General features: G+C 38.4%; 1 protein-coding gene across 1 annotated transcript; it reads left to right on the top strand.

Annotated features, from left to right (window-relative positions):
• Positions 1–56,202: 56,202 nt before the first annotated feature.
• LOC139134448 (neuropeptide CCHamide-2 receptor-like) lies at positions 56,203–57,499 on the top strand. The gene is made up of 2 exons (XM_070701309.1): positions 56,203–57,072; positions 57,452–57,499. The coding sequence occupies exons 1-2, from the start codon at positions 56,203–56,205 to the stop codon at positions 57,497–57,499; spliced, it is 918 nt and encodes a 305-aa protein (XP_070557410.1).
• The last annotated feature ends 14,590 nt before the right edge of the window (positions 57,500–72,089 follow it).

The following is a 72,089-nucleotide window of genomic DNA, read 5'->3' as shown; positions in this document are numbered from 1 at the left end:
TCTCGTCGATACACGTTCCTTTTCATACCATCGAATACACCAAAGAAAAACATCTTACCACAGTGGCACTAAGTAATGAAATTTATTAACTTATATCAATAGGGTGTATATATTTTATCCAAAGGTGAACAATGCATGTCAAAGCTGGAAAAAAAATACTGTACAACTGAACTGAATAGGCGATAGCAGTTTTAATTGCTTGCACTATGTTCAAAACTGCAGATGAAAGAATCGGGCCATATCCCTCACGACTGCTGTCCTTCTGATGTCACTGCAGTATCTTCCTAACGGCTTTAACTATAGGCGTTCATAGTGTCACCTCCATCAATGACGGGACATAGTCACATCCCGACAGCACTGACAAAAACTATTGTCATACTCTGACAAGCTCTGCGAAAATTCGACCTTCACATGTATCTGTTGTCCTTAAAAATGATCGATACTGCCTTGGCAAAACACATTTCTGTCATCTTCTCTGCCAGGTTTTATTCTAGTCGCCAAGCTCTCTCAGGAAATTGTATCGACCAAAGCAAGTTGACTCGTAGAGCGAAGCAGCTAAAGTCTGCTGCAACAAACCACGAGAGATCTCTCTCCTTCTCTCCTTCCCCGTCCTCTCAAACAGATCAAGCGACGTCATGCATTCAAACTGAAGTTGAAATAACATCTATTCGGCCAAAGTAACAAATAAAAAACTTCCATCTATTCGGCTTTTGTATTAGCTACTGTTCCTCTCAAGGTCTCCGAGTCTTTTGACTCAGTTTTCGCAATATTTGTCAGTTTCTGTAAGTTTACAACAGCGAACGTTTTCATTCATTCTTTCATTCATTCATTTAGTTCTAATCCAAGGCTATGTATATTTGTACATGTATATTTGCTTCAGGACCTTTGCGATCCTCACCATTGTTGTTATTAAATTGACCAGTCTAGTTCTTTGAAATTCATATCATTTATCGATACTAGTAAACAGTGATACAAACATGACATCAAACCGATCGCCGCTCTCCTTCTGTATTACATAGAACTAGACTTAACATAGTTGGACATATTTTGTTGTTTGCTGTTCCCACAAATGCAGCAATATCACTTCCTCCGGATTTTTTTCGGTACTGTGACGATTTCCATGTTTTCAGAGTGATATCTGCCAAATTGTAAACAAATTGAACTCCGATCACTGTGAGCGCCAAAGCTCGTTTTTTGTAAGCTATGCGCCGATAGAATTATTCATAAGCCAGTTCTTATCAGCAATGAACGTTTCCGAGATTTTCCAGGCGAAATAAATTTGGTGAATGGTATTTAAGAATTACTAAGCTTACCTCATTTCTTTCATGGTTTGTGATCATGATGGAAAGACTTTGTCCGAGGATAAAATGCGCAGAACCACAACTTTATTTATGCAAATTAAGAGTCCACTTTGCACGGTATAACGAGATGAAATTGTAAACTGAGATAGTAATTAGCCTGACGGTAGAGTTCATACACGTACTTTAGAGTCTCCAAACATTCAAGTGCAACAAGCAGCCTTCCCCCCGCAGACTGTTCCCATTAAACACGTATTAATGACCGGGGAAGTCAATTGTACCCTAGCGTCATTTATTTCCTATTTACGGAAAATCCTGAGTCATTCGCACAGTAGCCTGCTATACATTTCAATAGGTGTTTTTCAGGCTCTTCGACGTCGGGGTAGAGTTGGGGGGGGGGGGAGCTATTCATCCATACCTCAGTTCATAATGTCTATCAGGGTCGACAACTGCAATCGGTGAGCTTTGACAAATAACCTGGATGTTTTTCATCTCGATATCGGCTCCAGTGACGCACTGAATGTTTATCGGAGTTGAAATAAGTGACTGCGTCGGCTAATTGAAAAGATATGCGGCCGATAGCGTCATCATTAAAATTCGGTGCCGCATAAATCACCATTTTATCGCCCCTATTTGGTCATGTTAGCTAGAAGTGTCTTTACCCGGGTGTCGTTTCAGAGATGACACGATAAAACCGATGAAATATCACTCGAGCGTAACCTTTGGAAATATAATACTACCTGAGTTATCTTGCCCCTTCGTTTGGGTAAAGATAGACTTACTTATACAGGGATATCAAAATGGCCTATGATTTCGATTTTTGTTTTTATTATTTTTAAATCGCAGAAGCACACCATGGCGGCACAAAACTCGTCTTACTCAAATTTGTGAGCACAATGGTAGCTAGAAAAGACACTACGCTCCGCCACCCCACGACGCTGCCTTCAAGGCGATATTTATATTAGACTGACATCAAAGCATTACTTTAAATTTTGAAAATATTGCTGCCGATTCCCGCGGGTCCTGGTCACCCACGTTATTTTTTGCATCACGGCAATTACAATAATTACGCTGCGTCGATTCGCAAGAGAAAACTATACACGGAAACCCAAACCGCTATAAGTACCATCCATTAAGCGGATAGATTGTGGGAGTCTAAACCGGTTTGTTTTTAATCATTCCGCAACAACTACACACCTTTGATTGGCCACATTGAAATAATAAAGAACGATAGTGCGTGAGCGCCCGCAAAATTTTGCACTGTACATATTGAGCTGTATGCACCCGCTCGGGTCATCGACGAATTTCACTCGAGCAGATTGGTGACATTGCATATAATAGATGAAAGCTGCAATAGGCAGTTTGGAACGTGTCTAGAAGAATTAGCACCTTCTACAACAATTCTCTAGACTCTTGTAGACATGCATACATTTCGTCAAATACCAAGACGCAAAGGCCACTACACGGGTTTTGTCAATGTCGACAATGCCCTATACTATGGGCAAGGTTGTAGTCTGAAGAAAGGGAGTCAGCTACTCATATGGAAAGCCGTAGCTGTCTTAAATGGTTATTTAATGTGCATTTGTTATATAGTGACGCACATTCGTTATATAGTGATGCCCATTTGTTATATAGTGATGCACATTTGTTATATGGTGCTGCGCATTTTTTATATGGTGATGAGAATTCGTTATATGGTGTTGTGCACTTGTTATATAGTGATGTGCATTTGTTATATGGTGATGCGCATTTGTTATATAGTGATGCACATTCGTTATATAGTGATGCCCATTTGTTATATAGTGATGCACATTTGTTATATAGTGATGCGCATTTGTGATATAGTGATGTGCACTTGTTATATGGTGATGTGCATTTGTTGTATGGTGATGGGCATTTGTTATATGGTGATGAACATTCGTTATATAGTGATGCACATTTGTTATATGGTGATGCGCATTTTTTTATATGGTGATGAGCATTCGTTATATGGTGATGTGCACTTGTTATATAGTGATGCACATTCGTTATATAGTGATGCCCATTCGTTATATAGTGATGCACATTCGTTATATAGTGATGCACATTTGTTATATGGTGATGCGCATTTTTTATATGGTGATGAGCATTCGTTATATGGTGATGTGCACTCGTTATATGGTGATGCACATTCGTTATATGGTGATGCCCATTTGTTATATAGTGATGCACATTTGTTATATAGTGATGCACATTTGTTATATGGTGATGCGCATTTTTTATATGGTGATGCACATTCGTTATATTGTGATGTGTACTTGTTATATAGTGATGGGTACTTGTTATATGGTAATGAGCATTTTCTATGCCGTGATGCGGGTTTGTCACATAGTGATGCACATTTGTTGTATGATGATGCACATTTGTTATATAGTGATGGGTTCTTGTAATATTATAATGAGCATTTGTTATGTTGTCATGGGCATTATTAAAATTATGGGCATTTTTTATTTTGCGACCGGCATTTGTTATATTGTAATGTGTATTCCTCATATTGTGATGGCCATTCCTTATATTGTGACGCGCATTCTTTATATTGTGATGCGCCTTCGTTATATTATGATGAGCATTCTTTATATGGTGATGGGCATTCTTTATATTGTGATGTGGATTCATCATGTTGTGCTGTGGACTTTTCATTATGTGATGAGGACCATACAACGCCTATTTTTGAGATGCAAATAAATATTTGTGTATTCAAGAAGCGTTTAGAATAATGAAACTCAATTTCTAAACGGTAGCTAGGCATATGATACAATATCATATATTATAAACTAAGAATTAGGTATATCACCACCTGGTATGTTTAAATAACTGAAATTATAACCACTCGTAATATAGCATCGTTGGCTTAATACAATAATTTACGGTACGACCGGGGTGAAGAAAGCGTCCTCTGAGAAGCCGGAAGCCCGACGCAATCCCAAGGGAGGACTGTCTGACGAAGTTGTGTGTTTGATTTTCACGGTCGGATCGGTTAAAGTTACATGAAGCTGCAATAGTTGTAGCGACGGGCTGTGTGCCGGCTTTTTTTCTGCCTTGTTGGCTGGGTAGCGCAGCGCCGGCCCGTACAGCGCTACACAACCACCGCCCGGCGTTACACAGCGAACACGGCAGAAAAAGCTGGGGCACGGCCAACAGGCGACAATGACTGCAGCAAAGTTACCGTTACCAATGGAATTTGCAACGATAGCAACAGGACCGTCGCTGACTCTGAACTTTGAACAATTCTGCTGGACATATATTGCACGGCTATGTAATGAGTGAACACGAAATGAATGACATGAACCTCGATAACCGTACATGTAAGACTAGCCTAGAATCTATTCGTCCGCTTGCCTCCGTAGATAGATTCTAGGCTAATGTAAGACTGGGGCTAAAGACATGGCTAGCATTTTTTTTTCATTATTGAACAGACTTGACGCTAATCATCGTGAACCCTTTTATTATTTAATCATTATCATCATTTGTAGCATTAGTTTTATTGCGGAGTGTTTTTCTATCAATGTTTTGGATGTCACAGTATGCGACAATACTCTCAAATTTTGATCACACGGACGGATATATTGTAGTTCACAGACGTGTACCAGCTTGACCGGAAGAGAACCGGAAGTTATTCCTGTGCACATATACATATATATTTCGCTTCATTGGCCGACGTGTTCGTTGTAGATTAAACGGCTTGTAGCGTAACTTTTGCACTGGCCCATTTGACATCCGTGTATTTAGGCCACAATGGTTTGGCCGAAAAAAAAACATACAGTTTTTGCGGCATAAGGCTTAGGCGACTCATGGGTGTACGAACTCCACACAAATTCGTCAATGATCCTGTGCAAATTTTCTAACATCTAAATATCGACAGATATGCTGAAGCATGTACTTTTGTGGTTTATTGCTGACGGTATAGAGTTTTGTCCCGATCAAGGCTGCAGATAAAAAATAAATATCACTGTGCAGCGTCAGTTTTTGTCTTGTACGGATTTTTGAATGGAAAGACAACAGTTACTATGGCAACAGGGCGGGCGTAAACTGTTAGACTCTGGTTGAGAGGGGAGACAAAGACATTCAGTCATGCTGCGAGCTCTTCTATAATTTGTTCATGTTCTTGGAATGGCATGACTTGTTTTAAATAGTGTGAGAGGGGAAGTGACTAATTAAGTAAAACAGGGTTACAATAACCACCCGACAATTCTGATGATAGAAAACGAAAACTCCAAACACGTCTCTCACTCTCTGTCCAAATTCATATCATTGAACTGGTGTCCACTTAATACGACAGCAATCGTCCAATGTCGTTCACAGCTTAAAGTCTGCCCGGTTGCAGAGGTTCAAATTCTTGGGTAATTGTCGCTGATCAGGCGGGAAATCTGGCAGACATTTTCCCTAGACTGTCAGTCCTCCCTCGGGATTAATAGACTAACGGCCTCACAGAGGGTACCGCAAAATATATATAATAAGCCCCTCACAGAGGGTACCGCAAAATATATATACTAGGCCTACAGTACTATAGAATGCTGGTATTTTCAACCAATAGACGTACTAAGTACTGATAAACCAAATTCTTAATTTGACATTTGAAAATGATTAAATGATTAAAAACTTACTTATGCAACTAAAGATTTTGAAACTCACGAATCGAAAGTTTATACAGTCACCGTTATCACGGAGATTCCAAATCAAAATAGAAAGAATCAACATCGCAAAAAAGCAATCACATATCGCAACATAACATAACATATCAACATTTCAATATAACGATGGCAAATCACCATATAAAAATCTACATCATAAGATGATGAATGAACATCACAATAAAACAAATACACATTACCAATCACAGTATAAAAATGTTCATAATATAACAAATGCCCATCACTATATTATAAATGTCCATCACAACATAATAAATACCCATCACTATATAACAAATGCCTATCACCATAAAACAAATGCACATCACTATAGAACAAATGCCCATCACCATATAAAAAATGCCCATCAACATATAACATATGCCAATCACTATATGATAAATATGCATCACCAAATAACAAACTCCCATCACTATATCACAAATGCCCATCACCATATAAGAAATGCACATAACCATATAACAAATGCAAATCACCATATAACAAATGCACATCACTATATAACAAATGCACATCACTGTATAACAAACGCCCATCACCATATAACAAATACGCATCACCATAAAACAAATGCTCATCACTGTATAACAAAGGCCCATCACAATATAATGAATGCCCATCACCATATAACAAATGCACATCACCATATAACACATGCACATCACCATATAACAAATGCACATCACCATATAACAAATACGCATTACCATATAACGAATGCCAATCACTATATAACGAATGCCCATCAACATATAACAAATACGCATCACCATATAACAAATGCTCATCACTGTATAACAAATGCCCATCACCGTATAACGAATCCCAATCACTATATAACATAAGCACATCCCAATATAACAAATGCCCATTACCATATAACGAATGCCCATCACCATATAACAAATACGCATCACCATATAACAAATGCTCATCACTGTATAACAAATGCCCATCACCATATAACAAATGTGCATCACCATATAACAAATGCCCATCACCATATAACAAATGTTCATCAAATCATCATTTTACGTCACTTAAGACAGCTACGGCTTTCCATATACTCAGGCGCCATTCTGTCGTCATGAAAGCACACGTCTCCAAACTAACCCAACCAGCATAAGGCAAATTTCCCAAAGAAATAGTCAGGGCCCGAAATTAATGGTAGTACCTGGTCCGAGGACAACCAAACCTTGCTTTTGGACTACTTATTTCCGAAATGAATGTCTAATGAGATACTTCTATGTATCCTATAGAATGAAAAGGCGGTGTATAGCTGAATTAGGCGTGCTGGTTCCAAGTTGGCTTGCAGACCTTCTTCAAAGAATAGTCAGAGACCGTGTCTAAATTTGATAAAATTTAAACAATAATGATCAATCGACCATCTGCCATAATTTATTCATGCTGAATCTTTGGCCATCTAGGATAATGAGAAAGAGATGATATGGAGGAGCATGTACCATTTTGTCGTGTGTCTATTTGTTTTCCTCTCATTACCATATGTAAAAAGAAAATTGAGAGTTTTGTGGTGTAGTTTTATACAACAGTACTCCTTGATAGTACTTTCATGCACTCTCGCTGTGTTGCCTGGTTGACAGAATGGAAATTAGATAAGAGATCGTATCATCAGATTATGACATTCATTTGTTTGTCAGCGTGGCAGAAATAGTAATTATCTAACTTACATGTAAACGTGGCTGAGGTAAAAGCGGACAACCAGAAATCTTCTTGGTACTACTGATTTTCGGAAATGTTTGTCCACTTGGGCTACCACCTAAAGAGTTAATTTCGAGCCATGTGAATGGGAGGTTGTTTAGAAGAGTAACCATTGCAATACTGTTACATGCGGAAGTGTCGACAAATTCCACAAAATCGCTGCGTACTTGTATAAACCTTTCGTACCCTCAGTGCCCTGTGGGCATCGCGCCTTTGATTTTTGCGGCGCAAGGAATCTGTCCGGACACAGTGATCCAGAAAGTCCCTCAGTTCTACCGCCCATTACCAGTTAAAAGTCATGGCAGACGTGACTTAGTTAACAAATCATAACTTAAAGTTGTTGAAAGGCCGAAGGCATTTATCAGAGTACCCCTTGATATCATGCTGTGTCGTAGTAGAAATCGGCATGAAGCCTTGTAAAATTAGATTTTGAAGATGTTTAGTAAGTTTTTGCTTCCAATTGACCTAACTATATATAATTGCAGCGGAAACATACCACGTGTCTTTGATTCCCTTGCTCTTGGACGCGAAACGTCGAGCAAGTTCCTCACTTAATTTCATCGATGTGAATAATGTTTGTAATGATTGGTACGAAACTCCCATGAATAGCTGTGTTTCTTTATGGTTCTTACAGAGAAAGTTATTGGCTTTATTATTTTACAAGTATTGCCCATTTTCTTTACTTCAAGTGATCACAAGGGAATTTTATGTCAGAATCAACCAGACGATAATCGTCAGATTCCAATTTGAGCCTTCTCCCCTCTCCCCCGGGCCGGTCACATACCCTCATGCACTTCCAAACCGAAGCTTTTGTTAAAGGTATACTGTCACCTGTTCCCATTTTGCCACAGTTACCATGGAAAGACAAAATCTAACCAATCACACATTTTAAGCGGGTGGCCGCTTTAAAAAAACAGCGCCCTCACACGGGCATTTTGAATACCAAGGAACGCCCCTTTGACCATATATGGGAATATTTAGATAACAGGGACCTTTAAGACTCGGACGGCTCATTAGGAAAGGAACGTGTTCGTAAACGTGTCTCTAGCCGATGACATTGTGTTTATATGATTTTAAAATATTACCACCACTGATGAACATGTTTTCCCGTTGATTTACGCAATTTGTATTATTTATTTCTGTTCAAACAATTTATTTTCAGTGTACCTTCAGCTCTGATAATATCGGTTCAAGATCGAAGCTGGAGCTGTCGTGCTTTGTCATCCAATTGGCTGTTCAGAGTACGTGAATCTATGGTGCATTTCCGCCGACCAATAAACCAGTTTCTCCACGTATGCTTAAACAAATGGAGTCGAACTAAACTCCGTTTTGTGTTTTCCTTTGTTCAATCATCCTGATATCGATACCATTCGTGATTGAAAAAGGGTGACAACGAGCAAGAATTGCTATCATCGTTCACCATTACATTGAAAGGTGAGTATAGTCGAAGTTTACAAAAGACAACGCTTTACTAAACTCTTAAGAGAATTCAAAGGATCAAAAGTGACAGCCAATGAAGCAGCACTTGAGGTAGAACGTGCCTTGGGGACAGATATTCGGACTCTCAAATTTCTACAATTCTTTTCTGATCTACCATTTGTGGGGGTTCATTTTAAAGCTCTTGGAAAAAGAAAAACTTTCACCGGCTTAGTTTTTAGAAAAACCAAAATTTAGTTTTCCCCATAGAGTTAACACAGGAGTGGCCGCCATTTTGAAATGTCGCGAAATGTTATGTTATTTGTTTCTCTAGTTCCAAACTTTGCACAGTGACCCCCGATTTTTATTGTTGATTTGGTAAAAGATGGTTGAAAGTTTCATTAAGGAAGGTTTGGGCAAAAGTTTAAGTCTTTCACTTTCGAGACGCATACTACCTTAAGTTGGAAAATAGTATTTCTGCCTATGATCCCTCATTGATATTCTTATCAACAGTCGGTAGAATGACCACCGTGCTTATTTATACGGTTTGGCAATCAAATCGACAGCACACTCGATAAATTTTACATCACAGAAATAAATGTCAGGTTTATAGTCTTGTAAATTGCACAAATATTTATTTTATCTGCAAACGTACTTTTTAATGGTAGCTTTTTCAGATACAGCCTCTTGTCTTCATCTCATACCCTGAATTCAGTGACACGCACGACGCAGCAATACCATAAACCTTCATGCCTGGAGTATACGTCCATGAGCATTAACACGCTTCGAAGGAATTTAATCTCATTTAAATGAATGTGTGCTCTTAATTTCTTTGGACGGTTTGCCTAACTTTATCCAATTTAACTCCAGCAGTTTGAAAAATACATTTATATTCAGAAGAAGGTGATTTTACGTGACAGTAATGTGCAACCAGAGATCGAAATTGGGCTTCTAATCACAAAACGGAAGACAGTAGTCTCTGGTAATCGATCAGCAGGATATAAGGTTTCGGATAAATTTGATGTGTACAGCAAAAGTGATTTACCATGTAGATGTCATTTTCGGTTGGCAGGCTCTCCGTACATTCGCAATATAATGGGAAAATATTGACCGGGCCTTGTATGACTGAGCGTCGAGCAGAGAAGTCTAAGATGTATTCGCGGGGAAATACTAACTCTCGAGTTTCATAAACATGAATACACGCCGTTAATTGTATTGAAACCCATCCGCCTTTACCTCGGTCTCCATAATCTACCGAAGGTATGTTCCTGTTTAATGCAATTTACCGGCGCTTATTGAATGGCCCTATGCTACAATTAGCTGGCAATTATTTTGCCTCGGGTGGGGATGAGAGCCAAACAAATCGCGGGGCAGTTTTAAATTAGAAAAAAGTAGCGCGGAGGTAGAGCGATACTGATAATCATACAACGCTCCAAGTTCTATTGAAATTCTCCTCTGCTATGTCCTGAGTGTAAACATTTGCTGAAGTGTGTATTCAGTTGAGTTTCGACAAAAAGCTGAAGTCTGGTTATCAGCTGAATGGAGCAACGATTTTCTTCAAATCTCTTCATCGGTAAAGAATTCTAAAGACGACAAGCTCACCGTATGCATGTCCGACTGGCTTTCCAAAACTTATTACTTAAAGAATCAATCATGCCCAGCTCAAGTGATTGTAAAATCTGCAACGCCAACTGAGTATAAAATTCCCCCCTGCAATCCCAAGGTAAAGGCATGATAAAAACTTGAACCAGTAGGGTGTCGGGTACGCTTAGTGACAACCTGAGCGCCATTTTGATTGTGCTCGTTCGTCATGAATAAGATGCGAACAAGAAAAAAGGTACAACCGACAATTTTCAAGATGGAGTGACTTTGAAATCTGTAGAGGGCGATTCGAACAAAGACAATCGAAATTAAATACTGAGTAATTTTACTGTATATGCATTAACCGACGACATAGTTTTATGACTGTGTTGCGAACCCAGATTTTCTTTTATTTAACTCATCCTGGTTAATAGAGACCCGTTACAGTTCAGCTTTATTTACATCATAGATATCTACAATCTTTTCAGAAGATGTTAACGGCTCGGCAGAGCGACATATAACCTCGGGTTATATACGTAATGCAGCCTATCAGGGGATACTGCGAGAGACATACTATATATTATCGTGTATCATTCCCGACTGCGATAAGTATATAGCAGTCTTTATTACATACAGTAGATTAATTGTCAAGAGATTGGAAAACACTTCGTCACTGTCTTTTTGCATCCTTAGTCACGATTGTACTGTATGTCTCAGGGGAAGGCGGCCTTTCAAGCTTCCTTTTTTAATGGTGTAAACTGCATTTCCTGGACAATATGATCCACCGTTATTAAATTCCCGCATGAATCTGCACGTAATATAGCGTGCGGGGTAAGGTTTTCGAAATATCAAATGATAAGTTTTATAGAGATGACGTCAGAGCGGGGGGGGGGGGGGGCTCTTGACCGTAGATGCATAAGGTAGCACGGAGTAAGTTTGTTAGATTCAGATTTGCATTGAATTTCCCCGGGTCTCGCAATCTCTCAGATGGTAATCAGTCTCCGATATGCGCTTGTCCTTCCAGGCAGTATAGAGACCACGGCTTTGTCAGAAAGTTTAACGTCCTTCCTGCGCAGAGGGTGTACACTGCATATCTGGACTCTCGGTGTGTGAAACCTGGTTCAGTTGCTTCATAAAGTGATAGAATACTACCCGAAGCGAAATAAAACGTGTTCGATGTATGTCATAAAAGATAGATCGCTTGCTGTTAATGCTATTTGTGGTGTAAGAATGATTCTAAAAGGTAACGCTATCGAGAACTGTCTGCATGCACAGAATAAAGCTGGTGTTTCCTGTGTATGACTGCTATTGCTCTAGATGAACACAGTTTGGGACATGCACGACAGGCTGTGCGAGGCACTCATTTGTATTTGAAGTGTGCTGTTGTACGACGTAAGTTCTTATTCCAAGATTTGAGGTAAAATGAATATATAATATTAGTATGGCCTATACGCTTTTGTTTAAAATTTTGAGCTAAAACGAATATTTTCAACAACCTGGTCAGGTTTATGATCGCCGTGAACCCTTCAAGTCACCCGAAACTTTGTCGGTTTTTGCCTTCACATTTGAACTCTAACGTCTGACCATTTTTCAATATTTCTGGTTTAAATGTCAACCAAAAGTTTGTTCTTTTCTCCAAAGCATGTTGAGATACTCAGCATTCAGCTTGTCAGCAACTCAGTCTGTACTTGTGCACACTGGATTGTTATTGATACACCCGTGGCCACTTTAGTGTTGATCAAGGCTACTTGATACAGACAGAAATTCTGCTTGTAAGTGAATTCTGGCTACGACTAGAATCCAATTTTGAAAATAAAGAGCGGCATCCGACACGCATGCGCGCTGTGTCGTCAAGGTTAATAGTGGGTATTTACCATGCTTCTGGGAGTATAAAAAAACTCGCTGTTGATATATAAAACATAAATAGCGAAAAAAATCACCAAAAGTTATAAGCTACTGATCCTGTCATTGCCTATCGCGTCAACCACGTTCAAATTAACAGCCAGCTGTATGTAGAGTTTGTTACTTTTATTTATTTATAGCAACGTCCGAGAGGCGAAATCGCCAGTCTGGAATGATGGATTTGTAAAACAAATAGACATTCTTTAAAGATCAAGCATGACGAGTAAGTTATCTCAAAGGCATCAAATGCAATTAATTATTTAAAAAGGTCGGGGTAATCAGCCAAGTGCACAAACACAGTAATCACATTTCATCGGAATGTGGGCACAAGCAGAGGATAGGTGCGTATCAATAATATATAGAGCTGGCCATAACTTGTACTATACTTGGTAGACTTGACAAGATACGTCCGTAAACAAGTTGGATCTAAGATGTCCCATGCGGACACAAAATTTCACTTGTCGAGAGCTTCAGGCCAGTCAGATAAGATATTAGCATATGCATTAATTCAAGACGTCTGGCGTTCAAAATAGGTAAAAAGTCGATAGTATTTTAGTAAACTTAAAATATCAAAACATACATCGAAATATGTGAAGCAATGATAGCCTAGTTTAGAATGCAGATATTTTATAATATTTCCTTGAACATACCCAGTTTTCCAAGTAAATCATGGTTTTTGCCAAGCAACTCGCAGACTATAAAGGAAGCTGTCCATTTTACTGCGTATTGACAGAAACGTTCAAAAGTCGAGCTACTTTCAAAGAACCATATTCCTTTCATTAACTGCGAGGCACATCAAACAGCACATAAAATTAACACACATGTATATTGAATGTTCACATGTTTGAGTCAGCTGTTAAAAAGCCTATCATTCCCATGAAAAGAAGTGTCGTATTCAGCGTCAGACTGTGGGTTGACATCCTCTGCCGCCGAGTCGTGAAAATTCGAAATAGAAGAAATCGAATATATCGATGAGTTTCGGTCGACATATGACAAATAAACAGCCAAATCAATACTTGCACAGACGTCTCAAACACGGTGACATTCTCCTTACTTCGGCGTTTCTCCTAATGGCCTCACGTGTCACATTTTAGGAATTTCCAGTGGAATCATCGATGCTAAATGACAGTAAAGGCGCGGGAATTTGACAGCGACAAACCTAATTCCCTTCGCTCTCATCGGAACACCCGAAAGGGGTGATCATCGCGTGTAATATTTACCTGCTGTCAACGTTTATGACACATTCACTCGTTATGGCACATATTCTTGTAATAAAAGAGAATCGTAAAACCCAACGTGAAGTTACGGCATTGCCCATCATACTCCCCCGGACGATTACACTTCAGCGCACGTGGTTTTTAGTGGAGCTCACTCTCAACACAAGTGAGGTAGTCTTTGCTGCTATCATAAAGTTGACTCATCGGAGTCCCTTTTCGTTGCAACATTTGATGTAAGCATCAGCAACACACAAAGCAGTCGAAGTATTGTGTTTAAATTCCTACATCCGTAGATAAAAACCTAAAATGCCTATCATCTACTTCAAGATTGCATTTTCATAAATGGATATGCAGAATCGATGAGGATACAAGATTATATGTCAGAACATAGTACAGATTACTTTTTTAACATTCCAACTAGAGTTTCTCAGTTGTAGTAGATGGTAATTGACAAAAGGGAGTCCCTTGGCGGGTGAAGGTCGTTTGCAATTCCAAAACGACAATGTTGACTTTACAAAATCGCCCTTAGTTAAGGACAAGGCCCGTAATTATCTTGTTTCTGGTGGCCTTTTGACTTAGTGGGATCAAGTATACTCTGGTCGGCATGCTCGAGGCAAACACGGATGCGAATCAAGTAATGAGCAGTGATATTGATGTGAATTATCTCACGATTCAGATATTTGATACTTTTTTGAATTATTGAAGGACCCACGCTACAAATTACGAATCTCTCTTAATCATCACTTATCGCTCACCCCACTGGAAAGAAACGTGCCGCGGAAGCGGTTTCTCTGGCGACGCAATTACGCCGTACGGGAAGTAATCAGTTCTGTGCCGTAAAAGCATCACGTAAAATTACCCAAGTCTTGTCGATAGGTACATTAGGATATTTTCAGTCGTGTAAAAATTACCGTGCCCATTGTTCTGATGTAATAGTTTGAGAACTGGGCGAAATAGCCTCGGTATAAGTGCGGTGTACATAATGAGACATGAAAGTGAAATGACTGGGAGTTGATGGCAAAATGAGCGATTCGGGGTTTAAACTCTCGATTTCCGCTCATGCAACACGGCCAATTGAAACTATGCTGGGCAGATATTATCCGCCGAGCACAAAAAAAAAACCTGATCACGTGGTCACAAGTACACGAAATTATGCAGTGCTGTAATGCCATATTACCTCAGCCGAGTAAAATTAGTGTTGAGCTATATTTGCATGTTCCGTAGAACTTGTTGGTCTTAGAAGATACTTTCCGTTTTAAGTACAGGGATACCTCGGCAGCAACTTAATGGGTTTCCTGTCTTGTTAACTCACACGCTGAACAATCGGAGGCACACACAAGGCATTGAAAGAGCTGACTCGTTTCTACACACGATGTTAAGCAGAATTTATTCTGACCTAGGCTGAGCATACAGAGCAGTCGTTCGTAATGCAACAGAACTTTTTTTTTCGTTAGTGTGGTCATCCAAAGGTGTTTACCTACTTGTGGTAACTTTACAAGAACTGTATGCAAAACATCGAGTTTTAAGTAGCTGAGTGATATACTTGAATCCATCACAACAAATGGTCGCCGGTGCACGCATTCCTAGAAATTTGGACATCATTTGCGTGTTCGGGGAGAATAAGACAAAACGCAAAATGATAAAGTAACCCTGCTGTATTCAGAAAAAAACCTCCTTAAGAAAGTTTATTGCTATGAGAGGAGACGAGTCAACACTGACTATTTTACTTAAATGATGCTATATAAAGGAAGAGAGAGAGTAAAACTTGATGACAGGTCGTAAAAACCACAAATGGGAAAAGATGTGTATCTGCCTATAGTTTGCTGACTTTATTTCTCGTTGGTTAGTAGTCTATCTTCCAGGAGATCGCGCATGTGCGCTAAAAGCTGAAAGCGTCTCCATCGATTTTCATACATGTTGCTATACTAATATATTGATTCCCTAACTTTAATCAGGAAAGATTCCTTGAGGATGACTATTGATGAAACTTAGTCTTGGGATACAAACATTTAAATTTTGTGTAAGAATCTACAAGTAAGTATGCAAATATGTCAGTGACGTCAGCATTGTAAAATGTGACACCACTCCCTATGTCTCTCACAGTATCGTATGGTGTGCTATCACGTCCTTTCCCGCAATGCTCTTCATTATCGTTGTATTACATGTATGGAGTTACGGAACATTTAAAAAAATATTGACAAAGTTTTCACTCTTCAGAAAGAGCGCTGAGTATAATTTCTGAACCTGTGTTTTATTAAATTACTTCGGGAACTTATTTTCATCATTTAAGGTAATGTCGGTTGCACAGCAAAGTTTTTACTCAAGGTTAACGATAATTCTGATATTTGAATGTATGAACGGGCCTTATCGACAACATTGATCAAACTTATTTACTTTCCTCCCGATGTAGGTGATCATTATACATTACCCTGCTTATGGTAGAAAGCGCGCCTCGGGGACAGATATTCGGACTCTCAAACTTTTACAATTCTTTTCTAATCTACCACTTATGGGGTTCATTTTAATGCGCTGGGTGTAAGAAAACTTTTTATCGCCTTAGTTTTCCGAAATTCGAAAATTTTATTTTTCTCCAAATAGTCAACACAGGGATGGCGGCCATTTTCGAATTTCAGATATATCGGTAAATCTTCGGTAATTTGTTTTTCTGGTACCAACATTTGCACGGCGACACCCCCTCGAATTTTATTCTTGATTTTGAAAGAGAATGGTTGAAAGATTCCTTGAGGAAATTTTTAGCAAAAGTTTAAGTTGTTAACTTTCGAGGCGCATACTACCTTATCGCAAGACCTGTTATGTATCAAACTTTCTCCTGTGACCACTTTTTTATTTCTCTTCTGCTGAAAGCTTCCAGTTAGACTAAGTGCGGAATACCGATGGAAATATGGTTTTAAACAGTATCACGTCTGCATTGGAGTTCGAAGTTAATAAATTAAATATATAAGTAAATAAATAAATAAATAAATAAATAAATAAATAAATAAATAAATAAATAAATAAATAAAAGCTCGTAGACATCGTCTGTAATTTCGAGGCATCAAAGTGTGAAATGCGTTACTTACAGAAACCAATAACAGGCAAACTATGATGAACAATCAAATGTGACTCGTAAGAATACATTAAGAGTGATCTTCCCCTGTAGTTTCTCATTTTCGTAAACATGTTTTGTTTTGATTTGTAGTTGTTTTGTATGATTTTTAAAATGTCTGCATGAGCCCCCGGACCGATGAAAACTGTTGTATGCAATGCGGCTGTTTATGACAACAACAGTGTAAAGTAATGAAATAAAAAATCTTACATGTCGACAGGGCTACTTTGCTTGGATTATTATGTACGTATGGAGGCTTATCGATCACCATGACAACCATGAGGGCAGCCAGTTGTATGTGAATTTCTCCGAGGTATTTTTATCTCATGCTGATATGATTCTACAAAATATTATTATATGTGCAAAACTGACTCGGTCCGTTAGTGACACGCTGAACTCCCCTACCTTCAACCACCTATCTGCGTTTGTGCGGAACCTCGTCCACTCGCGTGCATAGTTTGTGAATTGCCCCGTCGATACGTTTTAATGATATAAGTGCAGGTACGCTTATATTTGCCGTAACGTACGACTTAAACGGTGGGACGGCCGCAGCTGGAATATCACTGCAGTGGGATGTCATCGGGCAATGCACCAAGCATCTTTCAAGCCTCAAACCATTTCTGATCGCCATACTTCTTTTAATGTCTTCTGGCGTTGACTCGATTACGAAACGATATCGCGGTTTCACCGTAACTGCATGGCAGTGTCGTGACGATTCCATGAGATTCAGTGTACTGAAAAGAAATACTCAATATTATTAGAACGAGTTAGCGGTCGATATGGCACGTATTGCCCGTTAACGGCAGAATTAAAATCACTTAGCGAGCCAGGTTCAGTGTGTGCTGAACAAGTACAGTAACTACAAAAGTGGGGTAACGTATATTTTTCTTCAGATCCCTGGAAGAGTAGAAAACATCATCAGTAGCAGTTCCTCCTAGGAAAACTCGCTTATAATGAAGCGTGGGCAATTTTAACGACGCTCACTGACGACGGGGTATCCAGCAATTATGTCGTGGGAAGCTTGTGTGAGCCATTCTCTGAAGGGGTGCCAATGGGAATGAAGTTATATCAAAATATCACAGAGGCTATCTTTTCATTAAATTTTACGGCACTACAGATAATCCTATATTTTTCTAGAAATGTGCGTATCTGCAAATGACAAATTAAATCTTGTACCGACTTTCTTGCCTTAATCATCACAGACTACACGCTCCAGACAAGAAGGCTCTGAGTCTCTGACAAATCCAGTTCGATATTTTCGTAAGGTTTTAAGCCATTTTGACAATTACCCGCCGCTGCCACTCCGCTCTGAGAAGTGAAAGCTTTGTCGTCCGGGCTTACTAATATCACAAATGATATTAGGAAAGAAATGATTGATTTTTGTGAGCGTGGCGTTATCGCGGGAGATGAATACCATGTTGACAAGCAGTAAAGCAAAACATTCTAGTTGACGTCAATCTCGCTGTGATTCCGAAAAAAATCCTCTCGATAACTTCCATTGATAAAATCAGACGTAAAGTAGTATTCATTAAGAAGATATGTTTTTCTTCTACCATAGCATGACGATGTTGTAATCTAAGAATGTCTACCTTTTACGCAAACAGTCCTAAGTGTATTCTTTGGCATCTGTCCGCGCTAATCTACTTTGATTACATTGTTTAGTTCAGCGTTGCAATGTTTTCACAATGTGATTTATCAAGAAGTGAAGATGTCACATTACAGACTTCCATGAATCCCCACATAATACCATTCAATATCATTTTAACTGATAAGGTCAACACAGCTAGATTTGGATCGCTCGAACCTCATGATAGCTGTCTTTTCTGACTGCCTGTCTACCCGTCCCCGTCTGTCTCTGTACTCTCCGTCTATCAGACTGACTCTCTGTTTCTCTGTCTATCTCTGTCTGTCTGTCTGTCTGTCTGTCTGTCTGTCTGTCTGTCTGTCTGTCTGTCTGTCTGTCTGTCTTTGTCTCGGTCTCTGTCAGTCTCTGTCTCTGCCTGTCTCTGCCTATCTGTCTGTCTGTCTGTCTATCTGTCTGTCTGTCTGTCTGTCTGTCTGTCTGTGTCTCTGTCTGTCCGTCTCTCTGTGTCTCTCTGTCTGTCTCTCTCTCTGTCTGTCTGTCTCTCTGTCTCTCTCTCTGTCTCTCTCTGTCTCTCTCTCTGTCTCTCTCTCTCTCTCTCTCTCTCTCTCTCTCTCTCTCTCTCTCTCTCTCTCTCTCTCTCTCTCTCTCTCTCTCTCTCTCTCTCTCTCTCTCTCTCCTCTCTCTCTCTCTCTCTCTCTCTCTCTCTCTCTCTCCTCTCTCTCTCTCTCTCTCTCTCTCTCTCTCTCTCTCTCTCTCTCTCTCTCTCTCTCTCTCTCTCGTCCTGCAAGGGAAAGGAAGATGAAATGTTCGATGCAAAGATGCTGAGCAGTATGATAATATAACTACAACATTAATAAAGTACGATCTGACCAACGCTAATTCAAACCATCTACCTTAAACTTATTCGTATTTTCAAAAATCGTGCATGCATGGTTTTGTCAAATTTTGCTGTTTTTGATGTATCACATCCATATAAAAAGTAATAAAAGGTTCCCGACTAGCGCTCCCTATTACTCGAGGGCATGTCAACGGAAACACGTGATTTTAGTGCCTTGTAATATCACTCATATCCTGAAGTTGTAGGAGTGACACATGTTTGAAACTTAACAACGAATTGCTTTCATAGTCTGCAAATGGACGTATGCTTTTCTTTGGCCCAACCTGTGCTTACAGATGTGCTTGTCTTGTATGTGCCACATCATAGCTAATGATTCAAGTGATTCCGCACGAATATGACCTAGTAGTGTTCCTATAGCTAAATCTTGACACATAGCTTCATCTGAAGTTTATATTGTTTATACATATTTATTTATATACTATTTATTTATTTATTTATTTATTTCCTTGTTTATATATATATATATATATAATCAGAAGAATAGATAAATGAACAAGTATATATATATATAATCAGAAGAATAGATCAATGAATAAGTATATATATATATATATATATATATATATATATATATATATATATATATATATATATATATATATATATATATATATATATATATATATATATATATATATATATACTTATTCATATATCTATTCTTCTGATTTGTTTTCAATTCAATGCCTTCCTTTGGCAAAGGTAATCAAATCTTCAGATTTAATGATCTCGTTTTTGTTCAAAAATCAAAGCTTAGGGTCATGGCATTAATTATAAGACCGTCAAAATAGGTACCGCGTGAGTATAGTAACTAGAAAAAACAGGGCTTTGCTTCCCGTGCCTCTGCTCTTCTGCTCAGGGGTGACCTACTGCAGAGACGGCGTACTGTTTCAAAGCTGGCGGGAAGCGCCAACTCCATATGACGTCAGCTTCTCTGCCAGACAGCGATATTCTAGAATGATTCAAACTGACCTTCTAGTGGTATATTTATTCAAATTTATTGCCCTTTCCGTTAATTTTGACTGGCTTCCTCATCTTTCTGGAAGATTGTTTTATTTTGTATTTATTTTTGAAAATATTATTATAGTCATTTATTTTTCACCATGTTTTATGTTCAAGCAAAAGCTTGATGCCTATCAAAGGTCATTTTTTGGTATTCTATGATGGATATGCTCGCTGCATAAATGCACAATTATCATGCTCTCTTCTTAAATTCAAACTTCACATAGTCATTGATTTATTCGTTTATTAATGGGGATTGCGTATAAAGCCTTGAGCGAAATATAAGGTTGAATATTCTCAGGTTTTCCCTTTGCCGACGGAACAATTGACTTCCAAGAGGACAGAAATTCCTTCGTGACATTTCATTCAATTCAGAATTTTCTGGCATTAAGCTACGGAGATTTAAAATAAATAAATCAACGAATGCAATATTTCGACACGGGGGTAATGTTGATATACTCATCATAATTCACGTAAAGATCAAAAGTAACGTGAGTTGTGAAGACTTGGTGCTTCAGATTGAAAGCTGAATGCAAGTTAGGGAACGAGCATTATTAACGGCAGGGATTGGGGTGAGGCGGAAGAGAAAATGGGGGCCACGAAAAAAAAACAAACAGTGAGTTCGAGGGGTCGCTTGAAATTCAAGAGTTATAAGGGGTATTCAACTTTAAAATGCAAACCATACAGATAAATCACACTGAACAGGGCAGAACATAATTCTTTTAGAAACCAGTTTTCTGAGGTTATCCAATGAGAGAGATGTATTTCAATGACTGATGATCATTTACACTTTGTACTTATGAAAACTGCAACGCTTACTGTCAAAGTTTGGTGATGAGAAATGAGAGTAACAGCGTGCTATAATGGAGGGGGTACTGAAAAGGTAAACAATTGGCTAGGAAAAAGGCGTTCATGCAAATTAATCAATTTTAGCAGATATGGCTAGTTCTATATTGATTTTTTTAAAGTTTGCCTAGTAGACTCGTATGTATAACATGTTGATATCTTTTAATGGAATTTTATAATCATGTTTGTAACACACTTATAATCACCTATTCTAGCGGATGAAATTGAAGTCAATTGTCAAACATATGCGAATGCGCTAAGGGAAACACATTTTTCACTGTTTGTGCCATAGACTACAGTGTTAAGTGAAATGACACTTTTGGGTCAAATTTCGAAAAAAAAATTCTTGCACATAATTGATGCCCTCTTAATACCAATATTCTAGTGCTGTACATTCATATCAGTTTCCAAAGATATGCAAATGCACAGATATGGGTAGCTTTGTATTGGAAAAAATGTTCATAGTTTGCACAATAGACAACAATGTATAGTGAAATGACACTTTTGGGTGAAATTCCAAAAACAAATTTCTTGTACATAATTGATGCCCTCTTCACCATATTCTAGTCAAGTACATTCATATCAATTGTGAAACATATATAAGTGTCTATAGATATATTCTATTTTTGCAAGGGGGAAACATTGATCATAGTTTGCACCAAAGGGTACAACATAGAGTGAAATGATACTTTAAGTGAAATTTGATGATCAAATTTCTTATACAAAATTACACTCATAAATCACCTTACTCTTATAAGTTGATTTATGAGTGTATATATATATATATATATATATATATATATATATATATATATATATATATATATATATATATATATATATATAACATGCTCATTCCCTGTTTCGACAATAGTGACGTCAGAGGGTATTTGTAAAAGACTTTTTCCTATAGGGAAATAGTTTTTGACCAAATTTGGAAAAACCATAACATAATACCACATGAGCGTGTGGGCGTGTTATAAAGCATCTAAAACCTTGTCTTTATTTGAGCTGTAGCGGCCGTTTATTACCCCGAGTCGCCATGCCTTACCAGAAATACATTGCTATTCCCCGAGACCGTAGGCCGGGCGCTATATCCCTCATGGTCAAGTAATAGGTGTTATATATATATATATATATATATATATATATATATATATATATATATATATATATATATATATATATATATATATATATATATATATATGATAATGCACAGATATTGCTAGCTTTGTATCGACAAAAATGTTGATAGATTGGTGCCGGTCGGCTTTAAATTTTTATGTTAGCGGGAGGGGGCTAACAAAAATTTTCTTGCAAATAGGGGGCTCTAAGCATTTAGGTTAACGTCGTGGGAGTGAAAAAAAAGAGATGAAATATTTTCTTTTCCGCCAACTGTTGCTAATTGTGTTAGTTCCCTTACTTTAACAAGCCTCTCTGCCGTGGACGATTAGATTACGCTTTCATCGATATATCCAGTGAGTGACGGCTATCGTTCCCCAGTGCACGGGTATTTTGATGTGTTGAGAAAGCGTGAGGACAGAATATTTCATAAAGCACACTATGCCATCACTCATTCGATGCTACGTACATTTCGATTTGCCTGTATGGTCATTATGGGCCCAGCCTTTAAAGCTTAGAGGGAAAACGTGCCTTTCATAAATAAATGAATATAAAAAAGCACCGTCGGACTGTAGTCTGTGTGATTCCAGGTTATGGCAGATAGGTATTCTGGCTGAGTTGTCCAACGTTGTAAAAATCCATTAAATAAACTTATCTTCCGGGGGTAAGACCCCAGCCGGTGTGTTCAAATTGTGCAGTTTGCAATGTCCTCTACCAACCATTGCCATTGTGTACACGCCCAAGGCATACTATTTTAGAAATTGCCGTCGTTAGTCATGTTTTACATAGTTATCATTAGTTTCAGTAAAGCAAAACCCAGTTTAATTGATCTATGTTTTTAAATCAGAACTTCCCTGCGTAGAACGTTCGCACGCACTGTAATAGTAAACAATGGAGTCGTGGTAATGGTGTCTTCAGATAATCTTTATCATTGTCAAAATCTTTCATCAAGATTTCAAGACATGCGGATGGAAAACTTTCACCCGAGATCCAGTTGCCATAAAATTTTAACACTGGACGGTCGGAGAAGAAAGGTTTCCAAGGAGCAGAAATAGTAACTCTCATTTAAAATCGACGTCAATTGGAGTGCTGCTGATAAACGCTCGGGCGTTCGCGTGACACGACCCAGTAGATGTCAATTACAATTCAAAGTACCTTTCACTGACGCGCTGTCAATGCATGATTCCCGGGAATTGGCATTTCAACTGAAAGATCAGCGCCCGCTCTGCATTCAGCGTACTCTCAGCCCGACGCAGTGTTGTTCATTGAACTTAATTAAACCTGTTGCAGACACAAGCACTGATCTGCAGATATGCCCGGCTTCAATATGTTCCTGATTATAGTGTGGATGGTATAACGTTATGTTAACATTCCCATTGGCGCCTACTGGATTGAAAAGTCTGTAGACAACAATCATGCAAAAGATAACGACCATGATCGATGTTTTATCATCCTCCGGTCGTCTCCTCGTTTTGACGTGGATTTCTAGTATTCACTCTACTTACGAGACATATCATGCGCAGCCATGTATGTCTTTAAGTAATAATAATTTGAGTGGCATACCTTTGCCATGACCTTCATTTTGAGCCGAACATCATGCAAACTAAATTCTCTGGCTGTGTTTAATAAGTATGAAGGTGCGATGGTGAAGGCTACACGTACTTTCCAGAGTAAGCTTCTCCGTGTTTCGCCTGCAGCGACAACAAAGCCCCCTAACTCTTTATCACCGTTAAAATACCGATGATTTGCAAACTTTATCTGTCAAGATAATTGAGATATATTCACGAGATAAATCGGAAAACATAAACAATGGTATCACCCGCTTTCCGTTTTATCAGCATATATATTTTTACCAATAATGCGTAGGAAAGTAATATTGAGTCAATTTTATGATGTCACCCAGAGCTATAAAATGTTTTCAAAATACTGGATCGTTGGTTTTTACGAGATTACTACTGCCATGCAGTTCCGAATCAACGGCACAAAGTCATAACACGAAGCTGTATTCTGTTGAAGGGAAGGATTAAATGCTTGATTTCTTCAGTCGGAAGCCGTCGACATTAACAGAGTCACCTTCTAGGGGGATATTTTCCGCCTCTGAACCTTTGATAGAAGATTCTCCTAGCCTCTTCAACTTTTATTGATCATAATTCAGAATAATGTCCACCAGAGTCTATCCAAAACGGCACGTGTGTTAACAACAACAATATCATGCCCCCTTCGGTAGACAATTGAAGACAGACGCTGCAAGAGCAGACGGTTATTATTTAGCGTATGTATACATTTGACATTTAGGTCTTCTATGATTAATTGTGATAGAAATGCCCGGTTGTACATTGAAACAGAAAAATTAATTTACTGACGCGGCAATCGCCGTAATTCCGTACAAACCACTGCAAATAATCAAGGATGGTCTCTCTTACGTTTAAATATCAAAGTGTAGTCCCACGATCTGAATGGCCTGAGACTCTGTTTAAGTTTTAATGAAGAGCACAGAAAATTTGTCATGCTTTTTTGTTTCATTTGAACCGATGCCGATGGGACGGGCCATTCATTAGATGCACTTGGCGCCGCTATGAAATCGATATCGCATCACTTCTACTCGGTGTGGCATCGCTCTGCTTAGTTCCCATACCCACAAATAATCCCCAATGTTTAATTATTCAACTACCTCAGATGGTTCCTCCTGTCCACAAAGGAGCGGTGATTAGTTAGACCCTGGGAACGACATGTACTAAGCATATGGGAATTACACACTGCATTAGTGAATACATATTACCTGAAAGTCAATATGAAAATGGTTGCTGTAATATAAGGTAAAACTTCTAACAGCTCAGACCAAAATACATCATATTTGCCTCTCATAGGACGTCTTCCGTAGCTATACTCTATATATGTCAACGACCAAGCAATTATACAAAAATTGGAAGGACCCTACGTGTGTGCGGAAATAATTCCTCTGGGTAATATTCTCGAATATATAACAGTTACAACACTCATAAAAGCGATAATATATCAAGGTTTCTCGAAGATATAGGTCAGGTCAGGTAGCGGAAACATATAATTACTTTCTTAATCTTATTCAGATTTATTCAAAAATCGCAATTTATTTTGGGTCGAAAGGGTCATGTCGTAAACCTTTTTAAATATCAAGGTACAAAGAGAAGAATCCTCAAAGTTTCCGGTTGCCAAAGTAATAACTGAAATCACGAGAAAAATTTATAAGGGTGATTATCACATTTACCTTTCATAGTGTGCATTATGAAATGTTTTTGAAATAAATAGTTAAAATTCCTTTTTCATGGGATAAAAATGATGTATTTCTGAATCGATACTGATATTACAATTATTCTTATTGTGAATTTTATATGGCGATGAAATAACAGTCAAAACTTAAGTTTCCGACACGACTTTCAAGTTTCTATCCTGGCTGTCAAGCGAGACGGAATTCCTGTCTGGAATTTTTACTGATGACAATTCTACAAGCGTCGCAACTCACAAATTGTGCATATTTATTATCCTCCCCTGTCACGCTTATTTGAGGTTAATCTAGTTCGCAGTCTAATGTTGCTGCGAGTGTTCGGGCGTTAATCAAAAATAGATTAAGTCTTCTCCTAGTTGCATATCAACCAAATCATAATAGGAGATCTTTGAGCGTGTTTCCATAAATATTCACGATATTTCAGCAGTATGATTATGACTCCCACGTGTTCGAGTTGAAAGCGTCTTACGATGCACTTCGTGTAACTTAAGGCGTTAAAGGATTTAAATCCTAGGAGTAGAAGAGTTTTGAAGGATTTTCTTCCAACATCTTGCGATTTAAAAAAACGGCTTGTACGTGTCGTAATCATTTTGAATTTCTCTAAATATATATCTGAGTGACGCTTAAATACAGATGCTTATCGACTGCTAATGGATAAAGAGGTTTGGCATATTTCTGTCTTCCGCCATCAATCATGGTTTACGAAAGGGCAGAATTTCCGTCGACGGTTATTTAACGGTGAGACGTGACTGATATACTGCCATTGCAAGAACTAAGTAGTTTACAAGTAACTCCACTCGTGTTTGGCCCAAAATGAAAATATATATCAGTGTTTCCGATGGCACGGCTTCCAAAACTATAGGGTGTTATTGGCTGACAGCCTGTTTATTTATGGGGTTGTTCGGAACCCAAGAAAAGTGCAAAATTTGACTAGTTTACTTAGGGACCGTGGGTAAATAAGACACGCGTATGAAAACGAAAGTTGTTGCGTTAAAGGTATACTGTCACCTGTTCCAATTTTGCCACAGTTACTATGGAAAGAGAAAATCTAACCAATCACAGATTTTAAGCGGGTGGCCGCTTCTTAAAACAGAGCCCTCATATGGGCACTTTGAATACCAAGGAACGCCCCTTTGACCATATATGGGCATATTTAGATTACAGGTGACTGTATACCTTTAAGGGGTGAGTGTGACTATTTTGAATCACCGTGCACAAATATGTGTCAGTGATTCCAAATTACCGTTAGGCTTTATTTTGAAACGCCTATCGGTCGATAATCTGTCTATAGTTTAAACTTCCCATAATCGGGCAATTTCGGCAATCATCGTGTCTGAAGGAAGTTCAAATCGGATCTTCGCTCTTCCACTCTTTTGTTTACCAATAGGGGAGGGCAGTTTTAGGTCAAACACAGTACATGTATTTTGTTATCCATAGGCATGTTTAAATTACCCATGGCCCCTTACATTTCGTAAACATGTTTAGTGTCCACAGGAGTGATATAAGGTAGGTCGGGTAACGCGACATGTTTTTTCTTGTTTGATTATTTTTGGGGAGGAAACAAGCAAACATATTATGCGGCAATCGAACGTTCCATGTTAAAGGATATTAAAACATCATTTATCTATGAAATCTAATGAATCGTAAATCACATTTTCACTGATCGATTGCACGTCAATACGCCTTTAAATTGTTTCCCTTTTGCGGCCGACTATTAGTTAGCTATCATTTCACAATCTTTGGCGGAATAACGAGATATTCTAACGCAAAATTTGTCCGCAGTTTGATACTTCTAAGTTCCATTATTGAAAATTGCCTTCTCGGAGAAAATTGTCGATTCAGAGAGTGGAACCCCCATCTTGCGTAAAAAACAGCGTATGCCCATTACCGTCCGATGCCTCGTCGATCTGTATCTCAGAGCGCCGTATTGGGAGTTATCCACTCTTATCTTGTTTCAACGCTTCACATCTCTCAAAGTCGGAACTCGCTACATCAAACGCATTTTCCCCTAAAACCGAAATGACGTTAGCGGTCAGCGAAGGCGGTATCTGATTTTTGAGAGGAGAAAAAAAAATGGATTGATTATTGCAAACAGCAGTCTTGACGAAACCGTTCCGCCTGAGTGAACACGGAGCATCATAACGACGTTGTCTTCATCATAACCGTCGCGCAAATCGTTCATCTGAAAATAGAATCTACGTCCGCTTATAGCCTGGAGCGCCGCGGGATATCCAGCGCACGTAAGCACGTCCAGCTCTACGGTTGCGGAAGAAACGCAATGTTTACAACGCAATTTGAAATGCTGATAGCACTGATTAGGCATCAGTTTTTCTGTTCCATGTATCCTTTCTTCAACAAAGCTCTGTACAAGGTCGTTTGATAATTCATTTTTCAACTCTCAATCAAGCCTTTCCAGAAATCTGTGAAAATATTACTTGTCTGAACATTCTGTGATAAATTGAACCGTCGATCGTGTCAGAAATGGTTCCTGTGAGAGAACAGCCCGACACATCAGTAGCCAACAACGGCAGATTGCAGCTTGAACTCTGTTGATGCGTGGTTTGGAACTCTTAAATCACTTAAAGTTACATAATACTACACTGAAGCCGGAGACGTGCGACAAACCATAGAACAGTAGAAGGGGTGTCTATGAACGAACCGATAAAATAAAGTACAGTGCTACATTTAAAGGCATGAAAGATATTTTCACCAAATAGAAAGTAAACTGACAAAAGTTTGAGTTTGGAAATGGCCGCATAAAGCGCGATTCATATATTTTAATTGTCGTACTTCCTCTAATTCCAGAATATTATTATAGTTGACACATAAAATCATCCCTTACATTTTCTCTGAAAGTTGTCGTACATATATATATATATAAGTGGTCATACATAAGCTTATCCTCGATGTACAATCAATAAAACTATCGTAAAGATATTCTCCGATGTGTTTGCGCGTTGTATCCTCCGTGACGTTGTATCGCACATATCTTCTATCGTGTTTGCGTATCTCTTAACCGCCGGCTTTCCGCGTAACCATAGGTAACCGGAACGTGGGTGTTGACGAAACTTGACCTATTGATATTCACTTACGCCTCTGTTATCAGGCGAAATGCCAGATTTCTCCGACAGATTTCTGCCGATGGCGTCCTATTTATAGCCAAAAAGTTAGCAAATTAAGTTCATTCAGAAAGTGTTCTTTTCATTCTTTCGTTTGTCCCAAATGTCCCCTCTTTATATTTGTCTGTCTGTCTGTCTGTCTGTCTGTCTGTCTGTCTGTCTGTCTGTCTGTCTGTCTGTCTGTCTGTATGTATGTATGTATGTATGTATGTATGTATGTATGTATGTATGTATGTATGTATGTATGTATGTATGTATGTATGTATTGTGTATGTATGCATGTCTGTCTGTCTGTCTGTCTGTCTGTCTGTCTGTCTGTCTGTCTGTCTGTCTGTCTGTCTGTCTGTCTGTCTGTCTGTCTGTATGTCTGTCTGTATGTCTGTATGTATGTATGTATGTATGTATGTATGTATGTATGTATGTATGTATGTATGTATGTATGTATGTATGTATGTATGTCTGCCTACATGTAGCCATCATTTTCGTATCTTTAAAATTGGGATTGTTGCAGCTGTTACTACTGTCAGCGTTCGATATCGTAATGCTAATATTTATTTATTAATCATCTATTTGATTGTTTTATTTATCTGTCCATTCATCTATTTCTCGAAGGCGTATGGGTATGAAGCACTCGGCATCATTTCCGACTAGGATTCGGAATACCAAGCTTCCCGCTTTTACTATTCCAAGTTCACACAACCTCGTGCTGTCATTCTACAAGGACAAGGGAAGGTGCTTGGGATTGACCCCAGCGTGACCTCTTGTAATCACCTTAGTGCGACGAGAACCCTCTCGAGGACGTTTGGTGTATAAGCAGCTTTGGAGGAATGCCTACTATTTTATTATCTCGTTTCTAGTGTCAATGTAACCTTACACTGGATTTGCGCTCGACGAGAGGTTTGAATAAATATACCAATGAAAGATTTGAAACCAGATACCCGAGTTAGTACGTGATATCCACACAACCAAGACAGTCACATGTAGCGACACTCCGCGTTGTAATAGAGGAAGGCGTTACTAGAGGAACGATGATCAAGCCGCGCGAGGTTATATTACGCGAAAGACAACACGCGCGGTTTACAATTACCATCCAGTAATTATACTCTCGCGAAAACCCTTCTTGAATGTAGGGAGATTGACACGCAGGCTTACAGGAAGAGGACAACGCTCTGTAATACAATTAACAGCATCGTAAAGAGGATTTGGCCAAGGCCATCCTAATGCTCCCATCACGTGCATGTATTTTAACATTCTCCACTGGCAACCTGCAAAGAAAAGCTCAATTAAGTGCATTGCATTAGTGACGAAAATACCGATGGGAAATAGGAGTATGCACGATTTGGCGACTAAAGGTGAATATTTACGCCGCCTAGGAAATAAATGGCCTTGTTTACATTTATCTCGTAGTTTTGATCTGCCATTGGCCCGTTCATTATATACACCGTCTGATCACGTCCCTGTATTTTTTTGTCGTGTTAAGACGTATACAATATAACTGGCATTTTCCCTCGAATGGATTTTGACGGTACTGCCGTGCTCAGTATTACCACGCTACTCTAAATGCCGCTAAACCTCGCATGAGTGCTGGATGCTAGGGAATTCAACACTATGGGTGATTTACATGTCGAAATCCAGTCTCTCGCGGAGAGGGAAAAGTGACGATTGAATCGCTTTGAAATAGGTTGAAACACTTCTCGTGAGATATCCTGCCATGCGCGAACGTGATTTGAAATGCAAGAGACCAAGGCAAAAAACGTGAACATATTCTCTGCAAAACCCTCCTTGGAAAATGTGCTCACATTGTCCATCTCGGTCACAAATATTCTGTTACCCAATTATTGCTTTTTATGAAATCACATTTTTTAAATTCACTTTATGTTCATAGTAGAATTGACATTTTCGCTTACGTTTGATTCTGTTACCTATAATGTTATTACAATTTCCATTCCAACAGATGTTAGAAAACCTCTGTGTTTATTTTCATAGACAGAAATCTCCAAGTTAATAACGAGCATCGCACCGACGGAAAACTTGTATTTTCAAAAAACGATTTTTATAGCCCATTTCTTCATTAAGCATTCGCCACATCTAATCTATATTACTTCCTGGTTCATACATGTAATAAATCTCATCGTGTGTTTTGATTAATTCCGAACACGGATAAGTGGTTGAATCAAGGCAGTATCGCCCGAGGGAATAATCCAGATATTTTCCTTTTTAACGTTATTACTTTAATAGGTGTACTATACAGCCTAGTAATTGGACCATTGCTACACCTACCTTGGTAAAAGGTAGCATGAAAAATACGTGTTTTGTTTTTCTACGTAATATGTTGGTAAGAGCGGTTATTTTTACGGCTATTGCACTTACTTATGATAAGTTGACCGAAAGGCTGACATGTGTTCACATTGGACAATGGTTAGGAAAATATATTAAGAAACTGCAATGGTACAATGGTAGACAAAGATAAAGGTCAACCGAGGTTACGAGAGGACAACGGAGACGCAACCTGACCCGAACGGTGATCCGGTTAGCCTCCTCGGCGGAATGGATAAACATAGGCCCGATCAAATGTCCGCAATCTCTTCGAAGGTCATGGCGAACGTGCATGACGACGTCAAACGAACGGCGCGAGCGTTTTGATCAGCCAAGCGAAAGAACATCGACGCGTTCGAATTGCACACCAATATGCGAGTTCACATTGCTTAGAAGCCGAGTATTGCACGGCAAATTGAACTAACCACGCTACTTATTCAAGAACGGTTGTTCTGAGCAAGAGGCCAGGGAAATATTGCCTTTCAATTAATGATTTCTTGAGTTTATATTCTCTACGAAGGATCTACCTTCTCAAAGAATGGGGCACCCAAGGAAATAAATGGCTGGGTCGTACCGGTAATGGTTTGGATATGTGAGATACTAATAGATAGAAAGAATAGACAGATATAAACACACGGACGGGCGGGCGGACAGGTAGGTAGGCAGGCGGGTATACAGGTAGGTAGTGGGTGGGTGGGTAGGTAGGTAGGGGAGGTAGGTAGGTAGGTAGGTATAGGTGGGGTACTGCAGGTAGATCGATAGTCAGAAAGATGATAGATAGATAGATAGATAGATAGATAGATAGATAGATAGATAGATAGATAGATAGATAGATAGATAGATAGATAGATAGATAGATAGATACATACATACATACATACATACATACATACATAGATACATAGATATATACATAGATACATAGATACATAGATGGGTAGATGGGTGGATGGATAGATAGATAGATAGATAGATCTCATAGATAGACAGACAGCCAGACAGCCAGCCAGCCAGCCAGCCAGCCAGCCAGACAGACAGACAGACAGACAGACAGACAGACAGACAGACAGACAAACAGACTGGTTGATTGATAGATTGATTTTCCCTGGCCCTTCCTAGATTGTCATTGATTGAGATATATCTTCAGTGCACGTGCTTTTACGGTGGCCCAAAACTACCTGTTCTCCGCATTCAAAGTCTGCGTCGCATTCAATTGTTTTTCTCTCACATATGTCTCCGCATTCAAAGTGCTTTGATTTGACCTATGTATCTAAAAAACATGTGATAACATGCTTTGTTTATTTCCCCATTTGACATCGTTCTCAACATACCCCGAAGAGTTGTCAGTAGTAACCTTCTCTCTGACACCGTGAAGGAATTTCAAAAAAATTAATCTGCAAAATGAACCATGCTGCGTTTGTCAGAAACGTTCCGGGGGAAAATTTTCTAAAATGAAAGTACACCATGTATCCAAGTAACGCGCAATGATGCAAGCTAGTGCCCTAACAACTTGCGATTTTTTTTGTTAAATTCTCCAAAGTAACAGCGTGTACTTGTCTCGGCTTTGCAATTCGAGGTCATAAAGTAAGTTTTCTTGAAAACACGGGACTGACTTCTTCGTCGTTGTTCAAACACAAGACCCTGTCACTAAGTCGCAAAAAGATTTCGGTAATGACGCAGAAAAGAAAATTTTAAAACATGGTGACGTCATAGCCAGATATTTAGAAAATAGAGTGTCGTCATCAAATCTCCTTCAAAATAATACACCATTTCACCAATTGCTTTGTTGGAAAGGTTAGGCTTCAGGGTTTGAAATGTTGACGAACGCACACATCGCTGAAAAAAGCAGCTGTTTCATGGATAATTTAATTTGGGAGTAAACACATTAGAGCACCTCGTCTCCTGCAGTTGTGTTTCTATTTCGGAGTTAAGCTTTGCGCATAAGGAGTTCCCTGTATTTTAATTTGAAACTCTTGTTCCGATTACAAAAACCCATTCTCCTGCTCATTTATTAAAGTTGTGACAAACGTCTTCGGGTACGGACATCATACAAATGGGAAAACCCAGGAGTCTTGTATGTAGTGTTTGATGCCGAGCGAATTCGGTGTTTACTCTACAGCTTGGACGATATGCGCAGGCGACATGAAGGAGTAAAAGCGGACATGTTGATCAGTCTTTAGTCCGTCTGTTGGACAAGCCGACACATTACAGCTTTACTAACCCCTTCGAATCAAGCGTTAACGAAAGGTACTGTATTTTTCGAGATCTACAATAATCAAGCAAATACCGTCGACTGCCGAGGCTTTTGTAAAACGCATAACAGGCAATGCTGACATACAATCAGCTAGTTAGGAGAAAACCCACGTCTCAACATGTTATTATCGGTTTGTGCGTCGAACCGGTTATCGTGTTTTAGCACGTATACATTATACTTCAAAGGAAGCAAAAATTCCCCAAACGTCTCAGTTAATTTCTAAAAAATTTCAATCGATTAACGTATAGCATTGTGCTTTCATATATTATGTATGGGACAAAAGTGACACGATGAAGTAAAATTTCTTGACATTTAGTAATATATGAGCAATTTGTATGCTTTATTGGACGTTCCACGCACTGCAAAAACACTCCCACTAACATGGAAAGTCTGAAGATATGCAGATTGCCACGTTCGAGAGTCAATTTAAATGATGCAACCGTTTAATATTTAAAATTATGCGTTGGAGAGAAACTAAAATCAATGTTGTGAAAGAAATCTGATGTGGTGTTAGAATGTTCCGAATTTCTGAAGTGAAAGTGTTGCGCGTGTTACGTTTTTGATAGGGTAACCATAGTAGACGATTTTCAGATATTTTTCAACGTGTTTCTATTTCAGGAAGTGTCTACAAGATTATCATATCGATAATAAATACAACAATGACAGTTCTTCCCCCCGCGACTTAATTGATACCCTGATATCTCTGTAAATGGCATGTGCTTTCAGCATGATAAAGTGAAGGCATTGCTAATAGCTCGCAAAGTCACTTCCTGACAACGCAGACAATAGAACAAATGTACCTAAATGGATGCATATTGTAAGTACACATGGATTCTACAATAAATTAGGTGTCGATCATCGTCAGCAAAGAGATTACGAAAGCTGACTTTTTGTCACCTATGTGTATATCCATAGATAGTAGGTTAGTGATATCCATTGGAGAAAAAAGCACTCGCCTTTCTACGCTTAAACGGTTAAAACGCTTGTAATAAACATCATGGATGTAGAGGCGACCTCAAACAGTGGACAAGGTTGTTCATTCTGTAGGGTCACCAAATCTTAGGAGTCCGATTTACTTGGGATCTGTAAGTTTTGAACGTTATTTCAATGTATCACTCAGAAATATAGTCTGATCTATAGCGTACCCTTTGATTAGAATACAATTTGTTAACGTTTCGACTTTTCATTGAAAAGTCTAACAGCACCTGAAAATTACCAGTCATTGTGGTACTCTGAGATCCATTCATTCATTCATTCATTCATTCATTCATTCATTCATTCATTCATTCATTCATTCATTCATTCATTCATTCATTCATTCATTCATTACTCAAGACGTCACTATAATCTTGCAACAAATCTTATCGTTTCAGAGAGCAATTTAGTATTTGTTTATTACCCAGAGAATTATAGTCTTACCTGAGCAAGCATAATCCAGACTGGTCAAAATGATTGCTTTTCCAAATTTTCCGAAAGTAAATTGCTAGGGTTTGTCATAGAAACTCCATTTGTTTTTATTAAATTACCCTGTTTTCGCCGTTTTCTTTTCACAGAATAAACACAGGCCGAGAACACATTTTTAGCGGAACGGAGGGCAATTCATTTCCACTCCTCCATCAACAATCCCTGTGGATTGGGATAACATTTGGAATTTAATAGCATTGACAAAGTAAAATCACATCAAGCGGAGACAGATGCGTCCGGAAAGCGTTCAAATGCCACAGAAATCAGATACCAAAAATGAAAAGAAAATTAAACAAAAAAGGGAAACACGATAAGTACTCGAGAATCGTCCGTCCGTTCCATCTCGTGGGTGAAGGCCTCTAATTCTGGCTCTTGTTTGGCGAGCAGCAAGGTCTCTGCAGCAGGCATGTAGTCAAATCCCTCTGAAGTACGGATGGATAAATGAAATTTCTATGTCTTGCAGTGCCGTACTTATAGTAGATTAACAACCGAGATTACCAACATATGGTGTTCTGACACCTGTTTGATTTCGTGATCGAAGAAGACATTCATCCAAAATGACTCTTTCTATTAAATTTCACTTATTCACAATTGTCAAAGTGCGTTTTGTGGACAGTACTCTGATACTCCATGGTAACCGTGTCTTATGATCGTGAAAATGCTGTTCACGTGTATCTGGCACATGCGTAATATCATTTTCAGGATTACTGAGAGCCGTTTTGTCAGCTGCGGGCAGTTTTGGTAATTACTCCCACGGCACGACTCGGCTATTGATAATATTCTATTGGAATTTGAGTAATTATTTGTGGGAATCTTCGGAACACTGTGAGCACACAGCATGTGATTTGTGCGAGATAGGATTTAATTTACAGATATGTAAGTAAGGGTCACTGAACATGCTGAAAATGAGAACGATCATGGCATGCGATGCAATGACCTTCCAGAACACGCCGATATCATATTTGGATTGAAGCAAAGGCTATAGATACCTATGTGAAAACATTAACAGTTCTTAGAGGACCAAAGACTTTAACCGTTTGTAAAATGGCAGAAATCGTTGACCAAATCTTGATTTGTGCAACTTTTAAAATTATTGATGTATAGTGTCCCTGAGAAGCACATTTACTGTTATATATCAATTTTGAAATATTGTGATATAATAATATACATACATACATACATACATACATACATACATACATACATATATACATACATAGATAAATAGATACATAATAGATAGCTATTAGATAGATGCATGAATACATACATACATACATACATACATACATACATACATACATACATACGTACGTACGTACGTACGTACGTACATACATACATACATACATACATACATACATACATACATACATACATACATACATACATACATACATACATACATACAACGTATGAAAATATGTAAGAGTGAATATGCGTGTAATATTGTACATACACATGTATATGTAATCATAGACCATCGATTTTTTTTCTCGAGGGTCTGTGGTGTAATTATGTTTCGCAAGAGAGAATAAGTTGATAGGATTAACACTTGACTGAACATAACTTGAACTACACTTGCTTGGCTTTAATGCCGTCGTTAAGACATAAGTACTCTTCATTTTGTACAGAAGTTTCTCTATTCTAGTCCCATTTACCTGAATTTCTGACCCAATGACCTCTAAATATCCTCATCAGAGCAAAGAGCCGCACACAATTGTATAAGCCCAGGGATGCGGCCTGTTCTTTTTACTGTTATTAGACCTTTGGATGCTGATTTGATCGAAGCGTAATTTCTGTCTGAGGAATTGGTCTTTGAACGCCTTAATCATTCGCATTGGACATCGAATCACATTACCGAGCAGTGTCTATCATGTTTAAGAAAGTAACTATACGAATCAGAGGGACCTGGGACGAAACTATGAAGATAAAATCACGTGACGGCGTCGTTTAGCATCCCATCTGTCCGTGTTTGGCTTTTCAAACCTTCAAACAGTCTAGCTTCGTGGACTTGGAAGTTAAACTCCGAGCAGAGATGTACCTTTGCAAACTGAAAAACTCAAACTGTCATGCAGCGATGCATTACACACTGGGTTGTAACCATTTGATAACGTGTTGTGCAAAAGAACGTATGGTGATTGAATGTAATGAATTTTATCAAAAATACAACTGATAAAATATTAGCTGATAGTTAAAGCTCTATAAGCTGTATCTTTTGGCTAAGTTCAGAACTTTTGTTTTGTGGTTTCCCTACACTTTCTGCATTGAATCCCTAAACTGTAATTTAATGCCAAGTATTTAGCATATCAACACAATCTATATATGAGTATAATCTATATTGTTATTGTTAAAAATTGTATTCAAGTCCGGACTAGAATTCACTTGTAAACAATAAATAATGATCACTTCACACATACAAGCGGTGTTGACAAAAAGAATACTCAAAATTTCAGCATGACAAGCGGATGAGGGTCAGACACGGTAGTATATATACAGAAGCAGAATACTGAAAAACTTGCCACAAGTTACAGCTTATGTCCCTTTAAAGGTATAAAATCTGTGATTGATTTCATATCAAAGAATTGCATCACGTGTCAGTACTGCATCACAGGTATACTTCTGGTACAAACTCACTATTTTCTCTTACATCTCCAACCCAAAGGAAAGCTAGACAGTGCTTGGGACATGAAGAGTCAAAAATAAACTAGTGAGATTCTCGAGAAATTTCCGCTTCCAGGAAAATATTTAATTTCTGAAGATGTGCTCTGTGGAAAACCTCTCTTGGTTGTCCTCTATGACAAGTTACAGCGACTCAATGACGCTAAGCCTTTATAAAAACACGCTGACGACTGAAAAGGATTTTTTCAAGTCTCGCTACATTTGTGAAAGTTTATCATCATCTGACGACATTTGGCCGGCATTTTATTCAGGGCATGCGATCGTTCAGTGCCCTAAAAGAATTATTCATTGTGGGGTCAAGTACGCTGTGCTGTCTTCCGCGTGCGAACCATCTAATGAATATTTCTCGAAATCCAAGTTCGTATCGTCATTGCAACAGCAGTGAACGTTTGAAGAGGATTATTAACAATCGTAAGAGAAGCCAGCAAGGACAACATCTATTAAATTACCGATTTTGTAAAAGATGTTTTTTTTTTCCTAACCTCGTACAACTTAAATAATGAACGCTGATATATCTTTGACAACCTTGAGCATATATTTTATCGAGGGAAATCATAGTTTCTTATATTTCCTTCATTGACAAATAAGGCTTTTGTTGATTTCGTCTGACCACCAATTAAACAAAGTCGGACGCTGTTTCAAAGGTCCTGTTTGTTCACAAGTCAATCATAATAAGTTAAATGCTCATTTGATCACAAATAACCCGCGGAATGTCAATTTTTAAGACCTCAAGACTGGAATGTTATTAACCGCTATATTGCGGCAGGTATTCAGTGACATGTTCGAAGTAGTTTTCGTTCGATACAATTTTTCTCAAAACGAGGACCTTCAAGTAAGTGAGAACTATGTTTTGGAAACAAACTTTGCTATCAGTAGAGACAATTTCCATCTGGTGAGTATAACGTGGAATGATGTAGGCCTATATTAAAAGTTGTATTACGATGCATGTCACACAACTTGAGTAAAATCCGGAGGCATACACATATCTGTATGTATGTATGTATGTATGTATGTATGTATGTATGTATGTATGTATGTATGTATGTATGTATGTATGCATGTATGCATGTATGCATGTATGTATGTATGTATGTATGTATGTATGTATGTATGTATGTATGTACGTACGTATATATGGACGGACGGACGGATGGACGGATGGATGCACCGTACACTTCTGCATATGCAATATATCACAATATCCGTATAAAGTCGACTACAAACCATTTACTGGTGACTGCAAGTGACGTGCATGCATCAACATATCAGGTCAATTTCAGTCGCAACAGAAATGTAATTTTGATTTCCTAGATTGGATGTTTCCTGGACTTTTTATCATCTGACAAGATTGAGCTCTTGATAATTGAACATGCGGGACGACAGCATGTTTCTCAGAATCCAGTGTACTATTCAGGAAGAGGTCAAGAAGGCAGCGCATACTTTGATCATATCTTTGAATAATCTTCAAGTATAGCGGTGTTGAATTTGTAGTACTTTCTAGAGGTTTACTACCCCGGTTTTCAGAAATTACATTCCACTGTTCCAATAAATGTTGACGTCGCAATACTTGTATTGGACGTGGGTAAGCAAAAATCTGAGCGCGTCAGTTTGGTCAAGAGCAAGTAGTCGAGAAGGTTTGGCTCAATTGTTAGTCAAGTCGATGGCTAAATGCTTCTAAAATACATCCTTGCACCAGGTGTTAACATCCTTCTTTCAGTAATCAAGCACTTAAACAACTTATACGAGATGTTAGTCAAGTGTACCTTTGACTTATTGCGCAGTGAACATAATGTAATTACGCTTTTTCGCCTGTGACATTTTGACCGCAGCAGCATTAACTTGACGACGCGTCATTGCAATCAATGGTGGTGTAAATTGAGAAAGATAAATTTGTTTGATGCGTTTATTGAGTACGAGTAAACGCCTGGAATCTAAAATTCATAATTTATCATTATCAACGTAACAAACATTAACATGGTTACCATGTTTCATATTTGCCTCGGTTGAAATTTTACAATTTACTCGTTACATTGTATTGAAAGTAATATATATATATATATATATATATATATATATATATATATATATATATATATATATATATATATATATATATATATATATTGTGTGTGTGTGTGTGTGTGTGTGTCACTCGAGTTTCACGCATTCAAAGGATCGTCAGATTGCTTCAAGTTGATTTCATTTTTCATGGTTGCGTAGCGTGTTTGCAAATCATGTCCTGTCTTTTCGAAGCAAGGCATACGTCAATATTACAGAATTATATATTAAGCATACGTCTAGCATTTGAAATGTATGAACAAACCATTCAAGATAACATGGTCGATCTTATCAAAGGGAGTAATACTCCATAGTGTGTAAGAAACGCAATCTTTGTCGGATAGAAGAAGCTGTTCATAATTAATGCAGATAACCTAAAGCCATTCATGATTCATAATTAAATATTCATACTGCAGATGAATAAAACCTCTTAGACAATCGTTCCGAGTTGGTCTCAAAATGCCGACAAAAGAAATCAAATTTTACCTGTCAAACTTTCGCCCAAACAATCACCATGGATGGTTTGTATGTAAGCATCGAAGCCATATACATATTAAGAGTCATCCTACATGGTAAACTACTCATGAGTTAATGACTCCCTTACTTTTCAAGCTGTATATCCTTCTTGTTAAGTCCTGTAATGTTCTCATCATTACCTTTATCCTACATCCTACATATGCTGAATGCCCCTCTCATCACAATGCATTATTCTGCCTAGTTGTCGAGGCTTCGCACTGACTAGGTTCATATGTAGTTCTTAGAGAATACATACCTACAAAGACAGACATCAGACAGAGAGACAGATAGACAGACAGACAGACACACATATATATACATATATATGAATATGAATATGTACATATATATATATATATATATATATATATATATATATATATATATATATATATATATGTATGTATATGTATGGCCGATCTACAAATTTTGATCGCTCATCTTGAGAAATACCGTAGATGTTGTCCGATATATGCTGCAGGTGAAACAATTAACATCACTATGCAAGGTGATTGTTATCTCGGTGGCGAGACAGGGTGGTTAAAGACCCTAATCACGGTGTCAATAGGTCTGAAATATTTGCATAATGGCGTGGCAATGAACCTTTGTCTAAAAGATCATTTTATATCGGGCTGGCTAATCTATCGGCCACGCTTGGCATACACAGTTGAATCATACTGTTTCCTAACAACCTCCACCAGGTGTCAAATGGTATCTTTTCACCAAAACAAAATTGGAAAAAATGAAAAATTCTATTAATGCAGTAAAGAACGACATTCACAAAATACTGACAAGCTATAGTCAAACCGATTCAAAGACTTTGGATGCAGAAAACTTCTAACACAAAGTGAACAGGAGGAATAAGCTTACAGAGAACTTATTGTGACACTGCTCAAATGTTGAAAAGTAAATGCAGCAGATTTAGTGAGAACAGAAGACTATAGTCATGGCTATGTGAATTGTTATTTAGGAGAAATCGAGGCAATAGTGGAGCCACATGTTTTTTTTCAAGTGGTTGACTTCTCCTCCGGCGCAATGCCAAACCTGCCTTGAAACTTCGGTCTCACGTAGTTCTCTTTTGAAACACATTAATTTATTGTGATGACGTATTGCTCTCTTGCCTGGTTGCCATGGCTTTTCTGGTTTAGGAATGATGTCGCCGTGAGGATCTTGGTTTTATCGCAAGGGACGAGTAAGTGGAATCTTAACTAACATATCTTCAGGAGAAAAATTTGATTTATTTTGCAGAAGCCGATTGTTGCGAATCAATAGCTATCAATAAGGCAGCGGGGCTTTCATCTTTGTTTTGGTGATGACATGACATTTCGAAAATTCGTTGTGATATCTCTTGTTAGTCGAGAAAAAGTCTAGTATGCTTAAATAAAGAGAGCATCCGGGGTTTCTTACCTTTTCTTTCAGCATTTCAAATCACGGTATGTTTATAAAAGGCAGGAGTCGAATCGAAGCGATGGTGAAACGAACGATACTCTAAATTAAATTTGTTCTGTGGCAATTTCAGGTAAGCAACTGGCTTACTCACAATTGAATGGAAAATGCATGCTGGCTATTAAATTTTGTTTCGATCGTATGTAAAGGGCAAGAAATGGCACACATTTTGATATGCCGTGTGAATATTACATACTAAAGCTATAGCCCAACAGCATTCATAGAGTTCTTGTTGAGCAGAATCGTACAGATCTAACAGATGTTTAAGGTTCGGTAGATCATTAAAAATACTTGGTTTTGTTTCGAGTTTTATTTCCCCTTGAGACTATCTGCCGAATGATACATGCTGCCCCCGTAAGTTTTTGTTGGCGACCTTGTAGAGGAAAAGGGCTTAGCAGTTTGAGTATTCGTGACAGTTGTATCACCCCAATATGTAATAATTAACCCAATATGTAATACTAACCCAATATGTAATAACACTTAACCCAATATGTAATACTAACCCAATATGTAATAACACTTAACCCAATATGTAATACTAACCCAATATGTAATAACACTTAACCCTATATGTAATAAAAATGAATTTGGGATATAATACTGACCAAAATAAGACTAAAATATGCATAGCAACCATGATCACGCCCCTTCACAACCTGAAGCATTTATAAAATTTGATAATTTTTCAAAGTTTTTTTGAGTTTTTCTTTACCCAATATGTAATACTAACCTAATATGTAAGAACATTTCACCCAATAAGTAATAATATTCGATCCAATTTGTACTACAAAACGAATAGGTAATAAAATTCTAACCAATATATAATCCTAGCCCAATACGTAATAGCATTTAGCCCAATACGTACATTCGCATACAAAATCACTTCAACGTCCAATCCTCAGGACATTTCTTCATTATCTTCAAATTAAATTCTCAACCTTCAAGTGCTTGTGACATAGCAATGGACTATGTTTTCAAAGTACATAACATTAATTAATGAGGTACTATGGAATCGATAGAGACCGTGAAGTTGATATACTGAAGATACACTGTGTTAAGCTTAAGTCAGGCTGTTTCGCGCCTGAGACGACTACAATAATTTTGGCATGCGAAAGCCAACAAATGTGTCTGCAAACAATGAGTACAATACGACAAAATGAAACGTTCTGCAGAACATAGAATAACCAATGAACATAGAGTACTAGTGGCAATAATATAAATGCCAGCTTTTATATTTCCATTTTATTTGTTGAGTTCAATTTTTATATAACATTTGAAAAGCTGTAACATTTTCAACAGTTAGTTCAACTTCAAAACTTTATGTGAACCAAGTAAACTCGGTTTCATTCCATCGATAAAAAATCCAGTGGCCAGTCATCCGCCAGAGTCTGTGGTGTTTTACGTAAACACTTTGTCATCTGTATCATGCATGGTGATCACTTCAAGTCTAATGCAATGTAGTTTTTCTTCATGAAATGTAATTAGGAAATCGTAATGTAATTAAATTTCCATGCATTCTCTAAGGGGACTTTATTACATATTGGGTTAACCCAATATGTAATAAACCTTCCATGCATTCTCAATGGGGACTTTATTACATATTGGGTTAACCCAATATGTAATAAAACTTCCATGCATTCTCTATGGGGACTTTATTACATATTGGGTTAACCCAATATGTAATAAACCTTCCATGCATTCTCAATGGGGACTTTATTACATATTGGGTTAACCCAATATTATACATCATATTAATATATCGGTAGTCGCTTTCATATTTACCATAAATTGTGTTTGGTTTTATGAATGTTGACTGCCATAAGCGTTCTGCATGTAAATAAACAAGAAAAAAATTTGAACCATTGCTGTCACTTTCTGATTGTTGTAAGGTCAGGAACTAGCAATATTGGTGAAACTTTTCTTTCCGTATTGCTAAATGATTATAAGAAATGTGTGTGTTTTCAGGTATTTCCCGCTGTATGAAAATTAAGGAACAATTAAAATAAAAATTTAAATGCTCGACGTTGGCTTGATTAGGGTACCTGGGCGTTCTTAGCTTTTTGAAGTTTACTGATCTCAATAATTGTCTCCACTTTTATCTAAAGTTTTGAAGTGTTTTGGCTACACAGGGACGTGTTGATGGTTGTTAGGCATTTTTTGTATTATTTTGCTTAGTATTATACCCCAAGTTTAGTTTTATTACATATTGGGTTAAGTGTTATTACATATTGGGTTAGTATTACATATTGGGTTAAGTGTTATTACATATTGGGTTAGTATTACATATTGGGTTAAGTGTTATTACATATTGGGTTAGTATTACATATTGGGTTAAGTGTTATTACATATTGGGTTAGTATTACATATGGGGTTAAGAGTTATTACATATTGGGTTAGTATTACATATTGGGTTAAGTGTTATTACATATTGGGTTAGTATTACATATTGGGTTAATTATTACATATTGGGGTGATACAACAGTTGCATATTTCGTATATCTCATTAGCAACCTCCCCCCACCCCTTCCGTAAAGCGGAGCACTCTTGTGATCTTGGTACACCTTACTGCGAGCAACGCAGTCTGTCGGTCGCCTCATATCCAAACATACTGGGAGGTTTGGGGAAACCCTGCACGTATAGAGTTACCGCCGCATTCACTAAACCCGTCCCTAACCTTTGAGCGGACTGGCGGTCATAAAAGAGATTTCTCAGTGTCTGGAGATTTTCGAAGCATAGGTCAACAATACCAGTAATAATACTTTGCATCCATAACACTTGATTACTATGAATCACGTGACACAAACGTTGATGTCGTTATTGTGACGTAACGATAGTATCCATTGACTTTCTGGTAGAAGAACTTTTATTCGTTCGTATTTCAATTGAGAAAAGTTTCAAAATATGAATATTCGATAAAGTACACAATAACAGCAAAACGTTGTTCCAATCAAATGTATTGCTTAGTAGTGATTTTTTCAGTTAAGTCATCTATTAACAATAAGTTGTGCCGTCATTGTATACATTGAACCGTTTCACAGCAGTGATTTCGCCAAGGATTCGGGTAGGCGGCTCTTTGCATCAACGGTTATTCTTTGCAGTTCTGTTATTGAAGTAGTGGATAGGAGAAAAGTCAGACCATGTCTCCATATATATGATTTTTACAAGAACGCTATAACGTGTGTTGGAGGCGTTAAAATACTTGATTATTACCAGCAACTGATTGATTTCATTTCCAAATGAGGTGCAATCTCTTGTTTGGATATTTACACTTGTACTATTGTTTTTTATAATTTTGATGAGCAGAGGTGTTGATAAAAAAATCACTGCAATGTATGTGCAAACACGTTCCCTTCCCTTCCACAAAAATAAGATTTCTGTCAGCGTGAGCTGTATACACGCATGACCCATATCGGCCTTGCTGTTTTGATTCTTCGAAATTGTTTCTATCAGTAAAATGATTAAAAAAACAGGTTGCCACGCTTTACGAAGTCCCAATAAATTACCGTGACAGATCGGGTTTCATTTCGACTCTAATGAAATAGATACCAGGCAAGCATTAGCCGAGTGTTTGTCAAGCACATTTGACCGAAGTCTTAATCCAAAAGCTACAGTGATAAGATGAGATCCTTACCTTAATGCTACCTTTTAGCGCCAGAAGATCTGTCGCGCCAAAAGGCACCGCGCTTCTTCCATCCGCGACTCCCTATTACATGTGAGTAATTTTCCTTTGAGTATAGCGAATGGTATTTTTAGACATATCTTTACTTGCCTCAGAAGTTTAAACGGTTTAAATGCCCGCAAAGCAGATACAATGACCGTATCCTCACTGTCAGCGTTTTAAAATTGTGGTGGCTTTAGTTATTTATTATTTACGCGATCTGAGAACATGCATTAAAAAAGTTTATTTCACCTGACGTGCCCTTTTCTTGTTACACATGTGCCATTATGGAAATTGACAAACGTCGAGTGATGCAAATTATCTGTGAACGTATCCCGCGGAATGTTTTAACCTTCACAAAAGAACAGTAACGACTTCTTTCTTTAGCGCACAAATCCCGTCCAATTGGATTTAACATCGTCACTCTAGTCGGTCACGCTTCACGTGTTGAGATTGATGGCGGCACGTGAGGGTAAAAGTTCTCATTACGAAAAAGGAATATTAAATTAATGCAAGGCGTCTAGACGGATGGAGTTTGACTTTTTATGTGTAAATAAGACGGCGATGTCGTCTCAAGTCACGGAGCTTGAAAAGCTTCTTCGTGGAAGCATTTTCTCTCTATACCTCGATAGCGATGCCTCTATACCTCGATAGCGATGCATGTGCATTCAGACGTTTAAATATAATTTTACCTGTTAAGATTCTTCAATATATATTTGGATAAATTATTGTACGCTTGATATTCGTTTATTTCAGCCAAATGTTTTACTATTTTTTGCCTGTCCTATACGGGATTTGCATCGTCGCTCCTTTTAGAAATATTTAATTCTGTAAATCATTCTAGGATGTCTGACTAATGGAATAACAGCATTAAAAATTGAGTAGGTGCTATATAAAATCAGTATCACTCCCTTAGCAAAATGGATTTTCAGCGAATAGAAGCCCGAATAACGGACCCCATTAAAACAACTGATCAGATTTCATAAATAAAACCATGTCTCTCTGTCAGCACTCTTATTTGCTTACTTCAACTCAGGGATTATTTCTGATATATTGATGGGTCTACTGTCTATGCTGTATAATAAATCACAGTTTTAACATAGAGTGTATGCTACTCATGCAGCGTTTCCTTTTTAACAACATATCCCATGTACGTAAATCAGAGCCCACTCTTGCCGCCGGCCTATGACTGTTTACCACGCCTCTGCGGTCAATGATTGTGTGCGCCTCTGACACTGGATGAAGACCAATGGCGGTTGCTATGGTTGGGAGAGGAGGTTGGTACCGTTGCTATGGTTGCTCCGTGCAAGTGATCCGTATCTATGGCTGAGTGCTCACCGACTCTTTTTTCGTGAGCCTACATGTATATACCAGCACCCTGCCATGAAACATGATCAGGCTCCCATTGTTGTTGTTTCGTCTACTGAAAGCAAACAAAAACTCACCCATAGTAAATATCACATGGCGACCTGGCTATTAACTGATCAAAATAACATGCAGGAAATAAAAGAAGGCAGATGAAATATGCGTTTCAACGACCGGGTGCAAAAATGTCATTTTTTTGTTTGACAGGAGTCATTGTACGGTAGCCGGATGTGTATGACTTCGATAGACTAATACACTAGAGCGTGACTAAACCATCCCAACATCAGAAAAGCCAGCGCCAAGGCGAGGAGACCACTGTAATCTCCGATCTGAAAGAGGATCTCCTCAATAATGGCACTGATAAAGGAACACATATTTCTCATTACATCTTTTACTGTCTGATGGATATTGTCCTTTTCCATCAGTCTTCTTTGTTATGATTTCACGCGAGCGGAAAATGTGAAACCCAGGGAGAAATCTCCCGGCTCCATAATACGCGATCGTCATTAAATGCTGAAAGAAACTGTTGATCAAATTCAAACCTCGGGAGATAACAGACTGTTTTTATGCTGGACACGGTAATTTATTAGAGGCGGATAATAATTTTGCCAGGGGTAAATCTTGATATAAAAGTTTTCCCGAGCCCTATTCATTACTGACTTGGCTATGCATTAGCATGTACATACTAATCAAATCACATTATTAAACCGGGCCTAGTTTCAAACCAGCAAAGGTGTCTTTGAGTCCATCCCAACATTGATCCATCATCCCTGCCGACATTGATAGGTGAACTTTAGATGAAGTGTTTTGTTTTTAATAGTATATCATTAGGATTGATGATTTTTAATAATTACGTACTTTAAGTTTCATAACATGATATTTACAGAGCAAATTCCTGCGTGGATTGTTTTACGTCATAAAGGAATATGATCATCATTTGTCACCGTTTCACCGCCTCATTGTCAGATTACATGTGTACAGACTTAAATCTCGAAGATCATGTGGAAGACATATCTGCCAGTGTGTTTTACTGCTCATCTATCAATCTGTCTATCTATCTATCTATCTATCTATCTATCTATCTATCTATCTATCTATCTATCTATCTATCTATCTATCTATCTATCTATCTATCTATCTATCTATCTATCTATCTATCTATCTATCTATCTATCTATCTATCTATCTATCTATCTATCTATCTATCTATCTATCTATCTATCTATCTATCTATCTATCTATCTATCTATCTATCTCTCTATCTGTCTATCTATCTATCTATCTATCTATCTATCTATCTATCTTTCTATCTATCTATCTATCAATCTATCTATCTATCTATATCTCGCTACCTCTCTATCTCGCTCTTTCTGTCTGTCTGTCAGTCTGTCTGTCTGTCTATCAAATTGAATTGCCAACGACAGAATGTATTGAACAAGCTACCTCACCAGATCTTGGTCGGACAGTGGCTACATGAACGTCACAATGCAAGTATCGACAGCATTCTTTTGTTGCTCATACGGAATAACGTTCACTTTAATACGTACGCGTACATACGCTCGCGCGACCTGCGCTCTGTCGTCTCACATATATACACATGGGCTGTCATGCATTACCTTGAATACAGTCTTCGGCTTCAAAAAAGTGTAGAGTCGGTAAAAAATAAGTACATCCTGTAAACGGGAACCACAGGATTTATATCCTCGGCGTGATCATCATTCTCACGCCTAATAGTACTTTAATTAACCTGCGTGTGTTAAACCGAGGGTACAGTATTGTTTGCTCTCAACATTAATTTTATTCTAATTTGCATCATAGAGCAGGCTCCGGTAATTTATCACACAAACTGTTTTCTTCATCTCCAATATTGTCGCTTCATGCGTGTTTCATTTTGTCCTTTACTTCTTGATCAGAGATCTAACAATACACTCTTCAAGCTGCTTGCGTGTACGATCATCACGACAGGCTGTCACATGGTTTGAATTTAATTATATTCATGACCGAGACGATGGCAAACATTTCATTAGTTCTAAGTAGGTATATGTATCAGGAGTTTCAACACACCATATTACTTCTTAAGGTGGTATGTGCCTCAAAAGTGAAAGACTTAAACTTTTGCTAAAACTTTCCACTATGAAACTTTCGACCGTTCTCTCTGCAAATCAAAAATAAAAATCAGGGGTCAAAGTGCAAATTTTGGTACTAGAGAAACAAATTACTTCATTTACCGATATTTAAATTTCAAAATGGCAGCCATCACTGTGTTAACTCTATGGGAAAAAATAAGTTTTCGATTTTCGAAAAACTAAGACAGCGATACAACAATCACACATCACAACATAGCATAACGTATCCACATCACAATATAATGATGGCAAATCACCATATAAAAATCTACATCATAAAATGATGAATGAACATCACAATATAACAAATGCCAATCACAATATAAAAATGTTCATAATATAACAAATGCCCATCACTATATAATAAATGCCAATCACAATACAACAAGTGCTCATTATACGATAACGAATGCTTATCATAGAATATATGTTCATAAAATATAACAAATGCCCATCACTATATAACAAATGCCCATCATCATATAACAAATAATCATGACTATATAACAAATTAGCAACACCATATTAGGGAGCCGTCATTATTTACGGCCTGGGGGTTAAAAGTATGTGAGGGGGTCACTCAAAAAATCGACAACCTCAAGGGGTTGCTCAAAATGTGGAGAGGAAGAAGGGGGTTACTAATTTTTGATGAGAAATAATTGAAGTGCCTCTCAGACTGCACCATTGCACACATCAATTTCTCAAAATTGTCGATGCCAGAGGGAACAAGCCCTCTCGTGCTCCCCCTTAGGGTGTTATTTACTAGTAAAAACAAATTGAAAACTACTCTCAGATTGCACCAGACATTCACCATTGCACGCATAAATTTCTCAAAATTTTCATAGGATCTAGGACAAAACTGGACTGTTGTGAATCCATCCTTTATTATCAAAGAATCATATATTTTAATTCACTTCAGTTCAATAACCATTTTGACATACGTATTCAGGATTTCCATCGGAAGCTAGCAGCTAGAGAAATGACACAAGAAGGTTACAGGTTTTCCATTTTTTTTTATTTATGCATAATCTTTGGTCTTCAATCTCTGGCAAACTGAGAACTGTTTTTTACAACATGCACTGTCATTGTTTGTTTTTTTAATATTGTGACTCAAAGACCGATCATGCAAAAATGTATTAAAAATATCAGGGTTCAATGTCATTTTCAAACAATTTTACTGAGTGCAAAATAAAATGAAACACCTGTCAGATTGCACCATTAAACACATCAATTTATCAAAATTTCCGATGCGAGAGAGAGGACACCCCCTCTCGTGCTCTCCCCCTTGGGGCGTTCTAACAGTTTTACTTAGTAAAAAAGCAAATCGAAACATCTCTCAGATTGTACCAGCCTGCACCAGTGCACACATCAATTTCTTAAATTTTCCATGCAGGCAAGATGACACCCTCTGACACTTTCCCTCTCGGCCTGTCGCGTGTTCTCCCCCCTGAACTTTCAAATTCTGCCCAGTCAGATATCTTAAAACCATGTAATGATACTCATCTAAATTAAACAATACTATATTGTTGGATATTGTATATAGCGTGAGCTTTCTTATCTGTATTTTGTTGTCACTTTGAATTTCATTTTGTTGGTTTCACCTTTTTCAACCATCATGAAATAACCGATGATAATGTAGCAGGGTACATCAGGATTTGAAAGGTCTTTACTATTGCTGTATTTTTGTAAATTTTACAAATACGTGTATTTTTATGTAACTCTTCTAAGTGAGGGGGATCAGTCAAAATTCTGAGTTAGAGAGGTTTTTTACAAATTCATTGTGGTTGGCAGGTGGATTACTCGAAATTTCGGAGTTTCCGATGAAATTCCTCCGACCCCAGGCCTTATATAATGACGGCTTCCTTACAAATGCCCATCACTGTATAACACGTGAAGATCACTATATAAGAAATACCCATCACCATATAACAAATGTCCATCACCACATAACAAATACCCATCGCTATATAACAAATTTGTATCACCATATAGCAAATGCCCATCACCTAAAACTAATGTGCTTCAAATCACCATTGTACTTCACTTAAGACAGCTACGGCATTCCATACTTACAGCTAATAAATTCCTCGTGAGTATAATGGTCCAGGTAGAAACAGATCTCGTGTTTATGAACTTTAATGAAGAAATTCAATGTTATAATCATTTACTTCAATCATAGACAGTAGCGGGGGAAGACTCCCCTTTACTGTCTATGCTTCGATGCAATTGAACTATCGATATGTGAAAAGTGTTTGCAGCTCTCTAGCTAACGGAACCCCCCCCCCCTGGCACATCTATATCTGTTTTATTTCCCTGAAATTAATGAGCAATCACGGATTCTACATCTAACATATTCAGCCTTTGAATAATTCAGCTTTATGGCATTGACCTCCAGAGGAAGCCATTCCCATGAAGTGCGTGCGTGTGATCATGTATTCGTCCCCTTGCTCTGCATCCTTGAAAAATATTTTTCACAGATGATTGGTTACCTGTCGTGGTGGCACACCTGACCCATTGGATTGCCCAGTACAATGGATCATACCCGATCACTGATTCCCATATTATGGTTTCATGAGTCAAAGCGATGTACAGGCATTGATACAAATGCAATCTAAAGACTAGAGTCTAAGTACCTTGGGTATTTCTTATGCGTCCATACCAATTTGCATGGAGCGAGAGTAGTTTACTCCAAGTGCATCTGGGCAAGTAGAAGTTTACACTGGCAATCCTGACATCAAACGGTTCTTAACAGTCTTTCTGTTTTTCACAAAATAGAAAAGGCAATACCTTGTTCAGGTTTGATCAATGATGAAACTTCATTCTTGTTTAATGTTAAACGTGCATTCAACTGGTAAACTGATAATTTCTGTTCATCAGTGATATAGTGCTATAGTACTGCTGGATTGAAAATCGTAATGAATGTGAATCTGCTAAGCGGAAGATATGCAGAGAATAATGGTTTCTTTGAATTCCATAGTTCATTAACGATCGAAACGATGGTGTCATTTAAACTGAAATCTACTTTTCTAGTCTGTATGTACAGATTCAGTGGTTTTTTTTTCCAGTTTATTGTACCTACTTCTCAGTGCACGATGCAATTTTGTTTTCATAATGTTTGAGTTACCACTTCACCCGAACGCAAGGCTTCGTCACGACGATGGGGTCGGTCTGTGTGTGTAAAACGTCGAAACGAAAAGGCGATGATTGATGGATTGGAAGATTGCAGCCAGGGACTGCATTGTAAATTCATGATTTTTCTTAATAACGCTGACAAATAAGGCTGCGATTTACCGATAAAAGCCGATCTATGATCACTGGCAGGCAAATGCTACAACGGGTAACTCGAGTATTCCTTTTGCCGAGCTGACTAACCCATCCCCTCCGTCAAATTTGATCTACTCATTAATTTACAGGAGCGTGGAACGGCATTCACGGGATTGTTAGTTGGGGCATTATCGATAGACTTGACAGTGCGCTGGTTCTTCGTTTATATAAATATTGATGGTGAGTTAAGATCACAGTGCACGCGTGCTTCTCGCGGCAAACAAGCCATTCGCTGTGATTTACGTCAGACCTCGGTACAATCAATAACATGGCACAGCTAAGCGTTGAAATGAACACCGTTCTGCAAGCCTAATGAAATGCGACAATAACTGGAACGAATATATGCCAAGAACCGACACAAGGATCTCCCTGGTACGGGCCACTGATTTCATGGATCCATTAAAATTAACGTCCGAGTTGACAGTGGATTGAAATAAAAGGGTACCTCTTTCCTTCTCAGATTTTATCATCTCATCATTTTTTTTGAACTCACCAATGCAGGTAAACATCAAACGAAAATGGGATTTCACTCATTCGCAGGCGAGGTGATGGGGAATGCTATAAGCCTGACGGGGAAATACTAACGAGAGCAGCGAAAGTTTCTGGTAAAAAGCCCACGAAGCCCTTAGAGATACGTTTTCTCTCCATTCATTCTGATTGAACGGCGGTTTATCTTGTATCAGCTTGTAACTCATCCATTTACGAAAAGAGGATACCTTTGAGAGAGGTTTTACAGCTGTCACGGATGGGGAAAAGATCTATTGACTACGAGGTTTTAGCAAAGCTTTCCCACATGCGTTTCCCTTACCGTCAGGTATTACGTACGGTTAGATTCTCCATAAGGCCGACAGCGACCCAAAAAACGCAAAGTTGAGATGATCGAAAATGATGACATAATCCGCTAATGGGTCACCGATCGCCTATTGGCGTAACACTTTGGGCTATTTCATCATGTAAAAGTCGATTTCGTCATCTTTCTAAAAGTAGATTTTACAACATTAGAGGTTTGTACCCCGGGAAAAACATGGACACACCTGTCCGCAAATAATTAACTTAATTTGCACTTTCAACGACCGTGGTAGCTTCGCCTTGCAAATTGAACACCACGAAGTTTTCCCATCAGCAGAAAACGGCGTCATTGCGTTTTTCAACGATACCGAACTTAAAAGCCTTTTAAGAAGAATAAGCATTTTCTTACGGGAGACAGGTCCCTCCATCATATCTTAAGATTCGGTTTCAAATGAATTCAGACAAGGCGAACAGATTTAGAACGATTGCTGGAATCTGTTCAAGAACCATGAATGGTGTTAGTTACGTGCTGTTAATGTCAACGGGCAATGAAATTATTCAATTCCCGAAGGTACATGTACCGGGCAACAGTTTTCAATTTAAAATCCTGAATGTTGGTTGGATGTGGCGTCAGTCCCCTTGCTTTAATACCTTACCATTTAAATATATGAATTCAGTTATTGCCGAGTTGTGATTAAATTGTGGACGTGGGTTTATTCTTGGGGGAAGGGGACTAACTGCAATGGAGATGTGATAAACACTCGTGAACTGACTGGCAACAACCAATGGCAATGCTCGCTCTCGGTATGTAACCTAACTGTCTAAAGTCCACCTCATTTCCAAGAACATTTTAATAGTGTTGTTCGAAAATGAAACAATATACTGTGACTCAAATACGACCTTATATACTTTGGGAAAAAACATTAAATTTTATAACGATATATTGCTGGCTGGACCAAATACGCGATTGTCAATAAAATCGTATAATTCCTACATCAAATCTTATGATCCCATATTAGTATTAGTAGCTCCAAAATCAGCTCTTTTTATTTTTCTGTTAAAAAATTTATTGTCGCCCGATATTTCATTCGTTAGGCAATTAAAATCATCTTCGCATGAGGTTTTTTCGCAGTCAGGCTCTCTACAAACACGGCATCTTGATCAAACGTCATTTGGAAACAATGTTCAAGTTTGGACTTCACATGATGACAAAGTTTGAGTCGAAAGATTTTCTCTCAACGGAGGGTAGAATAGAAATTCTACGCTCATTCTAGAAAAACCTTCGATGAGCGTTTAAGTATGTCTCATTGACGTTATAAGGTCTATCGTTTTAATTTCTCTCTTTCTTTAACCGTAAAAAAGACAGACATGTCGTCACAATATTGTAGCATGTTCGCCGTAGTAGATACTCAAACAGGAAAAATCTATGTGACGCGCATATTTCTACTAATTTTTCATAGATCACTTGGGTAATTCTGTTGGCACACAGCAAGGGAATCAAATTCTCCTCCGTGACCATAAGAGTACGAGGCTTTCGACCGAAGAAAGTTACTTAAGGGGGAAACTTGGCTCTTTTTCTTGACAGGTTTTCATTCTGAAAATGCACAGGTAAAAGATGTTCCATCAGCGAGCAGGACTTAACTATTATCGGGATTTTAGATAACCATTGTCTGACAGTCGCTGAATTTGGGTATTGGCAACAGATTAAGTCTATATCCGAGCGTACTTACCCATGTGCGGTATGTTTTACGATCATTCCATTTACTAATTTTGTTTATTGATGGGCGACTGCAGCGGAAACCCACTTCGACCATCTGACGGGTCTCGTTGATTTACAACTCACGTAATGTATCCAAAACAAACACCACAGTGAAAATGGGTTCATTCAAGAGGCTTAAAAAACCTGTACAGACGTAATAATGACCAAATCAAATATTTTACCAAACTAAAGATATATTGAGCGTATACATACTTTTGAGATCGCGGTATGTGGGAGCTAGCGTTAAGCAAATGTGAAGAAGTTTGCAACATCACGGCGTAATCCTGGGGAAGTAAACGTTAAATCTCTCTTAGATTCAGCACGCAGTACGAGTATACACTCGCGTACTCTCCGGATTCATATTCAAAATGGGCTGGCAGATTTTGATAATGAATGCCTCTGACAGCCCGTGCGTTAATCAAAACACTGTTAACTCTATATCAAGCCATAATGCAATGTAAACGCCTGCTACAACTATTTATTGTTTTACAGCTCTTGTATCGAGGCAATTCATCGTTCACCGTAGAAACCCCTGCAGCCCGATATTGCCGTGTAACTAAGTTTCGCGATAATTCGTTTACCCGCACAAAAATGCACGGCATGGTTGCAAGCCGAGTGAGTAGTATCCCTGATTTCTCTGCTCTGGATACAGGCCATATAAAATTGAGATTAATCGAGGTGTTGGTAAAAAATTCTGTGGCTGCTCGCTATCGTATGCTCAGGTGGACATTGTAGCCGTTAACCCGTTTTCATCAATCTTTACTTAAATGAGGTTCTTGCTGCGACCTCAATCTCTCTTTGAACGAGATAGCTGATTGATTGATCGATTGATCTTGCTAAGGTGTCCCAATCTGCAACTGTTGGTTCAAGTGAGAGCGCACGCCTGAGTTAGAAGGAGATATAACAAAGGGATTCGTAGCCTAGGCATCATTTTCACCGTTATACAGATGCAAGGGTTGGGCTAAAGGTTTAACTTCAGTGGACAACGCACATCTGTTACATCCTATGGTCGATAGCTTTTACGGGTAGAAATATTTTACCTATTTTCATTAATAACGCATCTTTTGAATTGATTTCAAGGAAACAGGTTTTTTTCTTGCTCATTGCGGCAATGATTTATGAGAGCGTTATTGATCACGAGCTCGACAGTTGATACGAAATGTGCATGGAAAAGAAAAGAGAACAATTCTGTATTATTACTGTTATTATTATTACAATGGATGGATCATTTAATAGTCATTGCTTACGAAGCGTTCTCTCCGTTCTGCCTTAGCAGATAACCGACAGGCAGCCGGCGATGTGGAATCCCAACCCGGTGAAAATTGAATCAACGTGCATGGCAGGTTTTTACCGCCTCTCTTTGTCACTCGCGAATGTGTAATTGAGAAGCGGAGAATGAATGGGTATGATAACTCTGTCCCACGTCACAAGCCATCTACAAGCGTGCTATCTTTCTTAATAGTTAATTTTCCACAAGACCTGTTGGCAGACGACCACTCACCACCGTAAAATAGACCGCCACTTCACGCATGCGCATTGTGGTCCCGTTCTTTTCTTTTATATCAGTTGGCTTGCTCCATTTCTACGATTATAATTTCCGGCAGTTAAGAGCGCTCGTGGATTCGCACCGCTGTCTCCATTCCATTTTTTTGCCAAGAACGGGTCTACCTAGCCGAGGATGTCAGTTATGTGTGAGAATATAGGGGTGAATTCCAGCCTGAAGTCGTGCTTTCTCAACAACAGCTTCGAGATGGGCAACTATTCTTTCGACGTTTGCTCCGTCGATAACTCGACTCTAGACCTCATCGCGGCTGTCGTAGGGACCATAGGAATTATTGGTAACGTAACGTTCATGCTGGTCGTATGTCGAATTCCGTACATGAGGAACGCCACGAATTATTTTCTGATAAGTCTGGCGACGTCCGATTTGCTGTATCTCCTCGGACACACGATTTGTCGCGAGGACTGGTACGCCGATACCGACTGGATTCACGAAAAAGGAAATCGGGAAATACTACAGTGCGTACGGTGGGGTAGCACAACCCCTTCGTACTCCAGCTCGATACTCTCGGTCATGTTCATAAGCATAGAACGCTACCTGGCTATATGTAAACCGTTCACAAGGCAATCCAAGGGCTTGAAGAAGTCCTCGCGTGTCATCATTCTGGTTCTGTCGTCGTGGGTGTTCGGGGCAGCCATCGGTCTGTCGGGGCTCCTCCGCTGCTACATGGAAAAACCGAGCGACGGGGTGATACTCATCGTCAATTATGCGTACACCATTGTCGAGGTTGTAACGTTTTTCCTGTCGCTGATGGTGGTGATAGTTTTATACACGATAGCAGCCAAACGTTTGAAGATGTCCACCTACGATATCGCGTACTCCCCAACGAACATTAGAGACCGAAGCCAGGTAATGCGGCTCTGCATCGTCACGGCCGCGGTATATTTCACCTGTATATTTCCCCGGATAGTTTTTCAGATGGCCGCGTTCTACGATCTGCTGGAAGACGAGATAAACATCCAGGACTTGCTGACGTGCCTGAATGAGGTAACGATAATCATCTTAATGTTCAACTCTGCCGTGAATCCAATCATTTACAATGCCACCAGCACCAAATATCGGGACGCATTTATTAAACAGTGTCATGCTTGTCAATCGAACATCTCGGACGTTCCTCCTCGGACCGACGTTCGATCTCACGCACGAGGCAGACGTCCCTCGACTACCGCCAGGTGCGCACACAAGACAGCAAACACAGACGGGAAAAGGAGACCTCGCTTCGAACGAAGTATGGAAACAGGAGGCGTTAACTGCGAACGAAACGTACCGCAGGTGTCGCCCTCCACCGCTTCACACACAAAATACAGTAATGTATATTCACGCAATGAAAAAAAAACACGGGTGTGTGTGTGATGACAATCTACAGATGACACTTTGGAGATCAACTTCACCAGGATTGCTTGCAACTGTGTGAGATTGAAATCATGCAAGCGAAGCTGGACTGGAAAGCTAGACGGGGCATATATACATAATGATCATTTCCTTGGTTGGAAAATTCACTTTAAAGACTGTGAACAGAATACGAGTTGCACAGATTTATTGGTTGTCGAACATTTGTAAAATCCTTATCGTATAACCACAGGGCAACTGTTAAGTTCCCAGTCACGATTTGCTTATGTTGATAAATCGGTGGAGTTTACGTGTCCAGGTCAGCGCAAACGACTTCCTTTGGAATTTCAAACGTCGTTATGTTTGTAGACTGACATCATCATCTGTTTGAAAGACTGTGCAGCTACGGTATACGAGACTCTCGTCCTTGCCTTTCTGAAGAGGGTTGACAGAGAACGGCTTGTGGATTATTCTACGGCTTTAAGCTACATCACCACAATCGAAGGCTCCCGAAAAAAAAACCTTGAACATACAATGACCGTAAAAAAAATCAAGTTTTCAGTGTCAGTACCATTTGGCTTTTCACGAACAGTTGGATCTTGGTTCAATAGGCCCAATTTCAATTTAGGGTGTGTGTGTATGCCAGACCGTCGTAAATGAACGTCACACTCAACAACATTCAAGTTTATTACAGAAAATCAGTGGCACTGATGTGTGATGCGGTTTGATCTTCAACCGCATCTTGCTGTAAAAATGCAAGACGTGATACAATTAGAGTTGTATTAGATTATTGGCTATATTTTACAGCGCACTGCACATCATTCTATGACTTGAGATATCGACAAGTAGCGGAGACGAAATGGGAGTTTATCGCCTCGAGGAAGATGTACGCATTTCGTGAAAGACTCAATTACTTTTTCAAGGTTGGCGGTAATAACTTTAAAATTATATGTTTGTTTTGGCTTCACTTTCGTAGAGCGAACACTATTCAGCTGGCCATTATATGAATTATCAGGTCAATTAAGTACAACCCAATCACGTCTGACAAAAATGAAGAGAACTTTAACATGTAAATATTATGTAACACTATATATATATATATATATATATATATATATATATATATATATATATATATATATATATATATATATATATATATATAACTATATATATATATATATATATATATATATATATATATATATATATATATATATATATATATATATATATATATATGTCTCACTCATATATGTTTATTTATTTCTTGGTTGTCGTATTGTTAAGTGTACACCTGTTTACCAAAATAACTTCGGCCTTACAGTATCCAGCGCCCATATATTGAGATGTCAAATATTGATATGTAAATACTGTACAAGTGATCATAATATGCCTATAAGCCTTGTTCAGATTTTCGCCAACGGAACGCAATCGTCATTTCGCTGGCATCACTTAAGCTTCCCTTCCGGATATTTTTGCCATATTTTTATCGTATTGATAATTTAGTCATCTGAAGTGTTCCTTTGTTCGCGCTTCTGCATCGAGCACAGCCATCTCCCTCCCCTCCCTTCCCCTCTCTCTCCCTCTCACTCTCTCTCTCTCTCCCTCTCACTCTCTCTCTCTCTCTCTCTCTCTCTCTCTCTCTCTCCTCTCTCTCTCTCTCTCTCTCTCTCTCTCTCTCTCTCTCTCTCTCTCTCTCTCTCTCTCTCTCTCTCTCTCTCTCTCTCTCTCTCTCTCTCTCTCTCTCCAATCCAAATTATTTCAAGTACAGAGTCATAATATCTGTTACCTAAGTTTCATGCAGCTCGCAATCTTCAGATTAATCTTTCCTTTGGTCTTTACTCTAACTTATATGGCTAGAACGTACCATTGTACTGTGGTCCAAACCAAGTAAGTGGGAGTAAAGACCGAAGAAAAAGTTAGTCTGGAGATTGCGAGATGCAAGAGACTTAGGCAACAGATATAACAGATATTATTATTTTAAAATTTGTGTTTGAAGTAATTTGTATTATTATTTATAACGCTATGCTTTTTGCATTGAGCTCTGTAATTTCCAACGATATATATATATATATATATATATATATATATATATACATTACAAACACTACTTTTAAGTACAAAGTAATAAGAGAAATATAGCGTGCAAAGTGATCCATCAGAAGTTAAACTGCATTTGCCGGCGACTTCTGTGTTACAGCCCTATGATCATATCTCATACTACGTTCCCTCAAAAATGAAACCATGCAAATACCGATGTGTGTGTCGATACTTTTATTCAAGTGTAAGCATTCCTTCCAGTTTATGTATAGATTGTATCTTGAAAACATTGGAACTACATGTAAAACTAATTTTTGTTATTGATTATATATATATATATATATATATATATATATATATATATATATATATATATATATATATATAACAAAAAATAGTTTTACATGTAGTTCCAATGTTTTTAAAGTTACAAGGCTTACAAGACGTCAGGTATTGGCGCCAAAAATATTGGAAAAATTTATTTCTATCAGTTTGAAATACTTTTCGTATCTCTGTGTCCGCTGCATATTAAACGCTTCCTGAAGAACTAAAACAAAGCCTGCGATTCAGTGCATTGCTACCACCACTTCAATGTTTTCAGAACAAATTCACGAAATAAAAATTCTACTTTGTCCTTATTTCTCGCATTCATTTGATTTACCGTTTTCTCCTCACGTTACAACAGCTTTTCTACGATACATTTGACAGGCGCATAACCATGAACACACTCCAGACGTGGAGAAGCTAGATAAAACAGTTGAAATACCCCGAAATTCTCGGTACTAAGCGTCTTGCAATTTCTCGTAACGGATCTCGCCCAACTCCTATAAATGCAACAATCAGTGAAGGATTTCCTCTTTTTGCGCAAAAGGGAAGTGCGAAAGGTGTTACTGCATTCGATATGACACCAACTTTAGATCCTTGAAACGCCAAACGTGCGCAATGACTGCGCGTCAATCCCTAACTGAACGAATGCCATAATCACCGACAGCGAACTATCGTTGCTGTCTCTGTCAATACGATCTGCCATTTACGTCATTGCCACGCAGTGAAGATCGTTACCATGGTTTCAAACCTTCCGAAGTTGCAATTGCTATGGTGTGTTTTTCCTATACGCCGCTGCCTATGGAGGGTGTTACTGATGAAAGCTTCCCGGAGAAGCCTAAAAGATCAGAAGGCATGATTTATCCAGGAAAAACCAATGAGATGTAGGACTGAACAACATGCTTGAAGGGTACAGACAAGAGCTTACCCGTACACTGGATAGTATGTTTCTCACAGAATGTTTCATATTTCGAAGTGGTAACTTATCTTACCAGAACTAACAAAATCGAGAGAGGATTAATGATCGCATGAACGTGTTTTGATTAGATTACATTAAGTATTTCAGTAATCGGATATCATGCCCATCATGTATGTTCAAAAAACCGTGAGACAATAAAATATTTGTGAAGCAAAGCTGTGCAGTTTAGTCCTTCCATAGACTTTCATGGCCCAGTTGCTTGTTTCTATGACGATCACAGTACTATTATTATCATAAGTACATTTTGTTTGAAAAAGATTGAACATGTCCCGTTTTGCTTCCATACTCTTGTGTGTTACATGGTAGCTTTTCCAATGAAATTATGAATGAATACATGGTTTTTTTTCGAGTTTTTTGTTGCCACGTGCACCGTCAAAGACTGTATAAGACTCCGATACTCACTTGAATATGCAAAACTGCTCTCTTCCACCTTTTAATGCAGTCAAAAGTTAATAATTAGAGGATGTAATACACACTAGAGAAACCCGGGGCCTTCACTTGACATCACATGAGATGAATCAATGCTGGCAACGCTGGTCAGCCTCTCTTGTTTTGAGATGGCGAAAGATACGGGCTATCTACCCATCGCTCACGAATATCATGCAGCTGATTAATAACATTTAGGGAGAGTGATTGACCTCACCGGGATAGATTTGACCTCGTGGAGACACACGTGACCCCTGTAAATCTCCGGAAAGTTCAAACCCTTTACCTTGTGAGGAGTACGAATTACAAGCAATTACATGGAGGCGGAGAGAACATTTCCCGCATGCACTTTCCAATTACCATTTCACTCAACTTATTGAAGCCAGTAATTCTTTGTAAGCTGACCTGAAACGCGCACTTAGCCGGAATTAAAGTTTTCGGACAGCGTTATCGTTTCTGAAGGATTCTTATCAATCAGTGAAAGACACACGTGGCGAAATACCAGCTCTTTGTATCGCACTTCGTACCTTGACTTAATCCACCCACCTGTGATTTTTTTACAACAAGTACCTTTGAACAATACTGGAAGTATTTTCTCATTATTCCTGTTTCAAAACAAAAATTTCACCTAGACAAATTATTTTTTCCCATGTACACGTCCTTTTGCAAGTGTTGAAGTCACGGCACAGAGACTTTTTGCTTTTATCTATGTCCAGACATATCCGTCTATTTACTGGAAATTTTGCTGTATATCTCTGAAAGAGAATAGTTATTTCCATGATAAGCAGTAGGACTGATAATCGTTTATGGGATTTTTTCCGAGGCGTTGTTACTGAGCTACGTCTTTGTTGTTATGTCTTGTCTGATGATGGTAACTAAGTTGCTGATATTAATCAACACAAACGGACTTGAACGCGTCGTTGACACTTCGACGTAACGACTGTCTCTCTCAGAGCTTCCCGTCGCTGTCTCTCTTCTTTAGATTCTATGTTTAGATAAAGGACTGGAAAATTGCGTTCCGAGCGACAGCTTGGAAAGCCATGTCCGGTCATGGCGGTCATTATCTCGTGTACAATTGCGGCTGCATGACTACAGGTACTCGTTTTACTAAAGACCTACAAAGACTCAACCTATCCATACAAAAGACATCCACATAATAACTTTGTCTGACGCACGTATTAGACTTTAGGCTTACATCCTGCGCCATGTTGCATCAACAATGTTGGGAAGGTTAATAACGGACGCCACGTCTAGGTAATTGTAGTGACCTGTACATTCTATACATATGTTAATTTGTTGCATCTAGTATTGGCACTGCACCTGTGTATTTTGCACCTGTATCTGTATTGTGTGTATTTAAAAAGAGAAAATGAATAAATCGGACAGTCAGTGCTCTGTCATCGTCGTGTTAGCTCCCGTTACTGTATGTATGGGTGTATGCCTTTCAACTTGGCCATTCTGAACATTACATTGGCGACGAGGATTTTGCCGAGTCATAGCAAGACTCCAACCCTATAGTTTATCAAGTAGACACTCTCGTTAGTTCAAAATGGCAGGTGAGGCTGGTTTTCTTCTTTCACAAATGTCTCCGTTGGATATCCACACTGACTCTGCTACATTAGCACCAAGATGGAAGCGTTGGTTGGCCCGTTTTGAAAACAGCTGCACTGCATGGAAGATTACGGACCCTGACCAAAAGAAAGCATTACTTCTAGACAGAGGTGGTGAAGATTTATTCGATATTTCTGAAACCCTTGTAATGCCTACTGATGCCCAATATGATGATAACTATAAAAAGATAGTGAAGGCTTTGGATGACTACTTTCTACCTAAAAAGAATACTGAATACGAAATTTTTCAATTTCGACGCACTGTACAACATGACACTGAAACCATTGACCAATTTGTGACTCGTCTGAAGAAACTGGCTGTTAATTGTGGCTTCACCAACCAAGCTATGACGGACGCTGAAATAAAGCACCAAATTATCCAAGGGGGAAGAAACAAGAAGGTTCGAAGAAAAGCTCTACAACAAGACATGACTCTCGACCAAATTGTATCACTGGCAAGGTCATTGGAAATCTCTGAACGGGAAGCACATGGTATAGAACATTTGCAATTGCCGGACACTGCCCACACTCCATCCAGCCGACAACGTCAGACACAACGTGGTGGTTATAAGAAAAATCGACAAGCTCAAGATTTGAAAAAAATCTCTTCAAGTTGTTACTTTTGTGGCGGTAAATATCCACATCAAGGTTTCTGCCCAGCAAAGGGTAAGCAATGCCACTATTGTCATAAGAGTGGACATTTCAAATCTTGTTGCGGTAAACTGAAAACATTTATGAAAAGAAAAGTAGTAGGCTTCCATACAAGAGAAATGTTGTCGATACAGTGTGTGTTAAAAATGTCAAAGATGATAGTTCAGATACCAGTAGTGATTTCCTGTTTAATATCCAAGTTTATGAAAGATATGGTGGCAAGCTTCCATTTGCAAATCTTTCCATAAATGGTAAATGTATAGATTTGATGTTAGATTCAGGTGCTACTTGTAATGTTTTGAATAAGAGTGATTTTCAAGCATTAAGTGATTCTGTAACTCTTGAACCAATCAATAAGAATTTATTCACCTATGGCAAACAACAAAAGGTTAATGTAATGGGTCTTGTAAAAGCCAAGATTGACATGGGAAATTGTTTCGAAACTTTGGATTTCATTGTTGCCGATACTAAAGACTCCTCAATTTTGGGATATTCTTCCGCAAGTCTTCTTGGTTTTATACAAATTAACTCCCATCAGTCAAATAGTGTTTCAGTATCTGAGAGGGTTCCAAACACAAGTCACATACAACCACACGAACAACCCAATTTATCAGACACAGACCAGTCAGCTGTTACGAAAGATTCAAAATCGGCTGCTCTAGAAATGCCAAATTGTCCAGAAACTGTACAAAGAATAATACGTGATCACGCCCAAGTTTTCACAGGTATGGGAAAATATAATGGCAAACAAATTAAACTTCATATTGATGAAAATGTCAAACCTATTGCCCAGAATCATAGACGTGTTCCATACCATTTGCGCAAAAAAGTTGAGGCAGAAATAAAGTCATTGGAAGATGCTGATATTTTGGAAAAAATTGATGGCCCAACACCCTGGGTGAGTCCAATTGTCATTGTTCCAAAATCTGGTACTGATAAAGTAAGAATATGCGGCGATTATCGAGCTCCAAATATGGCTATCCAAATGTTACTCCAACTGTACAAGAAATTCGTACAAAACTTCATGGTTCCACTGTATTCAGTAAATTGGATGCTAATAAGCACTATTTACAATTTGTACTTGATCAAGAATCTCGGAATATTACAACAATCAGTACTCACGTTGGGCTTCGACGATATAAACGTCGTCCTTTTGGTATCAATTCGGCAGCTGAAATTTGCCAAAACGAAATGTCGCTAATTTTACAAGATATTCCAGGTGTTGAAAGTATTGCTGATGATATAATTATTCATGGTGTAGATCAGGAGGCGCATGACAAAGCACTCCATGCATGTTTGTCCCGTTTGGCTGAATATGGCTTGACTCTCGGTTTGTCAAAATGCGTGTTTTCAGTTCCAGAAATAGAGTTCTTTGGATTCACATTCGATAGAAATGGAATGCATTGTAATGAAAAACGAATCAAAACAATCCGTGAACTAAAACGCCCGAGAACGTTTCAGAAGTTCGTTCATTTCTGGGTATGTTGGGTTTGCCTTCTATAATGGTGCCCCAATTTAGCACTCTGTCAGAGCCAATTAGACGCCTTACAAAAAAAGGTGTTCCATTCATTTGGGGTGATGCTCAAGAAACTTCGTTTGAAAGTATAAAGAGTGCAATATGCTCTGACACAACCTTAGGTTATTTGATATAAATAAACCCACAACTCTTACCGTTGATGCAAGTCCTGTCGGTATTAGTGCTATTTTGCATCAGGATGATACGCTTATCAGTTGTGCTGGTAGGTCATTATCAGAAACCGAAAAACGTTATAGCCAACTGGAACGAGAAGCCTTAGCAATTTCCTGGGGTTTAGATTACCATCGTTTATATTTGGATGGATCGCCTGAATTTATTGTGGAAACAGATCACAAACCACTTGTTCGAATATTTAATAGTCAAGAATACCATAAAATGTCAACGCGTATTGAAAGGTGGGTAATTAAAGCCTAGAGATTTAGATTCAAAGTTCAATATATAGAGGGAACGAAAAATCCTAGTGATTATCTATCACGCCACCCTGGTGAATTTAAATCTCGTGATGCATCCTATACTGATCAGTATATTTCGTTTGTGCAACATCACTCAAAACCTCGTGCTGTAACTTTAGATGAAATACGTAACGCTACTCAGAATGATGAAATACTAAGGTTTGTTGCCCAATGTTTGCAAAACAATGCTTGGCACAAAATACCTGCTAATGTAAATAAAGAATCTGTGACGATATATAAACAGATCAAAGATGAGTTATCCTTTTCCGTCGGAATACTTTTGAGGGGATCTAAAATTGTTGTCCCTTTATCACTTCAATCTCAAATGGTTTCAACTGCGCATGAAGGTCATTTAGGATCATCTAAAACTACAGCACTTATGAGAGAAAAAGTTTGGTTTCCCGCAATGAATTCTCTTGTAAAATCTGTGATATCTGATTGCTATGCTTGCCAACTTAATGTTGACACAACTATACAAGAACCATTGAAACCAACAAAACTACCAAGCGAAGTTTGGTCATCTCTTGCTACAGATATGTATGGTCCTTTACCCAACGGCGAATATCTCGTTGTAGTTATAGATGAGTATTCACGTTTTCCTGAAGTTGAAGTTACTTACTCGACAAGTTCCGCGTCAGTCATACCAAAACTTGACCGTATTTTCACATCTTACGGATACCCTTCTAAACTCAAAAGTGACAATGGGCCCCCTCTCAATTCGAATGAATTTGCATCTTACTCTAGAAATTCTGGTTTCAAACATCAGAAAATTACCCCTGAATATGCAAGGGCAAATGGTCTAGCAGAAAACTTCATGAAAAATTTGGGCAAGGTAATTCGTTGTTCTCTAATTGAACGGAAAAATTGGAAGATTGAAATGCGGAAATTCCTACTTAATTACCGTTCAACTCCTCATCCGTCAACTGGCAGAAACCCTGCTGAAGTAATGTTCAACCGTAAAATTAAGAGCAAATTACCTTTTATTGATAAATCGGAACATAAACGTGATGCATTTATCCAAAACCAGCATAATCGCAGCATGGATAAAAACAAACTGTATCACGATAAACAAGGCAGAATGAAACACAGATCGTTTTCAGAAGGGGAGAAGGTGTTAGTGAGAAACTCGAAACGTACAAAATATGCACCAAGGTACAGGAAAGATATATTTCGTGTTTCACGTTCTAAAGGTAGTATGGTGACAGCTACAAATAAACTTGGCAAAAGTGTAACCAGAGATAAATCTTTCTTCAAAGTGTACCATGGTCCAGAAATTGAAAATTCTGATATAAACGAATATGATGAAGACGAAGAATTAGAAATGCTCATGAATGAAATGAAAATGAAGCAACACACACAGACACCTTCACAAAGTGACACACCTAGTGTTGACACAGATTCTTCACAAACTGCACACAGCAAGCAACCACAGACACTGAGGAGATCAACACGTACGAGGAAACCTAATATCAGAGAAGATTTCCTCTATTATTAAAATGCCCGAATATGAACTGATATGTTGATTAGAGTATGTATTTGTGTCTGTTTATTCAAATCTTGGATTGCAATGGCATCTGATTTTTTTGTTAGGTCATATATAATTTAAACTGGATTGTTTTGTATGTTTTATTCTAAGGTAGGAAGGAATGTAGTGACCTGTACATTCTATACATATGTTAATTTGTTGCATCTAGTATTGGCACTGCACCTGTGTATTTTGCACCTGTATCTGTATTGTGTGTATTTAAAAAGAGAAAATGAATAAATCGGACAGTCAGTGCTCTGTCATCGTCGTGTTAGCTCCCGTTACTGTATGTATGGGTGTATGCCTTTCAACTTGGCCATTCTGAACATTACAGTAATGAGGAACTTGGGTAAGATTGGACAAAAAACCCTATCAACACGAAGATATCATCAGTCAGTTTCACATCGGTAAACCTCGGCAAGGGCAAACAGGTAGCCCTTAGATCAATAACAATACTTCCGTCGCGGGTGACAACTGCGCACGGTCAGCTATTTTTTGTAAGTGACCTTATTTACTCATGCATTTATATTTCTGTATTTACACATTACAAGCAGACACGGCACGATCCTTATCTGTAAAACTACATACTTCATAGTTTTCTTCCTCAACGTACATGTAAGTGAGATAACAAAGTTGAATGATGCAAGGTGAGGATACTTGACTTTAACCGTGCTAAACATGAAACTCTAGCAGGTGTTTGATGTATATGACTAAGATAAAAGCACAATACAGTAAAAGTTTTAAAATCAACATTTTCATCAGAATATATTTTGTCATGTTTTCTTCTAATAGCGATAGAATGTCATTGTTTCAAATTAATAAACCCTGACAATATTACACAATTTATAACAAACACATGTGTGTTGTCTCGGGGAATGCACTTGCATTGTCACCATATCTTCCCTTCTTTCCTTCTTTCTAGATGTGTCTTCTTTATACATTAACTTATTCATATACGTACTTACGCGTAAATTCATTTATTCATGCATTTATGTAAATTGCGTACATGCATACACATACACATAAGAGGCGCCAAATGTAAAACACAATCACCCTTGTTTCAGAGATAGAACAGCTAGGAAACGTATATAGAGAGGAATATATATATATATATATATATATATATATATATATATAAATATATATAATCCCATGGTATTTTTCTCCGTTTGACGTCATCGTATACGAGTGTTTTTCGCGGAGCCGTACAACTTCGAGCCGAAGGCGAGAAGTTGTGCGGCTCCGCGAAAAACACGAGTATACGATGACGTCAAACAGAGAAAAATTCCATGGGTTTATATATTTATCACATGAACAGCCTTCTTATTTTTCTTTGATGTGGCTGGATCAAAATTATTGTAACAAATTGCATGGTTTTTATTGCGATTTTGTGATTTTCCTCACGCGGATTACTTTCATTTATTGAGTGGAGCGGCCAGTCACCCAGGAGATGTGCGAATGTTTACAGGCATACTTTCATTCATAAATCCGATTAAGCTGAACTTTTGATTCATGAAATGGTATCTCCACCAATCAGACATGCGGATTCGGTCACGTGCGCATGTCAATCATTGTCTCGCGCTGGACCGTTTCCAAGGCAAGTCTACCATCGGTGGACATGACTTTCACCGCGCTAGCGACGGATAACCATGGTATTTTGAGTTATTTAGAATATTAACAATTATATTTATGAAACCAATGCAACGACACGATCGAAACAGTAGTTATCATTCTTAGAGATGCTGTGGATTTTAAAATATCACAAGTTTACGACCTTGGCGAGCCCGAAAGTTTCAGATCGATGACACACAGAGTGTACGCTTGTAAGTTGTAGTGGGCACTGCCGTCACCGGTCTTCGCCGTTGGCCATCTAGGTCGTCAATTTTTCGTCTTACGGACTTTGATGTTTGCTGTGACACATATATCGCCCGTAGGTACATCCAAATTTTGTTACTTGACGGGAACTCTGTTCTGTTGTGAGTGTTGTCCGAGTCAACTTTCGAAATACATCGGATTCTACGGCGCTGCACTGTAGGTCGACAGCTTATGTTTTCACTATTAGCCTTACGCTGCAGGTTTGATTCCGATCGAGAAACGACGGAATAATTTGTGTGATGAAGGAAATTTATCGTTGTTCGTAAAATGACTTTATGCTTGTGCCTTCTATGTCGCTTTCCCGAAGATTATACGGTACTCATTTATTAAGTTGAATTTTCGTTGAGGTGTATATTTCGGGTTTATCACCAACCTCGATCGCCAGGTACGACGTCGCTTGGCGATCGCCAGGTACGACGACGTTCACTTTGAGCCTTTCGACTTGAGCCGTGACGTTACTGAGCCATTATAACGACCGACGGTATCCTCATTCGATTCTTGGGAATAGCTAAAGCTTTAGCGACTCGAAATGTCGTTGGACATGCCTTCTATATTTCCATATCTTGATTTATCGGGTCACCTTTTTGTCAAAATGTTACGAGAGCACGGCATCGATCACGACAAATCGGTCTGTGTGGCAACGTGCATGTACGAACGGTACCAGTGCAGAAAAAAGTTCCGGTTGATGACGTACAACAGCGGTAATATGGATTCCTTATCTGAGCTGGTGTACGTCACACAGGTGGAGATACGGGCCAGTTCAAGTGATAAATATATATATATATATATATATATATATATATATATATATATATATATATATATATATAATATATATATATGTAGGCCTATATGTATGTATGTATGTATGTATGTATGTATGTATATACACACACATATACATTGCCCATACATATGTATGCATACATATACATTCGCATATTGGGTATTCATTCATACATACATACATACATACATACATACATACATACATACATACATACATACATACATACATACATACATACATGCACATCATGATTCTTGTTTCCTTTAGCAAACATTTACAGAGATGTATTTGAAGAGGGTAATTATGTCGGAAATGAAAATTGAAGTCTAGATCAATATTGAAAATTCTCCGTCTACTTTAATAATCGTGTTGAACACACAGAATTATTAGACACTCTACTCGTGAGAGTTTGAGCAAGGAGTAAAGTAGCATTGTATTATTGAAAAATATGCCAAGCGTTAATTTTTTATTACAAAAAGCTTGTCCCACTTTGTTTGCAACCAAGATGAAATTTCATTATGTCAAATTGCTCAACCTTGACAAATACAGACAATTCGTAACAATGTCTCGCCGTTAGTGATTAATGCCCACGATCAGCATATGTCTCCATCTTATTGCTTTACTTGGCCATGCTTGTACGTTTTTAGGTACATGTAAGTATACCTATACATTTCAGTGTCTATTCCTCGTAAATGAAACTTTATTAATGCGATTATCTATGCAGGAATCTTTATAGAGTTAAAATTTAAAAGTCAAGATGCAGGCATTATCAATAATTGGTCGACGTCAAAACTGCTGCTTTCATCCATTATAAATACTATTTTTAAACTGAGCTAACAAATGTCCGATTTACACAAGTACACAACACTGCACTGACATCTATCTTAGTCACTTCTTCATCGAAAGAACTCTGTCACGTTTCTTTGCAATCGAGATAAGATTTCCGCGTGTCAAAAGTTGGCAGTCAGTAAGTACGTCTTGTCTCAAGCAATCCGTACACATGATAAGCCAAGTCGTCCTCTTATTTACGCATTTGTTAACTCACACATACAGCACTTTCATTAATTTCCCCATTTACGTAATTTGAATACACCAATATTCCGATTCTTGTCAGAAAATTACAATTTTTCCTAAAACGTTAACAAGTTCACACCCCAATGGCATACTCTATTGAATGTCTCAAACGAGTTGGTGATTTCTTTCTCACACGAGCCGGAGCCTGTGAGTGAGAGACAGAAATTCCTCAACGAGAGTGAGACTGTCTAGCTCAGTCCATTGGGGTCCCTTCAATACCTGCAAACAACTTGCAGTTATCTTATTTGATTATAAAACGCACCATTGTTATTAATGACTATGATTTATACCATAATCCCTTCGAAAAATATAGTCAACATTCATTCGCATAGAATGCTTTGCGAAACATGTCTTCAAGGATGAAAATTTCTTCTCTCCGGAGTAACTCCAACAGCATTATGTAGTCATTATTTTACGATGCAATAAATGATCCACGTCAGATCTTGCTTTGTCTATTTTGATGCATTTGTCACCGACGGGGGAATGCGCAAAACCTGTTCACCTGTCGTCTGCCCGCGCTCTGGTACCAAGTTTTATAGACTGCGAGTGTATGACTAATGAGCATTCATCAAACAAAGATATATTTCGCTCGCGCGACAATACAGGGTATTAGAACATATTGGTCTTGGACTGTGGGATCGACGTTGTTGGAAAATCGATCCCACTCTCTCAGAAATCGTCCTACACTGTCCTATATATTACACGAGATCTGATTGGATGATATACAGCATGTTGCTCCAAGCGCAAAACATTATCCAATGGCACGATGAATAACACAGGGACCGGACGACAAAGTAAACAGGTCATATAGTACGGTGGCAGACGACAGTATTGACAAGATTTTGGATAATGTTGTACGTCGTTGGTGACAGACTCACAAAAGACGGTAGAATTTTCAACAAAAAAACCTGGTGAACATAGGCCACTTAGAACATAAGCTTTATAGCTATTTTTTCTGTTGGACATCCCGTCCGTAGCAGAAGTTGAAGCATCGGCAGTGGAACTCGGCACGGAGCGGAACTCGGCACGGAGCGGAGTTCGCATTAGTGATACCGGTGATATTCTGTCTCACACGCGCCTGTGGCTTGTGTGAGACTAATAGAATCTCACAACCCCAAGGACCTGGGATCAGATTTCTCACACGAGTTAGGAATATTTTGTCTCACACTCGCCTGCGGCTCAAATATCCCCAACGAGTGTGAGAAATCTGATCCCATGCAGGTCCTTGGTGTGTGAGATTCTTTTTCTCACATGACCACAAAATGCGTTAAATTCAGATTGGACATGTACAACATTGTCCAAAATCGTGACAAGTCTGTCGTCCGCCACTGCACTGTACTTTGACCTGCTTACTGTGTAGTTCTGGTCTGTGTGTTACTCATCGTGCCA

Source organism: Ptychodera flava, chromosome 6 (assembly GCF_041260155.1).
Source record: "Ptychodera flava strain L36383 chromosome 6, AS_Pfla_20210202, whole genome shotgun sequence".
Classification (NCBI taxonomy): Eukaryota; Metazoa; Hemichordata; class Enteropneusta; family Ptychoderidae; genus Ptychodera; species Ptychodera flava.
The sequence above is the reverse complement of the archived record's forward strand: the minus strand, read 5'-3'. Positions and strand labels throughout refer to the sequence as shown.

Coding starts and splice junctions, on each gene's coding strand:
- LOC139134448 (XM_070701309.1), top strand. CDS start 56,203: ATGTCAGTTATGTGTGAGAATATAGGGGTGAATTCCAGCCTGAAGTCG. Junction 57,073..57,451: donor TGCTGACGTGCCTGAATGAG/GTAACGATAATC, acceptor GACAATCTACAG/ATGACACTTTGGAGATCAAC.